Source organism: Vigna unguiculata, chromosome 7, assembly GCF_004118075.2.
Source record: "Vigna unguiculata cultivar IT97K-499-35 chromosome 7, ASM411807v1, whole genome shotgun sequence".
Taxonomy (NCBI): Eukaryota; Viridiplantae; Streptophyta; class Magnoliopsida; order Fabales; family Fabaceae; genus Vigna; species Vigna unguiculata.
The window spans coordinates 7530094-7602182 of record NC_040285.1 but is presented as its reverse complement, the minus strand read 5'-3'; the positions used below and the strand labels follow the sequence as shown (position 1 = coordinate 7602182).

Below are 72089 nucleotides of genomic sequence, written 5' to 3'. Positions count from 1 at the left end.
ATTCGAACAATTATGAAACAAAATGGTAAGCAGCGAATCTGATAGAGACCAGACTATAAAGATAAAGGGATTAAAACAGGGGATAGAGAGCAAGGCCAGGAGAGGATCAGGCTTACCTGAGAACGGAGGCGGATTGTTCTCATCGACGCCGAAAACGGTAGAGGCAGGCCCGAGCTCCGACGCTTTATAGCGACGCCGAGAGGAGAAGCGAACAGGCTAAGGCAAGGGCGGCGCGCGGTGGCTTTCGTCGGGAAGTAGCCACTCCGGCAAGGGTTAGGCGGTGCGGAGAAGACGAACCTTGATGGTGGAGTGTATGAAGAGTGAAAATGGAGTGGATCCTGGATCTGTGTTCTGGTACGTTATAAGGAGAGAAAACTGAAAAGGCGTTAGAGTGTAATGATGAGAAGTTATGTATGGTCTCTGATTATGAGTGATGGTGCCCATGTGTTGTGCCTGTGACAAATTTCACAATTGCGGGAAGAAGAAAGAAAAAATAAAAGAAAGATTGTTCCCCCAAAATTAGCTTATATCTCTTTCTTTCTGATTTTTTTTTCCCATGTAGCACACTTTTTCCAAAATATTCCCTGGATAGCATACTGTGCACAATATTTACATGCATAGCACAGTTTTATTTTCCGTTGAGAATTCGGTTTTCGGGCAACTGAATTCTAAATTCAATTTTGCAATTTTTTTTCTTATACCAGTCCGAATTCGGTCCCAGGGACCCGAATTCTGTACTGTTTTTTTTTAAATGATGAAAACATAAAGTTTTTTTAAAATAAATATAATTAATTTTTATTTTTGTTATTAATAAAATAGAAATAATTAAATAAATTATTTAATATATAATGTTTAATGTGGTGTTGTATTATTTATTTTTTAATGTTTATTAAATATTTTAAATTAAAAAATTTGTTTGAAGTACGAATTATTTTTTATTTATATATTTATATTTTGATTTGTTTATAAGAATTTTATTGATAAAATATTTATTTTTACACAAAAATAAATAATGTAAAATTTATTGTTAGAATTTATAGTAGGTATTAAGTTTAAGGAAAATGATATATTAACATCCATTTATTGAGAACTTCACTCACAACTTGACGTTTTATTGTCACTTTCTTCTTTTTTTTCAATTTTCACGTTGGTTTTCTTTGGAAGCAAGCAAAAAGAGAAAAAACAAAAGGTGGAAATGCAAATTGGAAGGGAAAAAGCAGAAAGTGTGAAAGGATGTGTGAAACCACTGTGCAGTATTTTTGGTTACCCATTGCTACATAAGTGCTAACCTGTGGTATACATTTTGAACATGTGTGAAAGGATGTACAAAACTTATTTCAATCTTCACTCTCGTCATTACCAGTGGGGAGTATATGTTGGTGAGTTAAGGAATAAAATTTTTGTAATTTAATTAACAACATATGAATTCATTCCCTATGTGTCAACCCGTGACTTAGTAAATGGTAACCCAAGTGCAATGTTTTGCACATGAACTTCAATAGTGGCACTTTCATGCCTTGAGAAGTGTGACAACTTTGTTCATATTTAGTTTTCTTTTATATGTTTTAACATTGTACTTTAAGATGGTTGAACTTGTTCACTTTATCTAAAGAAGTTGTTGTTCACTATTTAGTAATGAAGCATTTGGAATGATTAAGTTCTTGCATTACTGATATGCGAATTTGTGTTAAACATGGCAAACTCTTACAAACACATAAAGACGACTTAATACATATGTAATACAATATTAAAGTACATATGTGTCCTTTTAATCACCGTAGTGGTGTCTAGTTCCACACCGAGGTCGACGCCTGTTTCTTGTGGGGTTCCTCCTATGCACTTCAGGTCTAGGTTCTTCAACCAGTGAAGATTGTCGTTCATGTTCCTCATCAGGTTCATGATCATCATTTGCAGCAGATGATGATGCTTGTGTGTAAGGATTGTGGACGTAGTAAACTGAGTCTTGTTGTGGCTGATGCAGACCTTCAAAGAAATTTGGACTTTGGGAATATGTATGCAACCACGGTTGTGCAGAAGGTGGAGTTTCATCATAGCTTGCAAACATACTTGGTATGCCTAGTTCTGAGTTTGGTGAAACTGAATTCCTTGTTCCCTCCATACCTTGTGGTGGAGGAGTGTTTAAGTCATGCGTAGTTTGTGGTGGTGGAGGGACATTTGTCGATGTTGATTGACAATGCATTCTAGGATCATTTAACATTTGTGGAACTGACAAATATAAAAATGAGTTTGAAGTATACCATGACATGTACTCCATTGTGTGTTGAAGTGGCCCAAGGGAACAATGGTGTCTTGCATATGATCAAGGAAGAAGGTGGGGTCACGTAACAACAAATTTGGCTGAAGCAATAAATTCTATCTTGAAGAAGACAAGAAATTTGCCAATTTCATCCATAGTATTGGCCACGTACACCAGGTGCAACACATACTTTACCAAAAGAGGTAGACAAATAACTGCAATGCTTAGTGTTGGTCATGTGTATTCTGAATATGCGACGAACTTCCTACAAGATGCAGACTCCAAGTCCAACACGCACCACGTCCTTGAATTTGATAGAAATACCATAACATTTAGAGTGGAGGAGATGGTCAATCCCAGAGAGGTTCGTCCGGTAGGAAAATTTGTAGTCAGGTTAGATGAAAGGTGGTGCGATTGTGGAAAGTTTCAAAAACTACATCTACCATGTTCACATGTTATTGCAGCTTGCGCATCACGACTTCAGCATGTACATAAGTCCACATTACAGGCTGGATGTCATCGTCAAAGTATATGACAATTTATTTGGCGAGTTAATGTAAAACTAATTAAGGATCTTTAAGATTTATAATTCTCACACGATAAATCATAATAGAGCACTAACCTTGATCCATGAGAGATCCTGTGAATATGCGTTCTTCAACCACCGTTTCTCAATCTATCTCTTTGCCTTTCTTTCTCTTCTCACACATTCTTGATGGGTTACTGTGAAAAGAACCTTATGGCCAGAGACAGAACCCCTATTCCTTTTTATAAACCAATGTCCATCAAGTTGGTTTTTATTTTATCTTTATCTTTATTTTATTTTATTATCACTTCACATAATAATAATCAATAAGTCTTTATATTTTATTAAATCACAATTGGGCCCATCATAATATTTCAAATGAGTCACTAATAGAATTAATTCGTCAATTAATTCTAACATTCTCCCACTTGACTCATATGATGTCATAACATTATGTAATTTAATACATAAATATAATGCGTAATAAAAGACCTTGCATAAATTGGTTCCATCATTATTCATAATTAAAGATACAGAAATAATAAGAGTCATGGCGGTCACACATCATTTGATCGACATGATCCCTTCCATGTACTACTATATCATCCCTTTCTCCTTAATATGACTTTAAAAACGAGAAGTCCATAATGGGTTCAAACATAATGTCATTTTACAAAGCAATAACATAACATAATTTGTTTTCTTCATCATAATTTGCATGCATAAACATAAAGAAGAAAACACAGATTTCAGAAATTTATACATTAGGGAGCTCAAAGTGTCACATAAACATTAAAAACATTAACATTCAACATTTAACATTCACTAGTAGACATAATGTCCATATTCTTTACACGACCAGCATACAATTTGGGCGGTAACCCTTTTGTTAAAGGGTCAGCAATCATAAGATTTGTGCTAATATGTTCTATTGACATTCACTAGTAGACATAATGTCCATATTCTTCATCATAATTTTCATGCATAAACATAAAGAAGAAAACACAGATTTCAGAAATTTATACATTAGGGAGCTCAAAGTGTCACATAAACATTAAAAACATTAACATTCAACATTTAACATTCACTAGTAGACATAATGTCCATATTCTTTACACGACCAGCATACAATTTGGGCGGTAACCCTTTTGTTAAAGGGTCAGCAATCATAAGATTTGTGCTAATATGTTCTATTGACATTCACTAGTAGACATAATGTCCATATTCTTCATCATAATTTTCATGCATAAACATAAAGAAGAAAACACAGATTTCAGAAATTTATACATTAGGGAGCTCAAAGTGTCACATAAACATTAAAAACATTAACATTCAACATTTAACATTCACTAGTAGACATAATGTCCATATTCTTTACACGACCAGCATACAATTTGGGCGGTAACCCTTTTGTTAAAGGGTCAGCAATCATAAGATTTGTGCTAATATGTTCTATTGACACTTTACGTTTCTGAACTTCTTCTTTAACGGCAAAGTATTTCAACTCCATATGTTTAGCACCTTTAGAATACTTGTCGTTTTTAGAAAAGAAGACTACTGCGGAATTATCACAATAAATTTTCAGCGGCTTGGAAATACTGTCGACTACTCCAAGTCCTGAAATAAAGTTTCGCAACCAATTAGCCTGAACTGTGGCCTCAAAGCATGCCACAAATTCAACTTCCATGGTGGATGTAGCAATGACAGACTGCTTCGCACTTTTCCATGAAATCGCTCCTCCGGCTAAAAGATACACATAACCAAATGTAGACTTTCTTGTATCCACACAGCCGGCAAAGTCTGAATCTGTATAACCTATCACCTCAAGGTGATCAGATTTTTTATAAGTAAGCATGTGATTCTTTGTTTCTTGTAGGTATCTTAAAACTTTCTTTGCAGCTTTCCAATGCTCCAGACCTGGATTACTTTGGTATCTACCAAGCATACCAACTGCAAAGCTAATATCTGGCCTCGTACAGGTTTGAGCATACATCAAACTCCCAACAACAGATGCATAAGGGATATTTTCCATCTGTTTCCGTTCCAAATCATTCTTTGGACATTGCATGAGACTAAACTTGTCTCCTTTCTGTATTGGAATAGGAGATGCTGAACATTTATCCATTCTGAAAACTTTCTTTGCAGCTTTCCAATGCTCCAGACCTGGATTACTTTGGTATCTACCAAGCATACCAACTGCAAAGCTAATATCTGGCCTCGTACAGGTTTGAGCATACATCAAACTCCCAACAACAGATGCATAAGGGATATTTTCCATCTGTTTCCGTTACAAATCATTCTTTGGACATTGCATGAGACTAAACTTGTCTCCTTTCTGTATTGGAACAGGAGATGCTGAATATTTATCCATTCTGAATCTCTCTAAAACTTTATTAATATATGCATTCTGAGACAAACCTAACAATCCTTGTGATCTGTCACGGAATATTTCTATTCCTATCACATAGTATGCCTCACCCATATCTTTCATTTCAAAGTTATTAGAGAGAAACCTCTTAGTCTCACTTAATAGACCAAGATCACTAGTCACAAGCAAGATATCATCAACATACAGCATCAGAAATATAAACTTACTCCCACTGACCTTCAGATATATACACCGATCAACGGTGTTTTCCTTAAATCCAAAGGACACAATAGTATCATTGAACTTAAGATACCATTGCCGAGAAGCTTGTTTAAGTCCATATATCGATCTCTTAAGTTTACACACCATGTGCTCCTTTCCTTCTTTAGCGAACCCCACCGGTTGGTCCATATAGACATCCTCTTCTAAATCCCCATTCAGAAAAGCAGTTTTAACATCCATTTGATGCAACTCAAGATCATAATGAGCTACTAATGCCATGATAATTCTAAAAGAATCTTTCTTAGAAACAGGCGAAAATGTTTCCTTATAGTCAATGCCATCTTTCTGAGTAAAACTTTTGGCAACAAGACGGACCTTGTAACGTTCAATATTGCCTTGAGAGTCACGTTTAGTCTTAAAGACCCATTTACACCCAACTCTCTTGCATCCTTCTGGCAATTCCACAAGGTCCCATACGTCATTATGTGCCATTGATTTAAGCTCATCTTTCATGGCATCTAACCACTTATCAGAATTCTCACCATTAATGGCTTCTGAAAAAGAAATTGGATCATTATCAATACTTAAGTCATTTTCTGACTCTTGTAGATAAACCACATAGTCATTCAAAATAGCAGACTTTCTATCTCTGTGAGATCTTCTTAATACTATTTCTTGTGGTTATTCTACTATTGGTTCATTATTAACCTCGGGATCATTAATTTGTTGTTCTTCTTGATTGTTGTGAGTTTCTACAACATGTGGAACAATAACTCTTGATAAAGAAGTACTAGTTATAGGAACTTGTACTCTAACTTCCTTAATCTCCACATTTCGTGAAGCTTCACTCCCACTGGTTTCGCCATTTTCAATGAACCGAGCATTTCCAGTTTCAACGATTCTAGTACTATGGGTAGGACAGTAAAACATGTACCCCTTTGATTTTTCTGGATAACCAATGAAAAATCCACTGATTGTTCTTTCATCCAGTTTCTTTTCTTGCGGATTGTATATTCTTACTTCTCTGTCTGACAACCTCAAACATGCAGGTGTCTCAAACTGGGTTTCCTATTCGTCCATAACTCAAAAGGAGTTTTTTGAACAGCTTTACTAGGAACCCTGTTCAACAAATACATGGCAGTCTTTAAAGCATACATCCACAATGATACAGGTAAACATGAATTACTTAACATACTCCAAACCATATCCATTAAGGTTCGATTACGCCTTTCTGATACACCATTTTGTTGTGGTGTGCCTGGCATTGTGTATTGAGCACAAATACCACGTTTCTCAAGGAACTTAGCGAACAGACCAGGGTGTTGTCCACTTTCATCATATCTTCCATAATACTCACCACCTCTATCAGACCTTACGATTTTTACCTTTCTGTCTAATTGTCTTTCCACTTCATTTATATAAACTTCCAAGGCATTTACTGACTGAGATTTCTCATGCAGTAGATAGACATGTCCATAACGCGAAAAATCATCAATAAAGGTGATGAAGTACTTCTCTTTATTGAGTGCTTCTCGTGGCTCCTTTCTTTGTGTGTTTAGTTTGTTTGCCTTTAATACAATCCACACACACATTCAGATCAGTAAAATATAAATCCGGAAGGATTTCATTCTTTACTAATCTTTGCATTCTTTCTTTGGAAATATGTCCCAAACGTTTATGTCACAAGAAAGCAGATCGTTCATCCACTAAACTACGTTTAGTGCCAACATTGTGATGCACAGTCATAAGAGTTTCAGCATATAAATTATCCAAATTCAATTTATATAAACCATCATAAAGTGTACCAGATCCAGTCATAAAAGTACGCTTAAACAAACTGAAACAACCATTCCCAAACTTAAAAGAATATCCAGCAATATCAAGCTTAGACAAAGAAATTAAATTCCTAGTGATACTAGGTACATAAAAAGTATCCATAAGGTCTAAGTGATGTCCAGTGTCGAAGATTAGACGATAAGTCCCGACCGCTTCCACTGGAACTTTCTCTTTATTGCCCATGAAGACAAACTTCTCATTTGGGTTTATGGTTCGGGTTGTAAGAAATCCCTGCATCACATTAGAAACATGAGTCGTACATCCAGAATCAATCCACCACGTATTATGGGGAACTTCAGTTAAGTTTGATTCAAAACATACATAAGCATTATGCTCACCTTTCTTTTCGAACCAAGCCTTACGCTTTATGCAGTCCTTCTGGAAATGTCCAGACTTCCCGCAGAAATGACATTTATCATTTTTCTTCTGGATTTTGGTTGAGGACTCGTCAATCTTCAGTGGTCCTTTACCCTTTCCATGTTTCTTAGCAACTTTCTTTCTAACAACTCCTTGATTCTTCACATATTGAATAGAGTGGCTTCCTAAGTTCTTCAGTCGGGTCTCCTCCTGAACTAGCATACTGTGCAATTCATGCACATTCCACTTGTCTTTCATGGTGTTGTAGTTCATCTGGAACTGACCATACTCAGACGGTAATGAGTTCAAAATGAACTGCACGAGAAAACCTTCATCCACTGTCATTCCTAAAGACTTAAGTCTTGCTGCGATATTTGTCATCTCGATCACATGCTCATGCATAGTACGCGAACCGTCAAACTTCATAGTGGTCAACGTACTCATCAGTGTCCCAGCGAGAGACTTATCAGCAGTTTGGGAGCGCTCTTCCACAAATTTCATAAATTCTTTTGTGTCATCAGTTTTGGGAAGAGCTGACTTTATATTACTTGCTATGCTCATTCTTATAAACATTAAGCTAAGTCTGTTTGATCTTGCCTAAGCTTTGTAATGGGCTTTCTCTTTATTGCTACTAGCATCCGTGATAGCAGCCGGCTTTTCAACTAGAAGAGCTAGATCAAGATCCAACACACCTAAGTGAAATTGGACTTGCTCACTCCAGTCAGGGAAATTCAACCCATTAAAGACTGGAACAGACGAAGCATGCGCGTGTAAAGATACCGGAACAGAGACCGCAATTAACACATGTCTAACATTAATGCTTTGAGTCATAAAACTAAACGTAAAAACAGATTCAGATATAAACAATCATTCTATGCATACTAATGTTCTCCTTTGGGAGATCCACTAATACACAAACATAAACATAATGATGCTAATCACATTATAACATTATTGATAATTAAAATATGCATCAACTAGAATCACCTACTACCTTGGGTATATAAATAAAACTAGTAACGCATACAAAATTATCTACAATCATGTTCATTAATTATGAGAACAATTAATCAACCTTTGGGCGATCCTTAAATGTCTTATAATTAATGAATTTTAATTAACCTATAAATTTAATTATTCATAATTTAGCATCCATACTATGGGTAATTAAAATAAAAAAAAACATTAATAATTTGAAATCATATAAACTTTAAAATTTTGGCCACTTTGGTGACTAACAAAATTTATCATACTTAATTTCAAATAAATAAATACGCATACATTTAATTGTTATAAACTTTATATATCTTCCTCATTAATTTTAATTTAACAATAACAAACATAAATATTATTGCAAATTAAAATAAAATTATTAATTATTTATATAATAAAATAATTAATATTAATTTTATTAGTGACATCAACTAATAAAAGCATTTCACTTTAATTTTAATAAATAAATTAACAGTAGTGGAATGTAACTTCACATGGTGCACGTTCACACAATAATAGCATACGTTCGGTAGTGGTTTTATGCCATTCACACATTATACCATATTACTTTGCCATTCACACATTATGCCATTCCCACACTTCATTCCACAGTAAACAAGCAATTTGCAATCCACGTAAAAAACCGACTTCTTGATGTGAGGGAAAAAAATGCACGCAGTACGATGCAACACATTCTATTAATTCCAAATAAAAGGTTCATGCCTTTGACATAGCAAAGCTTTACGTGAATTTCTTTCAAGTATGTACAAAAACTTTTCTAATTCAATTAGGCACCCATTCTACTTGCAGTTTAATCACACACGCAATTCCAGCAACGAGAATCAATTCTCGTTTCCAACATGGCATTCATATTTTATTTTAAAGCAGCGGAACACTTAAATAACCCTTCAAACTTTAATTAGGGTTCATAAAAAATCGGAAACAAACATCATAAAAAGAGAATCATAAATCCTACAACATAGACTCTGATACCACATGTAAAACTAATTAAGGATCTTTAAGATTTATAATTCTCACACGATAAATCATAATAGAGTACTAACCTTGATCCATGAGAGATCCTGTGAATATGCGTTCTTCAACCACCGTTTCCCAATCTATTTCTTTGCCTTTCTTTCTCTTCTCACACGTTCTTGATGGGTTACTGCGAAAAGAACCTTATGGCCAGAGACAGAACCCTTATTCCTTTTTATAAACCAACGTCCATCAAGTTGGTTTTTATTTTATCTTTATCTTTATTTTATTTTATTATCACTTCCCATAATAATAACCAATAAGTCTTTATATTTTATTAAATCACAATTGGGCCTATCATAATATTTCAAATGAGTCACTAATAGAATTAATTCGTCAATTAATTCTAACAGTTAAGACATGAAGAATATTGGCCACCATACCAAGGGCCATAGGTTTGGCCTCATCCTGCCACAAAAAGGACTGAGAAGGGTCGTCCTAAATCAAGTAGAATTAGGACTGAGATGGACATTAGGGAAGGAAGACAATCAAGAAAGTGTTCCTATTGTAAAACTGAAGGACACACAACCCTGCACTTTCATGATCTGCATCAAACCACTTAGTTTATGTTGTACTTTGATTTGTTTTCAATAAATATAAACTTCATTCAATTCAATGGCACATCTTTTCTTATTATCTTTTATTCTTACTTATTTTACATAAACCAAAAACATATAAAAAATTAATTTCATATACAATAATAAAATCGTTTTAAATTATTTTAATTATTTCCTTCATTTCTAAATTAATTTAGACAAATTTACAATATTTAAAATATAAAATTTTTAACAATTATCCAAAACTAAAAGAAGCTTATAATTCCAATTTTTGTTAAGACATATTAAAAAAAAATTCATACTTCACAAATTATGAAACAAAATTTAAAATTAAATTGAATTTTATATTTTGAAATTACACATAAAATTACATACTATACAATACAAATTCATTTTTTTAATTTACAAATTCATAAACACAATAAATTATTCTTTATTTTACTATTTTTTTCAAATAACACCTCAAATAACTAATAAAACATTACTAATTCGATTTTTTTAATTTTTTTTACTCTTATCTATTTTAAAAAAATAATTATATCAATTTTAAAATTAACAAATTCAAAAACAAATAAAATTATTTTTTTTTCTAATAACTAATAACACATTTATAATTCTATTATTTAAAATAATTTATTTAATTATTTCTATTTTATTGATAACAAAAATAAAAATTAATTATATTTATTTTAAAAAAACTTTATGTTTCCATCATTTTAAAAATAAAAAAAAAATTATACAAAATTCGGGTCCCTGAGACCGAATTCAGACTGGTAAACCGAATTCTCAACGTAAAATAAAACTATGCTATGAATATAAATATTGTACACAGTATGCTATCCGGAGAATATTTTGGAAAAAGTGTGCTACATGGAAAAAAAAAATCCAGATGCATGACTAGGAACTGGTTATCAAGGTAAAGGAGTGATATTCCATTCTACGATTTGAAAAACACAAGGTATTTTTATAAAATTAAAATTAGCTCTGCAGGAAAATCCATTCAATACTAGGTACTATAAGCTCCAAGCACAGGTTTTGAATAATGAAGCAAATAAAATATCAGCACAAAAGGAACAAAACAACTCTATTGAGTACAGGGCCAAAATGGAACAAAACTTTAGACTCAGCGCTTGCCACCCCCACCACCAAGCTTGGGTCCTTTGGGTGCAGCACCCTTGCTAACAGCACCTTTGCCTTGGGATTTTTGTAACTTAGCCTGGACTTCAGCCTTCTTTGCCTTCTTCTCATCCTTTGTTTTCTTTACCCTTTCTTTGATTTCACTGCAGAACATATCAACTTCAGGTAATGAGATACTGTTCTATATTTGTATTAGATAGAGATGCTGTTATATAATCACTCAACGACAACATTGTATTTTAGCATGAGAAAACTAAAAAGAAAACAAAACACACCGCAGAGCAGCTTCTCTAGCAGCATCGCGAACTTCAGGTTTCTCTGTTCTCTTTTTCTGAATAACTTCCAGTGTAGCACCAACAATGGACCTAGAGTAAGGTTTCTTGGTGGCCCTACGCCTCTTTTTCACAGCTTCTTGGGCAATATCCTACACATCACAATTACACAGATAAAGAATCAATGTAAAATTTAATCAAAACATCATAGAGATCTCAGGTAACATCATTATCAAGATAGAGTGGTACAGTAACCTGTTTGAATGTGTGATAATTTAAAATAAGGAATAAAAAGATGGTTATTATACAAATAATTTCATTTAGATATTCACCTTCTTATGCTGTTTCCTGTACATGGCAGTCCAGGTGAGCTTTGATGGCTTCAATCGGTTGTGGAAATACCTCTTGCATTTGGAGTTCGCAAAGAGGAACACCTACTCATTTAAAAATCAATACTCTCGCATAAGTAACCAATTATCAAGACAGCATTGCATAGTACCATATCATCCGTAAAATTCAGAAAACGACACAATTATGTTACCTGAGAATCACCACGAACAAATCTTATGCCTTTTCCAGGGTAGATCTTTGCACCACTGAAACGGCAAAGTTCGGTCCTAACATCCAAACATCAGCTGCCAGTTAGCATACCATTTAGGTGCACAGATTATAATTTGAAATATCACCAACCATTTAATTCATACTACCAAAATGATCCATAAAAGACTACTTTTTATTAGTGAAAGAGTTTTAAAGTTTGAAATACCATCGAGCATTCAATGACTACTAATACAATGTCCCATAAAGCACAACTTTTGATTAATAAACAACAGTTCTGACCATCTCGTTTAATTTAAAACACACATTTTTTGAAAATATAAATTAATTGTTGCAAGCACTGATACATAGAAGGTGCAAAAAATTATGAACTCCCAACGTATATTGCGACTCAGATAAATACATCCAATAAACAGAACAATCTCAGAAACGATCTAAAGTAGTTTGGAAACGATCTAAAAGCCCAAAAATGACAGCATTGCAAATCCCTCATCTATTATAATTAGTCGATTTACAATACCAATTTCTAACAAATTCATAACAAAAGAACAATAAACTCTACTAGAAAAAGCAATCCCACTTCAGCGAGCTTAAATCGATTAGTCAACACTCTAACAATTTGCCTATCCGGAAACGACGGCGTAGCTATCAACTACAAGAATACAAGAATGACAAAAGGACAAGTCGCGTGTTCGCACCGATACCAAAATGAAAACAAAGAGCAGAGACCCTTCAATAAAGATCGTGCATGGAATTCAGGAATGAGATTATTGAACAAAAGTAGAGAGTTTGATTTTGGAGAAAACCTACTTGAGAACCATTGTCGCTGCTGTTCCTCCTCTTGAATCTCCTTTTCCGTAGAAACCCTAGAATGCAATGGTTGTTTATATCTATGTATACCCAAAATCTCAATAAATAGCCTTGGTTTATAATAAAACTACGATAATGCCACCCAAAATTAGGTCGGACTGCGAACATGTATAGGTAGAAAGCCCAAAACAACCTTTCTCAGTAAGAAAGTAAAAAAAAAAAAAAAAAAAAAACTAAGCAAGTTATTAGATAATTGGGCCTGGGCTGATAGTAAGAAATTTATTCGATACAAAATCTCTTCTACTATTTACTATATCTATAAGAAAAAAGTTAGTACAATTGAAAATTAATAAATAACCGGTGATCATAACTTGATACCTGTCATATTTTTAGATTTTTTTGACATTTCACTCTTTCTTATTCTGCAAATACCCTCCTGATTATAAGAAAAACATGTTTGTTGAAGTGGATTCTTTTATAAAATTCATCATCTTTTATCCGTTGCTTTACTGTACAAAAACATATCCTCAAATAACGAATTTGTTCTTTTTTTTATTCTTTTTCAATTTTGTTGTCTAATGGTTTTGTTGTAATTTCCTCATTCCAAAATAATAATTTATTACCTTAACCATTCATATTAACGACAAATATAATTATTATAATATTTTAAATATTTATTTAATTACGTTTACTTTTATATAATTTATTTTATAAAAATTAAAATATTTAGAAACTACATATGCAGAAAAGTCCTAAAAACAATTCGTAAAATAGTAGTTTAATTTAAGAAATCAATTTAAAAAATAATAATTACTGTTATATTTGAAATATTTATTAGATTATGTTTATTTTTTAATTTATAAAATAATTATTTTCAATAATTAACAAATATTTAAAAAGTACTATGCCAAAATTCCTAAAAACAGCAGTTTAATTTAACAAAATTCCTAAAAAATAATTACTACTATTATTCTATTATCGTTATTAACGATAAAATTATTTGCATTATTATTAGTAATAGTAATATTATAATTAATAGTAATAGTAATATTACTATTATGATTATTATTAGTAATATTAATATTAATTTTATTTATTTTTGTTGTTAGAATTATAGTAATAAAATTAAATTGTTATTATATTATTATTATTATATTATTATTATTGTTATTTATATATCTAAGTAATTTTTTAAATTCAAATAAGTAGTTATAAAGTTAATAAAATAATAAAATAAAAAAAATATTATTTTCATCATGAATAGTTATTTAAATTTAAAAAAATAATAATTATGATCTTGAAGTAATAAAAATAAAATGTGTGTTTATCTATTATAATAATAATAATAATAATATTACTATTATTATTATTATTACGGTATTATTATTATTAGTATAGTGAGACACACACATCTTACTTTTACTTAATACAGAACATATCTCAAATACTTGTATTTTTTATTTGTTTTATTGTTAATTTATCTTTAAATTTTTGAACTCAAAAAGCAGTTATTAAAATTAGTAAATTAATATAACTGAAAAAGCAATATCTTTCAAGCATGAGCACAGAACATACGAACCTACCTCGCTCGTATCTCCACACGAGAGTAACAGGATATGAACCTCCTCGCTCATATCGTCACGTGTTCACCACCATCCATGAACCTACCTGCTCATGGCACAACATCTCCTGATCCAAGTCTGCATCATTGCGTCCAAACAACACACATAAGTCAAACCCGCAGCACTATCGCCTGGTGCGGCCTAAGCGCCACTAGGCAAAACCTGTAGAGACTGCCTGACGGAACAGCCTCGTCGCCAAGCGCCAGGCTCCATCCATATGCACTATTTTAAGGTCTATCGCTTGGCAGAGCACACCTTGCCGCCAAGCGCCACGCGGTGCAGGGACACCCCTGCTGGTCCTATCGCCTGGCGGACACTCGTAAGTTGTCAGGCACCATACCAGTAGTGTTGTCCTGCTGGTTTTGGCATCCAAATTAGGTCGCTCCTTAATCCAGAATACTACCAAAGGCATTACTGCACCCTCACATATCAAGACATGATGCTAACTACCCAACCATACCACAATCGATTCAATTACCTATAACTCATATTCATAGGCCCATGTATTCTAGACATTTGATTCACCATAGCATGAGATACGTGCATCACAAAATAGTAATCATTCCAAATGGGTGAGTGCCAACACTTAAGTACCTACAATGTCATACAATCAAACACCACGCACAACCATAATTCTTACACCAAAACTCCTAAGAAAATTTATCATCATAAAACTAAAAATAATGCAGTAATGGAGGCCATATTTTCCAAACTACAAACCTCAAATCAACGATCTGACTGGTCAAAACCAAGAATGACATGTTATGACCAACTGTCCAAATTTGAGCTTAATCCAACGGTTAACGAGTCGAGAAAGTAAATTTTACTACAACTGCACAAATCAGAACAAAAATATAGTCGCCCAACAACCATCGACGCTTCCAGAATTTGAAAAACAATGTGAAACATCACTTTTTTATGAATCTTTAAACCCCTAATTTGGAAATGGTTAAATCATTCCATAGGTCCCCATTTTTGTAGTGAAATCTCAAGTAGGTCCCTCCATTTTTATTTGACTCAATTGAGTCCCTATTTTCGAAAATTCGTTGCAATTGGTTCCTTTCCGTTAGTTGACCACTAACGGTGCTAATTATGTGCCACGTCTCAATGTAGTCCCTGTATTTGTTATTTTGTCTCAATTTGGTCCCAATTTTTTAAAAACTTAATCAATTTTGTCTTGTATCAAATTTAAATTTTATATAATTTTTACAATGGTATTTTTATTATAGTTGACATTTTTAACAAAATTAAATTTATTTAAATGTATATTTTGCACTAATATTTATTTAAATTTTATTTTAAATATTTATATATCCATAATTTATAGATAAATGTTAGAGTTGCTTTAAAAATAAAAACTTTATAAATTCAAATATAAAATTAAAAAAAAAATTATAACAATTCTAACATTTGTCTATAAATTATTGATATATAAATATTTGAAACAATATTTAAATAAAGTTCAATGCAAAATATACATTTAAATAAACTTAATTTTCTTAAAAATATCAATTATAATAAAAATATCATTGTAAATTTATATAAAAATTAAATTTGATATAGGAATAAAATTGATTTAGTTTTAAAAAAATTGGGACCAAATTGAGACAAAATAACAAATACAGGGACTACATTGAGACTTTTCACATCCAATATTGACACATGGCACTGCCACGGCCACATCACACTATCTCTGTCACGTGGCACAATGTCAAATTGACACGTGGCAATTTGATTTTTTTTTAAATTATAAAAAAATAAAATAAAATTTATAAAAAAATTTAAAAAAAAGTCAAAAAAACCACGTGTTGACACGTGACACATAATTAGCACCGTTACTGGTCAACTAACGGAAAGGAACCAATTGCAACAAATTTTCGAAAATAGGGACTCAATTGAGTCAAATAAAAATGGGGGAACCTACTTGAGATTTCGCTACAAAAATGGGGACCTATGGAATGATTTAACCTTTGGAAATACACAAAAATAGCACTGTACCTAGTAACATCCCAATAGGATATTACTTGAAATAAATAATTAAACAAGGCATAATTAATTATCGCATTTATTAAATAATCCATTTTCCAAAAATACGAGAAATTTTTAAAACATTTAAATTTAATATTCATTATAAATAGACAAAATACTCATAATTCTTCCTTACAATTTGAAAATCTAAAACAATAATTTAATTACATGAAAACTAAAGGAAAGCATTTATAAAATCCCCTCATACTCTGAGCCCACTTTTCGTCACTAAGCGTCTCCTGGCTCACCTGAAACATCATCTACTCCCGAATAATAAATTACCCGATCATCGCCACACACAAACAGATAGGGTGAGCTATGCACATAAACATAAATAAATATGAAATCATTCCCCAGCCCATTCATAAATATTTATTGGTTTCCATAAACACCCACTTTCCCACACTCATATCCAATATGAGTTCATGCATGTACTTTAAATCTGGGATTTCATGTGCTTCCACGACCCTCCTCACTCGTGGTCCAACCTACAAGCCTATCCCGCTTGTAGTCCTGCTTCACGGACTCTCACGTCCGTTCATCCAAACTCCTCACTCGGACCTGGACACGCATACCCGCCTTTCCTACTATGAAGTCCCTCGCTCATAGCATTCTCAAGTTGAGCATGAGATGAACTCTCTCGCTCACTCATCCCAACGAGAGTACCTCCGGTGAACTAATTTGTTCACATTCCGCATGCGGTCCACCCATCACAAACTCCTCGTTCGCGACTCAAAACCAAGCATATCCCAAAATCCTATGGACTTAGTCCTTCAAGCCCAAACACCACAAACTCAAGCATATAATTCCTATACCTTAGGAAATAACAACAAACCAGCTCAGACAGCACCTATAGGCATAAAATTTGCAGCATTTTCGCTTAAGTTAGGGATCTTCGCCCAGGCTAGACCATCAGCCTCGCTCAAGCTAACTCGCCTCGCTTGAGCGAGCGTGAAACGGTGGTTGCGCCACATCATCTCGCTTAGGCGAGCCCGGCTCACCTGAGCGAGTCATACATTCGCTCAAAAACACACAAACCTCGCCTGAACGAGGATTCGACGCAAACTGCATCAGACCACATCGCGACCTCGCTTAGGCGAGCCATTCTCGCCTAAGCGAGACTATCGGTCGCTCAAAAACCAAAACCCCTCGCCTGGATGAGAAGTCGTGCTTATCACGTACATGTCTCATCGCGACCTCGCTTAGGCGAGCCAATCTCGCCTGAGCGAGAGACCAAGTCGCTCAATTCTGATACTGGATGCCTAGGCGACAAGCGTGAATCAAAACCAAGGACGAGATTCTGCAACTCTCACTTAGGTAAGAGTAGCTCGCTTGGACAAAAATTGCACACAAAAGGCATACACAGGACTTGAACCCAAGTTCTCTCACACAATCAAAGTACTATCAGCCATTTAAGCTAGTACTTTTCCACATCATACCAATTAACATTTAATGTCATAAAAGTCCCCTTCTCCCGCATTTATAATTAATCAATTATTTAATTAATTAATTTTCACGGGTTTTACATACCTCACCAATTCACAGTTAACCATTCACAAAATTTCAAACCATACCTTTCAATTTTCCATTCTAGGTGCATTTAACATCACTGCATCAAAATTCAATCAACTAACTAAACAACTATAAGGGTAAAGCTGCATATACAACTTACACTCAATTAAACCATACTGTTATGAGAATCCATTTCATTTACCCTTAAGCACCGAAACCTCTAATCCCAATTTGCTTTCTTTGCTTCACACCTCAAATGTTCATAGTAACAACTCTAACTTACAAAGCCTTTTAATACCAACAAATCCATAAAATAGTCATAGAATCTCAATCCACCAACCATAATTTCTAAGAACATAGTCGCACCACCAACTACCATTTCCAAAACTCTTTAAACCTCATATACTACATTGAACTTACGATTATGTATAAAAAACAAAGATGCACTGCTACTAAACCAAAACTTCAACTTTAATCCAAAAATAAAAACCACAATACCCCTCTAAGTCTACACCAAGAGTTTAATAATCTTAAAATCTTGAGATATATTAAATCAAAGAAACAAAAAAAATGTTAAAAGCCTCTTACAATTCAACAACAATACACCCATGAATCCAATTGAACACTTTGTTAAATTCATTGAACACCAACCCCTCAAAATCCCAATATTTTTCTCAATCAAATATATCTTGACATTACAAGATAAAAATACAATCACATATTCACATAAACGATACCAAGTTATCTCCCCTTACCTGGATAATTCTTGCTCACTTGGAAGAATTAAGACCTCTCTTGTGCCACCACTAGTCCATCCTTGGACTTCTCCCAATGCACTTGATGCTCTGCTTAATTCCCCTCAAATTTGACAAAAAAGAAAGTTTAATTCATTCTTAACCATTCAATCACAAAGCAAATGCACAACCAATACATGTTTCATGATAATTTCTATAATTTTAGGATTACATTATCACTACTCACATTCAATCATAACATTAAAATAATGCACATTTTAAAATATCATACAATTGGCATACATAAGACTTGAACCCAAGTCCTTTCAACCTAACCAAGTACTCTCAACCATTTAAACTAGTAATTTTCCACATCATAATAATTCGTATTAAATGCCATAAAGTCTCCTACTACGCGCATTTATTAAATAATTATTTATTTAATTATTTAAATTTATCGGGTCTTACATATATGCATGTTATTTTACATATTCTCACAATGTCACAATGGTTGATCACATGTGGTAGCACAATGGTTTCATGATGGTATATGAAATAAATCACAGTAGCAACATCGTCTAATCATACAGAAGTATGAGGAAAGTTGTGAATATGTTTGGTCAAGGTCTATAATTCAACATGTGCAATTGTGGCTATCCTCGACAAAGATGAAATCAACAACCATACATGAAGACAATAGTGTATTGGTCAATTGAAAGGATGATATAGATATCCAAAAATTCATTCATGTGAAAATCTGGCAGGTCTATTTATAAAGTCTTTGCTAAAAAGAACTTTTGAGCAAATGATTCACAAGTTCGGACTTCGTCATCTTGATGATGTAAGTTTACATGAGGAGGAGAAATAAAATATGCGATGAACAATATTGTATTAAAGAATACATAATGTTGTAATTTTTTTTCTTCACTATGTTTTTTATCCCAAATGGTTTTTCCTAGTAAGGTTTTAACGAGACACATTCTCTTATCAATGGACACTCAAGGGAGAGTGTTACGAATTAATGATTCTCCATTGATTTGATACATTTACTCATATGATTGATATGATTGATACTCTCTTTATGTAAATATTTGTGTTAACTAATTGATTTTTTTTTTATGGATTACATGTTATAGCTATAAATAGGACTCTTCTTATCGATAATAAGATATTTAGAAAAGTTGATCCCTATTTTCTCATTATTTGTTCTTCTGTCTATTCTTCTATTTACTATCAAATATATGATATATGTTTTACATTTACATTTTATGTCTTTAATTGGTATTTTTAATATTACATCTAATATAAACGTCTTATTCTATTTAAAAAAAAAATTGAAAAATATGTATATTCTATTGGAACTCGATAGAGTCATAAATACTTACAAAAATTATTAAATACGAGGTAAGTTTAAGATAATAAAATCTCCTTAATTATAAATTTTGTTATAATTAATGAAACATTTTTTAACTAGTATGTTTCTAAAATTCTTCATAGGCATTCATTCACAATATTTATCTAAATAATATTATTTAATTTGTATAGTCATAATTCAATTTTGAATAGTTAGGTTTTAGTCTGTTATCAAGAAAAACAAATTTTAAATTGATCTCGAGAAATCGAATTTTAGCATAACTCTTAATGTTGAAAAATGTTATTCTATATTTCATATAATTAAGTTAATAAATATATGTAACGATAAATGTTGTAAAATCATTAATTTAAATTTTCATTTTTTATCATCAAATTTGAATATTATTTACATGGAATTTTTTATTTAAATTTTTACAAAAACAGATTTCAATTATATCTTAATTTAAATTTCAAAATCTAAACTTAAAATTATTCTCAAATTTAATGAAAAAAAAAGAGTTGAGAATTTGTGTTAAAATTTAGTTCTTGGATAGCTGAATTATGATCTACTTTTGGTCATGGTGAACCAGAATGTAATTCAGAATTCAGTTCTTCATACTTGAATTGTGATCATAAACATTGACGATTCGGGAAAATACTTTTTTTTTTATAGTTGGGAAAAAAATTCCACAGTGAATAAATCCATTTTAGAAAGTAATAAAGCGGTGGCAGGTGAACTGCTTCACCAACCAAGATCAATGATTAGTAGATTTGGCCATGACTGTTAGCTACATCATTCAAGATCTTTTTACTGTAGAACAATAAATCATAAATCATATATATATATATATATATATATATATATATATTCATGCACTGAAAAAATAGAGGAATATATAGGGAAAAGAGAGAAGGATCTATAGAGAAAAATAAAGATGTTGATATTCTGAAATGAAAAAGAAAAAATTATATTACATTACGAAAATGTATTTATAAAAGTTTGTTGTCTCAATTGTTTAACGGATTGTAAAAAGCCTAGCAGGTTTTGCCAGAAAAGGAAGGGTTGAGCTTGAATGCAGCACAAATCTCACTTTCAGTTTAAAAAGGAAAAAAAAAAATCACTTATTTAATGGTTAATATTTGTTGGCGTTAAATACAAACCAAACCTAATTTATTTATTTGTTCAAGCAATAATAAAGTGTGTTTTCACGCATTTTAGGAAAAAAATATATATATAAAGTTGATAGATACCAATATTTGACATATTTTAAATTTTGTATAAAAAATTAAGACACAAACCACTATATAGACATTGTTTTTCTTTAATAACTAGCATATCCGTATCGTGCTTATGTATATGCATTTTTTAAATATGAATAACAATATTTTAGTGGATGATAATAATATAATGTTATTAAGTTAATATATAAAATAAATTTATATTTATTAAAATGAAGTGAAATGTTAAAAATAAAGTAAAATGAACAGAAAAATTAATTTTTAATGAATAAAAAAAAGAAAAAAAGATAAACAGTTTTATAGAAAATAGGTAAAAATTACCATTAATTTTAAAAAATTTAATAAATAATTATATTGTAAATGATAAAATTGGTATTATAAAATATAGACACAAAAAAAGAATCATTTTTATATGTTATAGATCCACAAATATTAAAAAAAATTAAAAATTAAACCAATACCCAAACAACATTTTCTTAAAAATTACGTGATAGTTGACTTTTTTGTGAAAAGAAATCTTAGCTTCTATGGGATTCACGGCAAAAATCTCAATTAATTTTTTTAAACTACATCATCTTTAATTTTCTACCATTAATAAAAATAGGGAAAAATAGATTAATTCGGGTCTAAAATTAAAAAACAAATTGCTTAATTTTTACATTATTTTTTTTTTATTTTTGAAAAAAGTTCAACATTTAAAAAAATTATATCTTTTTTACATATTAAATTAAAGTATTTAATTAAGGAAAATGGTATCCTAACTCCCAATTTTTGACTCTTTTTCTTACTTCCTGACCTGGCAGCTTATGTGCAGACCACACTCACACAAACAATTAGGGTTTTTTCTCTTTCGTAGAACATGAACAAAGGTGGAGAAGACAAAATTTGATTCTGCCCATTTCCAACTATCACTTAATTGAAGCGCTTCCATTTTCGATATTAAGGTATGCTAGGTAGGAGTTGCGTTTGTTAGCGATTTCGAAGTACGAGATTGCTTTATGAATTCAGCAAGTGTTTGAATGGCAATGACTGCGAACGATGGTGGTGTTGGCGGTAGCGGCGACAACCAAACCTACAAATTGTATCGTCACTTGAAAACCTTAACCGACCACGAAAATGTCGTGTTGTGTGTGAAGTTTTCGAAAATGGGATGCTATTAGCCTCGACAAAACCCCAATCATTAGGTCATCTACCACGCTCTGCCTCCTCCACCGCCTCGTCATCCACTCCGAGGGCATCTCCAACCTGACTTGGTCCTCAGACTCTCATTATATATGTTCTGCCTCTGAAGATTGCACTATCCGCATCTGGGACGCCACTAGGGGCGATTGTGTGAAGATCCTCCGCGACCACTCTGATACGGTCTTCTATTTGAATTTCAATCCCTAATCAAGCTACATCGTGTCCGGGTCATTGGACGAGAGCATTAGGATTTGGGATGTGAAGACCGGCAAATGTGTCCAAGTCATCAACGACCATTCCATGCCCGTCACCTCCGTGCACTACATATCTTAGTTTTATGAAATTGTCATTGATTTATGGACAATTGTAGTAATTGTTATTGACTTTTTTTTTGGATATAGTTTTTTGTTTATGAAAGTAGATTGGGGAGGATATAACAAATTGTTTTTTATAATGTTTTTCCATTTATTGGGTTCATTGTAGAATATTGTTGTGGTCAGCAATCCAATGAAACTGGTTTAGGGGATCAGTCCCTTACCATAGATCATATTGTTGTGCAAAATGTAATAAGTAGGTCACCATTTAATATGTCAGTGGCGAGCAGTTAATGAATCCAGTTCACATGATATTTGTGAAGTGTGAATTGTGGACCAATTAAGCTAAAGCAATTTTTATTATGTTCAATATTCCTTTCATACATGTTAAGGTCTTCTAATACAGTAAAAATGGTTTACATGTAAACTTCCTTAAAATAGAGCAGTAGTTATACTGTTATTCAAAAAGTATGGGCATGTCACCAATTAATATGTCAATGGTCACCAATAATTCAATCCAGAGTTTACATATATGTGAGCTGAATTTTATGGACCAATTATCTCCCACCAATTTTTATTATGTTCAATGTACCTTCCACACATGTTAGGAAGGTCATGTAATTCACTGCAACTGGTTTACATGTTCAGTCCCTAATGACAGACTACGATTCATACTTTTGTGCAAAACGTAATGGGCAGGTCACCATGTAATATGTCAGGGGTCACTAGTTAATGAATCCACAGTTATCATGTTTGTTAGGTGAGTGTTGTGGACCAATTATCCGAGAACAATTTTTATTAGGATTAAATATATCTTTCATACATGTTGTTAAGGTCTTCTAATACACTATAAATGATTTACATGTGAACTTTCTTAAAATAAAGCAGTGGTTATACTACTATTCAAAAAGTATTGGGAAGGTCACCAATTAATATATCAATGGTCACGAGTATTTCAATACAGAGTTTACATATATATGAACTGAATTTTGTGGACCAATTTTATCCCACTAATTTTTATTATGTTATTATGTTCAATATACCCCCCACACATGTTAGGAAGGTTATGTAATTCACTGTAACTTGTTTACATGTTCAATCCCTAATGACAAGCCACAATTCATATTGTTGATCAAAACATAATGGGCAGGTCACCATGTAATACGTCGGGGTCACTAGTTAATGAATCCACAATTATCATGTTTTTGAGGTGGGGGTTGTGGACCAATTATCGTAGGGAAATTTTTATTAGGATTAAATATACCTTTCATACATGTTGTTAAGGTCTTCTAATACACTACAAATGGTTTACATGTGGACTTTCTTAAAACAGAACAATGGTTATACTACTATTCAAAAAGTATAGGGCAGGTCACCAGTTAATATGTCAATGGTCACCAGTATTTCAATCCAGAGTTTACTTATATGTGAACTGAATTTTGTGAACCAATTCTCTCCCACTAATTTTTATCATGTTCAATATACCTTCCACACATGTTAGGAAAGTCATGACTGTAACTGGTTTACATGTTCAGTCCTAACGATAGACCACAATTCATATCGTTGAGCAAAACGTAATGAGCAGATCACCATGTAATACATCAGGGGCCATTAGTTAATGAATCCACAATTATCATGTTTGTGAGGTGGGGTTATGGACTAATTATCCTAGATCAATTTTATTAGGATTAAATATACCTTTCATACATGTTGTTAAGGTCTTCTAATACACTAAAAATGGTTTACATGTGGACTTCCTTAAAAGAGAGTTGTGGTTATACTACTATTCAAAAACTATTGGGCAGGTCACCAGTTAATATGTAAGTGGTCACCAGTAATTCAATCCAGAGTTTACATATATGTCAATGATCACCACTAATTCAATCTACCACCACACACAACCATCGAGCTGAATCAAACTAACGAAAAGCAGCAATAACCCTAACACCTCCAAGGACAACAAAAATCTTAGAACAAAATGGGATTTCGTTTAGGGTTCAAGAATAACACCAAAACTTAGAAATCTCGTCTTTCGTTTAGGGCCCAAAGCCCATGTTAGCAGCTCCTCGCTGTAGAAATCACCAAGGCCGATTTGACACGAGTTGAAGAAACTAGTGCAACCTCCATTGGTGGTGTAAGAATCGAGGTGGCCTCTGATTATGAGGAGAGTTTCATTCACGGGATCACCCTCGCGAACTAGGTACGTGTTCTCCGTGCACAACGCCGACTTCAACCTCTCAAATCACATTTTGTCTTCTCCACACTTTGTTCATGTTCTGCGGAAGAGAGAAACCCTAATTGTTTTGGTGTGGTCTGCAAGATAGACAAGCATTTTCTCCCTTTGCTTTTCACCCGTTGCCACAATGTCTTTGCAAAACAAAACACAAATTAAAAAATTAAATACACATCAGCTGCCAGGTCAGGAAGTATGAGAAGGAGTCAAAAATTGGGAGTTAGAATATCATTTTCCTTTAATTAAAGGTAGTGTCTTATTAGGATGAACTTTGTAGGGTATTATTTCAAATTAAAAATTCGGTTTTCATAATTTTTCAAAATAAATTATGATGATAACTTCAAATATTTTTTTTATTCACCGTCTTGTCGTGAATTCAGATCAAAAATTTGGTTTTCATAAGTTTTCAAAATAAATTATGATGATAATGTCAAATATTTTTTTTATTCATCGTCTTGTCGTGAATCAAATTGTAAAAGACGATGATTCTAATGGAGTTGCTAGAGAGTTAGATGTATTAATTGAATGTGTAAAATTTATGTGTTTATTTTTAGGGAGTGTCTTTCTCATTGCTAAAGGTAGACGTTACTCCATTAAAACATGTGAGTCCTGACTTTTTAATCCTCCAAGCTTATGTTGTTTAACATCAATGCATCTAGTAATGTTACTAAAGTAACCATTTGGAACAATTATATTCTTTAAAGTTTTGAGAAAGATATCCTTATTTACATTTGTCAATGTATGTATGGCAGAGAGATATCTACCATTTTCGTTAGGCCAAAGATCAAGTCTAATACATCAAAGTTGCAAATCCTTTCATGCCTTTATATTGTCCTTACATTTATTTGAAATATCATTTAACAATGTAAACACCACGTTATCACATACATTTTTCCAATATGCACATAACATCTAAATTGTGGTGCAATAAGTTGTCTATCCAATAAGGAAGTTAAAAAAGTATACTTTTATTCGCCATTGTTGAGTGTCTAACTTGGTATGATTAACTCCTTATTGTCTTTTTGGTCATTCTTCAAGTATTTCTTCTTTCCCAAATTCAACATTAAGATTCTGAACTTGTTGTAAGCAATCATATCCTAAGATTGACAAAGGTGGAATTCTATTTTCTATAGTTCCATCAAATATGGCCTCCATCTAACCAATGATGATGACTTATGAAACAAATTTTACCACCTTTAACAAGCTTCATAAAATTTGTGTCAAAATTACATTTAGGACATGCCAACCCACTATGTGTGTTCCATCTAGATAGGGTTTCAAGACCATGAAAATCACTAATAGTCCACAATATGGTTGCATGTATATCAAACACTTCATTTTTATATGAAACAAAAGTTTTGGTGTTAGTGCTCTATAAATCTTTGAACTCTTCTATTAGTAGCTATAAATATACATCAATATCATTTCTTGGAGCTCACTTTTTAGGAATGCTCATGGAGAGAATGAATGAACTTTGTTTCGTACACATCCAAGAAGGAAGGTTGTACGGTATGAGTACAACTGATAAAATACTATGACTAGTGCTTAGATTGCCATATGGATTAAATCCATCAGTACCTAAACCAAGTTGCACATTCGAGGGTTTGAGGCAAAGTGAGGATATTTAAAGTTAAATGTGTTTCATGATTTAGAATCTTTGGGATGTCTTAAAATGCCTTCATCTATACTTTTTTATGCATGTTGTGACGCCCCAACTACTATATTAAATAATTATTATTTGATAAAAAGATATGGAAATATTTTTTTTTTACAATAAGATTTTTCTTGAGATAACATTAATAATAACATAACTTCATATATATATATATATATATATATATATATAGTTTACATCTCTGTAATTGTTCATGAAATATTACAAAAATATATATATATATATATATATATATATATATTTGTATAATATTAAGAGTCCTACATCAGAATAAAAGATTATCTATAATTTTAATATCTCCTAAAAATATTAATAGAAATTATCCATGAGTCAATCTTCAGAAGATCCACCAATAATATCTCGAACAACTCTCACTAAGCAGGTTCCTTTTTTGCTCATGCAACAGGTACATATGAAAGAAAAATATGAAAATGAGTGAGGTCTTTATAAGGCTTAAATATCAATCTTAATAAACTCAACAAATAATACATACATTGGGGGCCTAGAATTGGACCTACAACCACAAAACTTGATCTTGTTTTACCAGACATATGGATCTATATTTCACTTCTGATGATCCAGTATGAACATCAAAAGTTATTTTGGAAAGTGATTAGGTAGTTGAGTATTTCTCATAAAATATTGGTACAATCATAATTATTTATTTCTTGATAATATTAGCCATTTATTGGTCCACAAAAGAGATATATACTCACTACCTAACCTTGGCGATGTCGAGCAGGTATCGGACAGTCCCAAGTTTCACTAATGAATATCCTAGTCCAATGCGCTATTTTGAACTATCCAGATATTCACCTACTTGGTAAAACTTCCTTAGACCCTACCATGATCCCTGCCTTTCATCCCGCAGTATACCAAACTGTGAGTTCCCAAATACAAACACTCTGACATTGGTTTAATCTTAACTTATTAAAACCATACTTAACTTTTACTAAACTGACATACTCTTGGATATTTTCAAAGGTCATAAAATGTGATGACTATCAATCATGTCATTGTATAAACTATACACAAAGAATATAAAATAATAATAAAATGTGCATGTAATTTTCTTCTATCCAAGCTCACTGAATAAAATAATATTTACTTTTACTTTATTTTTATTATTGTTTTTTATTATAAAATAATGATAAAATAAGAATCAAAGCAAGAACTTTAAATAGATAACTAGATAAGGATTAGAATGTTATAAATAGATATAATAACAAAAATATAAATTAAACATGACCAATGTGTAACTAGAGATATATTAAATGAAATAAATAAACATGACTAGTGCGTAACTTAAGATAAACTAAATGAAATAATTAAAGACGACCAGTATATAACTGGAGATTAAATAAAATAAATAAACATGATAAGTGTATAACTAGAGATTAAATAAAATAAAATAAAAAAATAGGACCAGTGCATAACTGAAGATAAATAAAATGAAATAAATAAATAAGACCAATGCATAAGTGGAGGTAAATAAAATAAATAAACAGGATTCGTGCATAATTGAAGATAAATTAAATAAAATAAGTAAATAGGACCAATGCATAACTGGAGATAAATTAAATAAAATAAATAAATAGAACCCGTACATAACTGAAGATTAAATAAAATAAATAAATAAAATCAAATAAATAAACATGATTCGTGCATAACTAAAGATAAATAAAATAAATAAATAGGATCAATGCATAACTGTAGATAAATAAAATAAAATGAATAAATAGGACCAGTATATAATTGGAAATAAACTAAATAATTGTAGATAAACTAAATAAACTAACTAAACAGGATCATCAGTGCATAACTGAAACTAAATTAAATAAAATATAGGAACAAATCAGTGCATAAATAGAAATAAATTAAATATATATAAGAGGATAATAAATGAGAATAAGTTAAAAGGAAGTAAATAGTATAATATATGATTCAAAAACAAAGAAAGGATTAATATAAAACTCATGAGTTTATCAAGATTAATATAAAAGAGCTTAATGTCACCCCCCTTACCTTATTGACTGAAGGACACACTAATAATATTTGTACAAGACTATGATCTCTTTGAATCTTTACTCTAAACTTTCTCTCTCTCTCTTCTTTCTCTTTCTTTTTCTCTCTCTTCTCCCTCTCTCCTTTTCCTTCTCCCTCTTTCTCCTTTCTTTCTCTCTCTCCTTTCTTTCTTTCTCATGTGCTCCTTTTTTTTTTCACCATTACTTTCATTAATGAAGAGATAATGTTTATATCTTCTTATCTTTTTTTTCTTTTTTTCTTCTTACCTTCTGTCTTTATCTTCTTATCTCTTTAGAATATATATATATATATATATATATATATAATATTAATAAATACACCTATTCAATAATATTTTAATTAGTATTTTTTTATCTAATATTTTTTTAATATATATACATATTTTATTAGTTTTGTTTTCTTCTTCTTATTATTTTCAATAAGTAAAAACGACATCATGATAAAATATATTTTTAATGTTTAAATTACATCATAATAAAATTCCAAACGTTAGTAAAAATAGAAAATTTTCTAAGTGTTTTATTTAAAGTAAATAATACAGATTATTAAAAGTAGGGATGTTACACGTGTCATTGCTTATGTTTAGTTATTTTAGAGACATAAACATCCTTTGCAAACATGACTTCAAAGGAAAGCACCTTAAAACCTTTGCATGTAACACCACCAGTTGTACTTTTTTTTTTGCTTTCCATCTACATGTTTTACATTTCTTACAAAATTCCTATTTTTGTCTTCTCCTATGTACAACCTTTGCAGGAATCTTTTTTTCATTTTTGCTTATAACACCACCAATTGTACCGTTTCTTTTTTGCTTTCCATCTAGATGTTTTACATTTCTTACAAAATTTCCTATTTTTGTCTTATCCTATGTACAACATGAAATCATGGGGGCAAGCATCAATTTTGATACAATGAAAACCAACCTTGTTAATGATTTTCTTTGCTTCATAGAATGATCGCGAAATTTTAACATGTTCAAAGACATATGCTACCAACTCTATTTTTACGAAGAACTATGAGCACTAAAGAGTGAAACTATTTTTTTTATTCAAAGATGAGGGTTTGGAAATGTTTAGGTTTTACAAGCATTGAAGAGGGAAAATGAAAAAGAGTATGAATATATGAAAAAATGCAGACACCACAAAACCCTAAACACACTGCAAATGTGGAAGCAAAAGGCATATGAAAACAAAACTACCGCTAAGATTTAGGGCGTGAGAAATTGGAAAATCAAAAAGGGCAAAGAAAACCCTTTACCAATTGAATGCTGTGATTCAAAGATGCACAATCGAAAAATGGCAAAATTGATGACGAAGAACCGCAAACTGAAGAGTGAAATTGTTTTTTCCAATTCAAAGGTGAAGGTTTGAAAATTTCTAGGTTTTGCAAGCATTGAAAAGGGAAAATGAAAATGAGTAATAGTATATTAAAAGAATGCAAAGGAGGGAAGTTGAGAACAATGAAAAAGAGGGAAATTGAAAATGGGGAACGTGAAACTTTACTATTGTTCATTAAAAAACCATTAGCCCTTATTGGGGTTTAGAATGGAAAATCCCCATTATGCGTTGGTCTTACTAGGGGTTTTTATAACCTCTTCTAAAATTCCTCGATTACACTTTTTGTAGTGAATTATTTACATTTGATTTTATTATGGGTGAATGATATTTTGAATAAATATTGGTGACGATAATTAAATGTATGTCATTTTATAAATTACTAGCTTACCATGCTTTTCTTTTGTGGCTGTGATATTTGTTTGCTATCGTGTGTTACATGGAAGCATGAGATGATATAGGTAATCGTGTGCAATAATGAGGTATGTTGAAGTATGGGTAGAGGAGATATATGTATATAATATGTTTTAAAATCCTCAAATGATGTAGATTCTATCTTTTTTTTTTTTTACTTTATAAGGAGGACTATAAATACATATACACATTAGATACAAATGAGAAAGATGACTTCTATATAGGTAGAATGATTCGTAAACCTATTGCTTTAATGTTTTGAGTTGGAAGTGGTATCTTAGTGTCTTTTATAGGCTTGCTCACAACTCATTGGTATCGAATCTCCCGGTGTCTCCCTCCTAAAAAACCTCACAATGGTATCAGAGCCAATGATTCATCCTACTGACGACTTAGACGAGTCTGGTATAAAGTAGGTGAAAGACCCTAAAGTTGAAGGGTTGGTTACCTTTAAGATACTCGTGTTAGAGAGGAAGATGTTCCAATGTGGAGATACTCACAGTTAAGGGAGAGATTATTAAGAGTTCAAGGTGAGCTAGAAGTCCTATATTGGAAAAATATGAGAAAGACGACTTCTATACAAGTAGAAAGAATAATAAATCTATTGTCTTAAGGTTTTAGGTTGGAAGTTGTGTCCTTATCTCTTTTATAGGTTGTTCACAACTTATTAATACCAAATCTCTCGGTTTCCAATTATGAAAAATTTGACAGATAGATATATATATTTTTTTGTCTCTAATTAAAATATAAAGAAAATATTATCAATAATTTATCTACTAATTAAAGTCACTACACTTATAACTACTTTCGATTAGACTCCTTCACTCTTATATATATATATTTTTGTCTATATATTGTTAATTGAATTTTGTTTCACTAATTTTTATTTAAATTCGATGCTATTTGATAATAGTTATATGATAAATAGGTAATACAACAAATACTATTTTATGCTTAAAAATTATGTAAGATTTCATATATGAATGATCATATGTTTATCAGGTATATATATATATATATATATATATATATATATATATATATATATATATATATATATATATATATATATATATATATATCAGGTTTCTATGTATATAAAGCTGTGCATGATCACATATAACAGAAACAAATGTATTAATTCTTTTAAAATATTAGCCATATAAATATATCTTGTTTATAAAATCATTATTTGCAAAATTTAGTAATAATAATATTGTTTGCAAAATTTATACAAATTATTTTTGATTATATTTTGTGGGTGTGGGAAAACCCACATAACTTGCGAGCTTTGTAGAATAGGTATGATATGTTAAAATTGAAATCTCTTTAAAATGTGAGTTTGTTCACTTTGGACTTCGAATTTTGTTAGGATATAAAGAATTTAAATACATTTAAAATGAGGATTATAAAGTGAAAATATGAATATAAAATATAATTATAAATATTGTAATTTTTAAATATAATTAAAGCAAAATAAACTGTGAAATATGTATAGGAAAATTATTCATTATATACTATCATAATTAACAATTTTAATATTGTCAAACAATTAAAATTTACCTTCAATTTATTTTTTAAAGAACCTATAATAAAAACTTAAATAGAAATTTAGAATGAAAGCTTAATTTAATTCAAAGTAATTTTTATCAAACATTTATTTAACATTGTTTTTAATGAGTTGATACAATAATGCATAATAATTTAACTCATTATATTATACAAATACACTTGTGATTATTGTAATACCCTAGAAAATGACATTTTAAAAGTGATAGTGGTTTAAAAGTAGTGAGACTCAATTATTTTATTATTAAAAGGTTTTAGTATAAATAGAATTGTTATAAATGAGTTTCATTATTTTAAAACACACTATCTCTCTAGAAACCACTTTTCTATAGTTCTCTGACTTCTCTCTAGAGGTTCTGTCTCTCTGGTCGTCTGATTGAAGAACCGTGACCGTATGATTGATCCTCTCGGCGAGCTCTTCAAATTGGACCGATCAGTTTCTTCGTTCGCGTAAGTTGAGTTTCCGCTCTCTTTTTTAGTCTTTTCTGTGTTGCATGCAAGCCCTCTTCCGCTTGCATGCGACGTTTTAATCATCAGCATGAGTCTTTGATGATTAGTGATCATAACGGTATGTCCTGATCGTTCTTGTGATGTTTCTATCTGTAGATAGAGCATCATGTGGAGTTAGAGGTGTTGACGTTTGTAAGGCGTTGATGTTTATAAAGTTGTCTAAACAGGATAACAGGTAAGGGAAGCTAACTGTTTTACTTGAATTTTGTATAGAAATCATTCTGATGACTTTGAATTGCATGATTGAGTGTTGTATTAGTGCTTAAATTGTGTAATTGAGTGTATGATTGGATTGTGCTAGATTCATGGACTGTTGCATGTGAGAACAGATTGGGAATCTGGTATTTTCGCCTAAGCGAGCAGCTCTCGCCTGAGCGAAAACACCAACAACTCATCCCCTGTCTCTGTGCGAGATCTCGCCTAGGCGAGCCAGTCTCGCTTGAGCAAGAGTCACTCTCGTCTAAGCAAGACAACTTAGCCTGAGCGAGAATTCACCCAAAGTTTGGGTTGTTCTCTGTTTCGAGCCTCGCTCAGGCGAGAATGACTTGCCTAAGCGAGAGAGCCCTTTCGCCTGGGCAAGATCTTCTAGTTTGGGCGAGAACCTCTGCAACTGAGTGTTATTTTCCTTGTTTCTAATGGATGAAGCTATGTTTAAATGTTAAAATGTGAACTTAGTTATGATATGCATGAATTGTTATGACTGATAATATGTGTGGTGAAATTGCATGAAGTTGGAATATGAGAAGATGTGGTTGAATTAGGATTTCAAGGGAAATTCTAAGAGGAATGTTTTAGTGTATGTAAGGACATAAGGACTCCGTATGGGTTGGTATCCTGAAACTCCAATAATCATTCACGCTTAGATAGAGCATAATGGATTATGTCGTGAGGAGTAGCAGGAGGTCCTAGTCTTTGGACTTGATCAAGTCTTAGACACGAAGGGGACTTACCCTGTGAGCGGTCGGGTGATAACTCCTTGTGTCCAACTCTGCAGAGTTTGGGAACCGTCACAGGTGCAAGCCACCCAGAGATCCAATGTCGCTTACATAATTCAGATATCGAGTCTAGAGTAATATATCTGCATTGTGGTTGTGGTGGTCTATTTGATTCTGGTGAAAATGAGAAAGATTGCATGATTTCTGTTTATAATTGAATTGTATGATTCTTTTAATCAGATTAGCTTACCCTTACTTGTTGTGTGTCTGTCTCGTATTGTATGTTTTCCTTTTGCGATGATCACCTATTCGGTGGGAGCAGATGTGGTTGCAGTGTCAAAGGTGCTTCTGGAGGATGAATAACTATCGTTTTAGTGTTGAGAAGGAGGTTTCTAGTGGGAGCTTTAGCAGTGGTCAGTTTAAGTATAGAGCTTATTAGTTTAGTTGAAGTGTATAAGTGATATATTTTTATAGTCATCTTTTTTGTAAGACTGTATTAATATATTATGTACACCGGACTATCTGTTTTGGAACTATGATGAAACTCTCTATTTTTATTAGTTTTAAGCTGCTAAAATTGGGATGTTATAATTATTGCTCCAAGTCATTTGTGGAAAAATATATTTACAAAAGAACTTCTCAAACATTCTTGATTCTCAAACACGACATTTCTAAAATATAATTTCTAAAAATGGAATATATGATAGCATCTTAAAGCAAAAACAGAATTAAACATTTCATATTAAATAATTATGAAAAGCAAAGAAAGACAAATAAGAAAAGCCAAAATGAAAGAAATGATTTAGTTTTGTGTATCTTATACTAGTGTTTGTGAGTGGTAGGACATGACCATGAGAATGTAGTAGTGGGATGCAATGAAAATGAAAAAAAAAAAACAAAAGAAAGGAAAGAAGAGCATACACATAATCCAAGTCATTATGAATGGATGAAGATGACACCTCACTCAAGAATTAAATTAACCGGGAAGGAAGGAAGGAACTGAAAGAAACCCTTTTCTTTTTTCTCTTCAACCAAACCCCTTCTTCTCAACTTCTTCTTCTCAACTTCTATCTCTTTATTTGTTATTTTTGTTTTCTTTCGAACAAATTCACAAACACATACAGTGCTTCTTTCTTCTTGCAATCCTTGTGTGGTTGATGAAATGGGGGACAAACACCATCTCGATGACAGCAGCGATTTCACCTCCGAGGACGAAGGCACCGAGGATTACCGCCGCGGTGGCTACCACGCTATCCGAATCGGCGATACCTTCAACGCCGGTCGCTACGTCGTTCAGTCTAAGCTCGGTTGGGGCCATTTCTCCACTGTCTGGCTCGCTTGGGACGTCAAACATTCTGTCTGTTCCTCTCTCTCTGTTTACTCTTTTTTTCTTTTTTTTGATTTTTTTTATCTTTCCCCATATATGTTTGTTTTAGGTTTATTCTTGAAATGGTTTTGTTTTTGCCTTTTTGAGTTCAGTTGCGTGTTAGTCTGGTTAATTTGTAATCTAGAATCAGTGAAAGAGATTATTGGCGTTTTAGCAGCGGTTGGCAGTAAATTGGGAGAGTTTATGGTGTTTTGGATTTTGTTGACTTGTTTTGCTTTTTTTTTTTTGTGTGTGGAGATCTGCAGAGGTATGTGGCTTTGAAGGTTCAGAAGAGTGCTCAGCACTACACCGAGGCGGCCATGGATGAGATAACGATTTTGCAACAGGTTGCGGAGGGAGACCCTGACGATAAGAAATGCGTGGTGAAGCTTTTGGACCATTTCAAGCATTCTGGTCCCAATGGGCAGCATGTCTGCATGGTGTTTGAGTACCTTGGGGACAATCTTTTGACACTTATTAAGTACTCGGATTACCGTGGGTTGCCTATCGCCATGGTTAAGGAAATTTGCTTTCATATTCTTGTTGGATTGGATTACTTGCACAAACAGCTTTCCATCATACATACTGACTTGAAGCCTGAAAACATCCTGCTTTTGTCGATGATTGATCCATCTAAGGATCCTAGGAAGTCTGGGGCGCAGCTTATTCTTCCTAATAGTAAGGATAAGATGGTGCTAGAGTCGTCAGGTGTGAAAGATACGAAGATGTTGAATGGGGATTTGGTTAAGAATCACAAGAAGAAGATTAAGAGAAAAGCTAAACAAGCAGCCCATGGTTGTTTTGAGAAGGAAGTTTCTGAAGGAGTTGAGGGCAATCCTGAAACTTCTGGGGCTGTGGAGTCATCTCCTAATGCGAGTTCTACAAGGGAACATGCTTCCAGTTCTGCAGGAACTAGTAGGTTATCGGATGCTGATGGAACCAAGTTGAAAGAGCAGGGTAACAAAAGAGGAAGCCGATCAATGAGACAGAAGCTGCTGGCATCAGTTGATCTCAAGTGCAAGTTAGTGGACTTTGGTAATGCCTGCTGGACATATAAACAATTTACTAATGATATCCAGACAAGACAGTATCGGTGCCCAGAGGTTATTCTTGGGTCAAAATATTCTACTTCTGCAGATCTTTGGTCCTTTGCTTGCATTTGTTTTGAGCTTGCAACTGGAGATGTGTTATTTGATCCTCACAGTGGTGACAACTTTGATAGGGATGAGGTATGTGTATTTTGTTTACTTTTTTTACGTTCTACCTGATCATTCTAATGAGATTGTGATCCTTACCAGTTGTGGGAATCAATCTATGTATTTTTGGTTTGCGTACCCTCTCCCCAAAAATAGAGAGAAAAAAAGTTTTTTTCACTATGTTTAATCACAAACTTTGGGTGTTTGAAAACTGCAGACTAGATAAAACATATGCTAGTATGGTAAGGTACATTTTATTGGAGCTGGATAAGATCTATTTAAGTCCGGCATTGTTCATGAAATGGGCTGTAAAAGTTTTATGGTATTTTTCATGTTGATGAACTTCACGACTCCTATATTTTTGGGTTAGAGATGTTTTTTGGTCTTTGTAAATATGGATAAATTTGGTTTTGACCTTCCATTTTCTTGTTGCATTTAATCCTCATAAAGTATTAAAATGGTCCTTGTCACCAATTAGTACTAACATGATATGCATTTAGTCTTGGCATGTTAGCTACCATTCTAAGGTGGCATGCAATGTGTGTTGAATGCTGCCTTAACTGTGGTCACCCTTAGCTTGCCTTAATATTGGCTTATCAGAGTTTGTTGTTAGTTTTAGAAAAGGGCTAACTAAGCGCTGTACTGTACAATCACCAAGAGGCTGACTCTCAATGGATTGAAATCCTACTTTGACTAGATATATGACCTGTGTAGTCCTTATAAATCATGAGTAGTGTTCACCTTAGAAGTAACTTTTGTGAGGTTTATTGAGGCCCTTAACCCAAATTTTAAGATAATATCAAAACCTATTCTAGATCCCCTTTTAGCCACTACATGCCACGCTTTATGCCCATAGCCTTGGGCATGAAGGGGCGTGTTGGAAGAAGGCCTGTTCACCTCAGTTGTGGCCTATTACAATTAGTTGTCAATGTTTCATAAAGGGCTACCCACTGAGAAACTGGCTAGGAAGGCTGAGTGATCATAGTGTGAAACCACTAGGATATCAACTCTTAGTGGGTTGAGATCCCACATCCACCAGAGTACTAATGTAGTTCTTATAAAATTGGGTAGTCTTCATTTTACAAATCAATTTTGTAAAGTTGAGTTAGGTCATTAGTCCAAATTATAAGAACATGACACATTTAGATGCATGTCATGTTAATAAGTGGTGATGGATACCATTTTCAACAATTTCAAGATTTATGAGGACCAACAACAACAAAAGTTTTATCCCTCTAGGAAAACTCGTTGTAATCCAAATTTACAAAAGTGATTTGGGGGATGATAACTAAATTTAGCCATATTTACATGGAGTATATTTTACCCTTTCATGATTCCAACTTCTTCATTCCTTGGTTGAAGGGATTAAATATGTGGACCTTTTCAAGTACAAATTGTTGAAGGTGTTCTGAATCCTAACACGAAATTACTTGATGAGGATCATCATCATTCACAGCTGGAGTTAATAAATCTCAAATATAAGCTCAAACATCATCAAAACCATAAATAGGACCACTGACTGAAGTAATAAAACCCCTTCGCTAATAAACCATTTTTTAAAACTACCATTAACCAAAATAAGACATTTTGACTCACGGAATGATACAATTATTGCCCAAGTCAGCATCAAAACCATTTATGGAGCTCAATGAGTGCAAGTGCAACACTTTATCTTAATTTTTGTGTAACATTCAGTATATTTTTGATTTAGAAAAGCAAATTCTTTATGCATCAATGCATGGAGCGTCCCATATCCTATGCACGATGTTAGCTTTGTACCTTTCCTTGTCTATATGGTAGTGGCTGTTGGGCCTGATGTGTATCTTCCAGCTCTCATAACGGCTATTCGGATCACTGATCTTGGTGAGCCTTAAGTGGAACATAAACTGACTAGCTCAATGAGCAGTCTTGGTAGATGATTCTTCTGTTTATATTTTAACTATATTCTAAGGTTTTTGTTTTGTCATAAACAAATAATTTTATAAGAGAGGATAAGTTGTGCCTTGCCTTCTAAAATATAGAGAAACGTGAAAGGAAACAAATTTACAACAAAGTTGCCCTGTTTTACTAGGCAATATAGGATTAGGAATGTAAGCATTAGGAAGAAGGTTGGGGTAGTGCATTGCTGAAAAGATAGTAGAATCTTGTCTTAGTTGGTTTGGGCATTTATGGAGAGATTTATAAAAGGAGATTAGATAGATGGAGGGTAGGGCAGGCCTTAGAAGTAGAGGAAGACTGAAAAACTGTAGGAAACAATATAAAATAGGTATTTAGAAGTCAATAATTTGCTTTTATTTGTTTCGGTAAACAAATATTTCAGTGCTTACTGAATAAGTTCTTATCATAAGTTGGTTTTATTAAAGAGTAAATGGGGTTAGCCTTTTTCTTATGTAAGTTACATAAGCTATCTTGAAGAGCTTTCTAAAATAAGCTGAAAATAACTTTTGGACGTATGAAGTGTTTGTATCATAAGATAAGCCCAGATAGGTTGTAAATAAGCTATTCAAAACACATCTAAGTTATGATTGAATATGATGACATCATTTCATACTTTTAGTCAACCCTAAGAAAAGGCTTTGCTATTGTTTTTGTCATAATTATCTAGTCTTGTTGAATACTAGTAATAGAGTAAATACATTTGCAACACCATGGGTTAAACATCAAATAAAACTCAAATCCAAATTCTAGGATAGAGGTACTTCAGCTCTTACATATTCTTTTCATGAGTTTGGTTTGCCATTGAACACAAATGCACTAGAAAGGATCTTGGATGTAGACAAATATTCCCAAGATCCTTTTGTAAGATGGAAGAAACATACATTCTTCAATCAATTTCACCATCAAGGTCAATCTTCTTCGACACCCAATGTTTCAACAACTTGTATTTCTTAATCTAAATGTCTGTGGATACTTGACTGAGGTGCTTCTAGTCATATTTTTGGCAATATCTCTTCATTCTTATTTATCTCTTCTCCAAAAGTTTCCCATCTTGTTAATGTCACTAGTGGATCTAAAGTTACATTTGAAGGAACCAGTTAATTTATCTCCTTCCTAAATCTAAATTTTGCCTCATACATTCCACATTGTCATTATAATTTGATCTCTTTTAGCCAATTAACTCACTATAAATTGTTCTATAACCTTTGAGTCCTTTGTCATAAGGGAACATGGCACAAGTGTTTGATTGACAAAGGACATGAATCAAAGGGACTTTATTATTTGAAAACAAGCCCACTTGGGTCTTGTTTTTCTATGCCAACCCCAAAGCTTTTGCATGATCGTCAAGGTCACTCGAGCGAGTCTAGCTAAGTTGAAGATAATAAAGAAACATACCGTTAATCATGTCAACTAGGAAAGTATGTTAGGTAACACCTAACATATTGAAAATAGAATTAACTCATCTTTCTCTACTATTCACTCAGACATTTAGGGACCTAGCCGTGTAACATCTTTTGGCTTTAGATATTTTGTAACCTTTATTGATGAATTCTCCATTGTACTTGGGGTTTATTTAATGAAAGACAAATAAGAACTTTTTGCAATATTTATGTCTTTCTTTAGTGAGATTAAGAGCCAATTTCGAAAAATAATTAAGGTCTTGAAAAGTGACAATGTTTTGTTCATATTGTCTCTCCTTGTTTAGACACTCCCTGCAAAGGCTATTAATTGTGTTTTTTTGGGATATTCTCAACTTTGAAAAGGATAAAATTGCTACTCTCCAACTACTAGAGGATAATCTTATGTCACTTTGCGTTACCTTTGTTGAGGACACACCTTTTTTCTTGTCCTCCATGGAAGCTCTTCCATTCAATATCTTCTACTTGTTCCAAACTTTGGTCCTTTAGTGATTTTGTCTTCTTTTTCCTCCAACCCAAATGAAAACTAGTCAAACATTGCTCCACCACCTTTCCTTACATACCAACCCAAGTCACAACCCCTCCCACTCTTCCTTAAGTCTCTTATGATTTAGATCCTCCTCCAACATCTTCCCTTGCCTTGGATCCTTCTGCATCAACTATTTCGCATGACTTCACCTCAAATTGGTCTATTGCTCATAGGGAAGGTATTTGGTCCACTTGTAATCTATATCCTATTTGTGAATTGAGTTATCATCATTTGTCTTAATTGTATTATTTTGTTTTTCTTTGTCTGCCATTATTGTTCCTAAAACTATTGAATGGGGCACTTGATAATCATGGAAGATAACGGGCCATGATTGATAAAATGTGGGCTCTTTGGTAAGCAATGACACATGGGAGGTTGTGCCTCATCCATCTGGAAAGAAGATTGTTGATTGTAGATGGGTTTATGTTGTTAAAGTTGGGTCTAGTGGTGAAGTTGGTTGCTTCAAAACTTGATTGGTGGCTAAAGAATATACAAATTGATGGGCTTGACTATTGTATACTTTACTCCCGTGGTCAAAATCACCACAAGTTGGCTTTTTCTTGCAACGGTTGCTATTCACTATTTTCCTCTTCACCAACATGATGTTAAAAATGCTTTCCTCCATGATGATCTTGAGGAGAAAATTTACATGGAGCAACCTTTTGGATTTGTTACTCTGGGGGAGTTTGGTTTAGTGTGTAAATCATGCTACTCTCTCTATGGTATGAAACATTCGCCTGAAGCTTGGTTTGGTAACTCCATTCATCTTTGTAGGCTTTTGGATTGGAATAACGTGAAGTAGATAATTCTGTTTTCTGTTGTCACGCTTCTCCTAGTATGATGATGAGATAGTTACAAAAAATTATACAACTAGGATCTCTCAAATAAAGGAGCATTTATTTAGCCATTTTCAGACTAAATATTTTGGGTTTCTAAAATATTTTTTGGTACATGAGTGGCTTAATTAGAGGAAGGTGTTATTTCACAAAGAAAATATGCTCTTGACATTCTAGAGGAGATAGGGTTGACAAATTCCAAGCCTATTGATAATCCCTCTGATGTAAATCAAATGTTGATGGTGGACCAAGGTGAAACATTTTCAAATTCAGAAAAAGATAGGAGGCTGGTGGGAAAACTCATTTATTTGAATATTATAAGACTTGATATTTCCTATGTTGTGTTGGTTAGTCAATTCACACAAAATCCTCATTTCGATCATCAAAATGTTGTAATTTGCATTCTTAGATTTATCAAAAAGCTCCAAGACAAGAATTGTTGTATGAGGACAAAGTAAATGCTCAAATTATAGGGTATTTTGGTGTAGATTAGGCTTTTTCCATTTACAAAAGATCCACCATGGGATACTATGTATTCATTGGAGAGAATATTGTCTCCTGGAAGAGAAAGATACAAAACCTTACTGCTAGAACTAGTGCAAAATTTGAATATAGATTTATGGTTTTGGCCCCTTGTAAACTCGTGTGAATCAAACAACCCCTTTAAGGGTTGAAATTGTGACGTTTATCAAATGAAGTTGTATTGTGGTTGTTGAAGATCCACATTGACTAGATATATGACCAAAGTTATAGTATATAATAAGGGTGCAAACCAAGCTAGTTTTATTAGGCTTAAATTCTACTTTCTTAAGGTGGTATTAGAGCCATTCGGAGCTTGTCCTAGTCAAGTTTGTTGGGGCCAATCGTATCAGCATTATCGAGTACGTGAGTTGTGTTGGAGATACCTCATCGACTAAATCTATGACCAAATTATAGTATATAAGTGGGTGCAAACCTCACCTTACTAAGCTGGTTTTATAAGGTTGAGTTAGATATAAAGTTCACATTTTAAAAATGGTATCAGAGACATTTAAAGTGTATCCTAGTCAAGTTTGTTGGGTGTAACGTGTCACCCACTATCAAGTTCCTCCCTAGTCCCACACTCGAGATGTCTAGTCCTTGACATGAGGGGATGTGCTGAAGATCTCACATCAACTAGAAATATAGTCAAATTTACATTATATAAGTAGGTGTAATCTTCATCTTACCAAGCTAGCTTTGTGAGGTTAAGTTTAAATTTCATTTCCTTAAGAATAGTACTAGTACTTGTGTTGCTAGTGTTGTGGATCATTGTACGCCATTGTCACGAATGTTAGAGTAAGTTGTCTTAAATAGAATTTATTGAAAAGCTGTTGTATGCATTGTGATGTGTATACATGCTTTCCTACTCTCTTACCTTCCCTCTCATACATTGTATCTAGATTGTATCTGAAATCTCCAAAGCTATTATAAATGAGATCCCAAGAGAGGTAAGATCATCCTCGTAAATTCATTCTCCATTTTTTTGTATTTTTCTCATGTGTTGGATTGTGGAGCAATGCATGATATTGTGTATTCATTGGAGAGAATATTTTCTCATGGAAGATCATGAAACAATGTGTTGTTGCTAGATCTAGAACAAAAGTTGAATATTGCTTTGGCCACTTTTAAACGTGTGTGGATTAAACAACTTTTTCTAGAGTTGAAATTCTGTGAAGTTGATTAGATGAAGTTGTATTGTGATAATAAGACAACCCTTCATATTGCTTCGAATCTTCTGTTTTATGAAAAAATGGACCAAATACATAGAGATCCATTGTCATTTCATCATGGAGAAGCTGCTGTCCAATGAACTATGTACTGGATTTATCAGCTCTAATAACCAACTTGTAGACATTCTCACTAAGTTCTGAGAGGGTCTAAAATCAATTTATAGGTTCCAAGCTTGATGCCTACAATTTTTATAATTTAGCTTGAGGGGGAGTGTTAAGACTATGTTCGTTATAATAGTGTACAACTTACATAAAGCTGTTTTTGGGTGTACCTATCATTAGGTTATGGAACATAGACCGTAACCTTTCTCTTTGAGACATTCTTGTCTCACCTTTTTATATATACACATATATACATCAGCTGAGCATAGACTGACTGATTTTTCATCACATCAAAATTCAAGTGTAACCATAATTTTACATTTCAATTTGATTAGCATGTCATCCTTCTAGAGAGTCAAAGTGGTGCATTTTGAAAATTAATCCATGATGGATTACATTTAGTCATGATGCGTATTTTGGATAAGCATAAAATAAAGTAGATATGCATTTTGAGTTTATGAGATGCCGGTAGCATAATCTTTCCTAACGAGGAATTTGTGTGCTTTCAGTTTGTTGACGTCAACTAGACATTAGGTAAAGTTAAATCTGGGAGGTCATATTCCTATGTAAAAGCATCAAGGCCTCTCTTAATCGGACTAACCTCATCACCTATTAATTTTTCTTATGAAATTTCAAAGCATTGGAATAACCCCTGCACGAGAACAAAAGCAATATACAAAACCCATGCTTCCAGAGAAGAGAGCTTGGCCCAAGCACATGTATGATAATTGCTTTTACGTAGTAAAACACCTATGTCCCCTTCCTACAATATCAAGACGTACAACAATTGGGAAATGGAGAGAGTCAACCTTTATAGATACTCTAGTGATTTTCGTTAGATCAAGATAAAGTAAGTTCTTTGGCAAAACACATGAATGCTTTTACTTTATTTTTAAGTTAAATCTTTAACATGCCCCAAATGTATAAGATATTTGCGCTTTAAGCTTGGAAAATACACAAACCAGCAAAGAATAGAGCTTAGCCTCTTGGGTTGTGGCACCATATCCCTTTTGTATAATCTCTAGATAAATTTAACTTTTTTAGCCTGCCTAATTGTTTTTAGGCAAAAATTCTATAAAAAGAATATATTATTAGGCGAATTGATTGATTCAGGTAGGTTATGTTTCTGTTGGCGAAACAGTTTAGTTTGCGTGCTGTTTACTTATGCAACTTCTTGGATGTTCTTATTATTTCCATGGACGATATAGTAATTTACTTTCTTTGGGAATGATTGGTTAAATCTTTATATTAAGTTACTTTCAGTGCTGCTGACGTTTTAAAATAATTTTTACTTGCATTTGCGCTCCAGTTTTGATGTGTAATATTTTTATTTTATCTCAGGACCACTTAGCATTAATGATGGAACTTCTTGGAACGATGCCACGTAAGGTAACAATATTGTTCTATCCATTTCTTGGGTCTTAACCGTTGTGGTTCATTGGTTCATGATTAACTTGAGTGTGCGAATTATAATTCCCAGATAGCTCTAGGGGGGCGTTATTCCCGTGATTTCTTTAATAGATATGGTGATTTAAGGCACATCCGGCGATTGCGATTCTGGCCCTTGAATAAAGTCCTCATGGAGAAGTATGATTTCAGTGAGAAAGATGCAAATGATTTGACGGACTTTTTGGTTCCTATTCTTAATTTTGTTCCTGAAAAGCGGCCTACAGCTGGTGAGTGTCTTCTGCATCCTTGGATGAATGGAGGTCCACGTCTTTTGGAGCCATCCGTGCCTTCTAATCACAACCCAGCTGCCGAAACTGCTGTTTTGGATCAGAAGAAAAGGGAAAAAGATGAGAGGGAGGCCATGGAGGCAGGAATGGGAAATATTGTTATCAATTCAGATTCTAAATCACTGATGCAATCACCATCAAAGAAAGCTTTCCAATCCACCCAGTAGTAGTTCATCTGGCAAGAGCTCTTTCCTGTGTGGCTGTTCCTATGTTCTAAGCATGCCCCTGCATCATTTCTCTCAATTATTGGTGCTCATGGGAATTGTTTTTGGGGGCATGTTTATTTCCTGGGTTTTCCTGAACTTCTGATTTGGATGGGGTCGGAGATGTTTGAAGCCAGGTGCCAGCTAAATCCTTTCAAGTCTTTCACATTGCATACTAGAGCTCTCACTACTAAGAATACCGCTATCATATACACCCTGCCTTGTTTCTCATGCCTATAATAGTTCATAGATGAGCCTCTGTCAACTGGTTCCATTGACTTGTTTGTGAACGTTGTTCATTATCATGTGCTCTTGTGCTTTATGATATTCTTGATATTAAAACAATATAGACATTACATTTTCAGGAATTTCATTGACTAATTTTTAGTTTTATAGTGTAACTGGAATGTTGAAAAGAAGGAGTAAACAGTTTCGTTAAAATCAAGAATAGATTTGGTGGTTTTATTTTATTTTGTTTGGACCAATGGGAAGGGAAATTACTCTCATACAGAGGTTACGGTCTGTCATAGAATCTAGTAATGAAAGAGTGCAGAATCTTTCAATGAATGGGCACTAATTAAGTAAATTTTGTTTTTATCTGATTCTGCCTGTTAAATCAACCATTTTTATTATTTGGTTTTCGATACTGTAACTTTAAAATTGCAGTTGAGAGACCAAATCCTCTTGTTAGTTGGGTCAGCAAAAGATAACATGCTCGTACTTCAAAATAATAGCCAATTACGAAAAAAAGCCAAATTCTGGTGGATGCATTTTAGTTTGTTTATGGGAAGTGTTTTAACAATTGTATGTCATTTATCTCTGATTTTAATTTAATTTCAATCTTTATTGTACATATTTCAAAACGAATACACCTGCGATTAAAAGAGACATTCTTTTTGTTGTCCATGTGCATGCACATTCTTCTTCTAATTCATCTGATTCTCGTGCTGACATAGTGAAAAACGTCCCTGAAGACGAAGAGGGAGACAGAAACTAAAATATTAATAAATGAAAATGATTAGAGGGAAAAAATTGAACAAAAGATGAAACAATATTGTAATGTATGGGAATACCATTATTGGTGCTAAAAAATAATTATTAATCTAGTCAAACACGACATGAATGACAAGCTGAGAGACGTCTTTTAATTGTTTTACTCTAAGATGTGTTTCTTTTATTAATTAACGGTCATTTATTCTTAAATCTTCGGCTAAACATAAACTCAACCATCATCATTCGACGTTCAATTATTGTCTAAGAATTTTGTTTATGCATCGCGGTTTCTTTCTAAAGTTAAACACATTATTCAAAGGATCCAATGATGAGGTGAGGTTAGGAAGTACCTCTTATTACTTACGTAGAGGAACTGAGTGATGTCGTAATTCAAAAGGGACATCTTACTTACAAAAACATTTTCCAATATATAATAGTAGTCAAATTTCCTTCACACCCAAACAAAATTTTGAACTGATGTAAATAAAGTAATTTTTTTAATAGAATTTACCTTTGTAAATTTTTATCGTAAAGGGACAAATTTAAATATCATTATTATATTATTGTAGATACTACTACTGATCCCAGAACGTGGTCACGTGATGTTCTTTGACGATGACACCTCTGTATGCAGTAGCCGACAACATTCCAACGATGCACATTCCGTATTCAATTTCCACACTCTTCACACCAAAATTTTCAGTTCATTCAATTTATTCAAAGAATCCAACTCCAAAATATAAAAAATCATTATTAAAGCATCCATACATTTATGACCAAAATCCGTGACTACGACAGCGATATTCATTTATATACCCAACAATATTTAGTATATTGGTTATCCACTCATTTTTATACCTGAATATCTGAAGAGGTATCTTCATCTTTCGAACATCCAAACATATAAAACAAACTGATATCATTTCCATTGTTTCTTTTTTCTTTACACAAAATTTAACAAATCTGAAACCACTGTGATGTATGTGTTAGCGAGGAGCTAACACTCATTCCACGTATTTATTCTCACAAGCCTTATTATTGACACCGATGTTCATGGTGGTCAACTAGGCATTGACCAACATTTGTCAGTGCCATTGTTCTTCACACTTCAACTTTATTCACACCAAATTGAATTTTTCTGTTCTTCATGCAGTCTAAGATAATATAAGACATATCACTGGCTGGAACAGAAGCCCAAGAATCCCATGAACTCGTGGTTGTTTATCATTTCAATGCTGTTCTCAATCCCAACAACACCTGAAAGAAAAAAAAAATGTCAAAATCACACACTTCCATGCAAGAATGTATTAACTGTATTAACAACAAAAAAATGTTATCAGCAACTTGGGTTGGTTTTCTTTACCCATTGTGAGAGCACTGGCAAAAATAACACCAGAGAGGATGAATACAATGATCGATGCTCTCCCAAGAAATGCAACAATTCTTCTAACAAAAAACTGCCCCCAGAAGCCAGCCAAAATAGAAACTGAGGTGAGGTATAATGCTGCAAAAAAACACAAGCAAACAGGCTATAGTTATTATATTCATGTAACTAGTAACAAGATAACATCATCACAAACTGAGAAGAGTTAATGTAAATTACCATAAGGAATGGGAAACCTCTTGAGCAGGTAGAATTCAACCACAGACAAAGATGAGGAAAACATCATCACAAATGTTGCTGTTGCACTAGCAACCTACAAGAAGAAATTATCAAACACCTTGCAAGGTGAGTATCTTGAATTGTGAGCAAAATTTAACTGTGTTAGGTCAATTGAATCTACCTGAGGAATGACACCAATCTCTAGAAGAAGAGGGCCCAAAATAAATCCACCTCCAGAACCAAGTAGGCCTCCAACAACTCCACCTACAATGCCACACAATGCACAGAATGCAAGGTTCACAGCAGTCCATTCTATAGAAGCTCCACAGATGCATTCAGAGTTCCCTGTGCTCATTCTTCTTTTGTGCTCCTTGTACAACTTCACTGCTTCATAGCCAAACACCAGAAGTGCAATTGGAAACTGCAAGAGAAAGATAGAATCACAAGTGCTAGAGAATTAGTCCAGTTGCATCAGAAGTTGAGTTTATGTGTTTATGAGTTCTATAATCTAACCTGCAAGCCAAAAAGCACCCAATACCATATACTGCAGCTTTCCACATCATTCTGCAGAACAATAATAGATATTACATTGAACACATTTTAATGGAAATGTGAGTGATAAAGAGAAGGAAAAAGGGGTGGGGCACTTGCCTTGATCACTTGAACTAGTAGGAAACATGCCCACACCACAACCAGTACCAGAATCCTCTTCCACCTAAGGTTGAGACATAAAATTTCCTGAACATTTTCATTGGAGAAAAAAAGTCAAGTATCCGAAATTTGCAGACTCATTTCTGATAAAGCAGAATGAATAATCTGTGAAATGTGTGCTACACGTTTGCATACCACAGTTGACTTCTCTTCTTTAGGAATCAAAGGCTCACATTTTGTGTCGATTCTAACTGCATAAACAAAGACAACACTCAATTCAGTCATAGAAACAGTAGCATGAATCCTTAGTGAATAGAAAATTTTCTGTACTATTTACTATTATGAAAGTGTACATGCCTGTCTTATCTCCATCATGGGAATTAATCAGAGTCGCGCGTTGCTTGGTCTTTTCTTTCTGCATAATAGCAAACAAAAATTAAACAGGGAAAGTTAGTAAGTGACTTTTCCCGGAAAGTAAAGTAAAAGACTCAGGTTGGTGGATTAAGAGAATTTAAGTTCATAGTATCAAATCATGAAAAATTGACCTTGTAAATAGTCTCTTCCTTCCACATCCCGATTCCTTTGAAGAAAGACCTTGAAGAAGTTCCTGCAGAAAGAATAAAACCAATATATTAAATGAGACAAAAACAACACTCTTCTATGACTGTGATCTAAAACTGATTCATTCAATGAAAAATGTTGGTTTCTACCGCACACACCTATGAATAGAATGATGATAAGAACAGTGATAAGCCAGTAAGGGAAGACAACACTGAGAGCAACACCAACTGTGATTCCAAGCATGAGCATAGGCTGAAACAGAAGCGCCAAATCATAGTCTAATATAGGCACCTCTTTCGTTGGATGAGGCACCCTCAAATTGAACCAAACCGATGATGCTGATGCCCCCATAATCATACCTTAACATTTACAAAAGACAAGTCAGCAACACAAAAAACCAGATTTTTACACAACTCAAAACACCAACCACAACCCACAATTATCACAGAAATGACCCAGATGTGACAACAAATTTTAACCATGTTTGATAAACCAAATCTAGAAAGTAACACAAAATATAAAATGTTGGTTCATAAGAGAAAGTGTTAACTGTGTACATTTAGAAACAGCCGCAGCAGATTTAGTATCAAAGCCAAGAAGAAGATTTAACATAGGAACGAAAATGCCTCCTCCTCCAACCCCACCAACGGTTCCACATGCAGATCCAAGAAACCCAATAACCGTCGCCAATACAAGTCTCCAACTTGGCTGCAAATCCTACATACAGAAAAGCACAGCACAAGTCAGAATGATTATTACATAAAAAAACCATCTTTCTAAGTATCAAAAATAATTAACAGTAGAAAAAAACTCAAATAACTTTTCATGATGACAGTTAAACAGCAAATTACCAGTTCTGATTTTCACTTCATAATTTTGTAAAGTGTGTAATAAATTGTAAAACATATTGTTCCGCACACAGACTTCATGAGTTGAACATCTCAGTACATACTAAATAAGACAGCACAAGTCATATGATTAAACTTTGTTACACCATGTTGGTACGCATTAACCCTTTTGTTCATAAATCACATACTGAGAAAAAGAAAGTGCTTACAGGCCAAACTCGAAGAGTTCCAGACAAACTGGAGGCTAGCAAAGGTGAATTTTGACCATGATGGAAATGGTTGGTGAGAAAAAGCACAGACAGAACAGCACAAGAGAAACCAGATACGAGATAAGCTATGAAACCTCGTGAAGACATCAGCATGGTGATAAACACAAGATGAAACGACAATGATTAATGAAAAATGGTATACTGTGTGTGTATGTTCTGTGATGTTTTAGTTGTGTTCCACATCAAACATAATAAGTGGAGGAAACAGTAGCAAATTTATAACTGCTTCTATTTGTCACACGCGGCACCTTATTACTGGAGGATGGTTCACAATATCACTTTTGTCTCCATCTCTGATTGATTGATTACTTTTTTTCCTTTTATTTTCTTTCCATTTTTATCAAGATTTGGTGTAACCCAGAATATCCTCTTAAGTATGAGGGAGGAATCATAATTTATGAGACATTGCACTGGTTGGTAAAAAGGGAAAATTTTTGTTTTTAAAACAACCTCAATATTTTTTTCTTCCTTTTTGGTTTATCATTTGAGAAAATAAAACTTATAAATTATATTTGTTAAAGAACGATTATTTGGGTAATATTTCAACAAAATCAACATTTGAAAAGTATTTTTGAGTTTGATATGTGTTCTAAAATCATAACATTCTTGAATTATATTTATCATGACTGATCTTCGGCCAAGTTATTGGCATAAGTATATTATCGAGAAATGTAAATATAACTTTTTTTATTATTACTTTTTTTAGATAATTTAATTTAGAAATAATTAATGAAAATATAATATTATGTCGTTATTTAAAGAAAACTTATATAAATTAGTGTGTGCACTTTTTAAAATATATTAAAAAGTATAATTGAAACATTTATTATTTTAATAATTATTAAATAACAAATATTATCAAATTTACATTAAATTATGTAAATATATACATAAAATATTATATTTTATTAATTTTTAATTTTATAATTTTCATTATAATAACTAATATTTACGGTTAATAATTGTTTTACATATTATTAAATCAGTAAAATTAATTATGTTTGTAAGGATATAAATAGTAAAAAAAGTTAATTATATATATCATATAAGCAATTAAAATACAATCTGTATTAATTATGATAATAAGGAAAGGATATACAGAAAATAACAGTTACATTCTTTTATATTATATTGTTTTTAAAATTTTATTATTTAAATTAAAAAAAATAAAAATACACAGGTTCAAGTATACATGTCTACTTTTTTAATTATAATCTAATTAAAAATTAAATATTATAGTAATTATTAAATAAATGTATCATTAAATTTACATACAAATTATATAGAAAATAGGCATAAAATAGTTATCTTTTATTAAGTTTTATAATATTTTTATTTTTTTATTCTAGTATAACTAATATATAATGTGAGTAATCATCAAATCAATAAAATTATCTATGTTTATAATAATAAAAAAAGTAAAATAACATACAAAGATCAGTTAGATAATCTAATCTTTATTATTAATTATATTTATAAGGATAGAAAAGGTAAAAATAAACATAGTTTACACTCTAAGAATTACAAAATCCTATTACTTTTATATATACAGTAATTATAAATATAAATTTGTTACTATTATATATTAATATGTACAGTTAAGTTAATTAAAAATATTTTCCAATAACATCTACCAACCTAGTAGTGTAGTTATTTTTAAAAGTCATTATTCCTCAAATTTGTGACCATTGTTTATTGGTTTAAACTTTTTTTCTCCATTTTGCAACTCATTAGGTTAAATATTTGATTCTTTCATATATTAATTTTACTTATTATACTCATGCCACCTCTTTCAAAAGTTTTATTTATTTCTTATTGCACAAATTGAATACAATATTTTTTAATATATAGTCTCTATGGCACAAAAATGTCACTTCACCTTTTGATTATATCAGAGTGAGGAAGCATTATATGTACAAAAAGCTTTGTATGAAATGATTGACGGCCAGAAATAATTGGACAAAAACTTCAAGTGGAGTTTATTTGTTTTTTTAAGCATTTATTTTAAATGACCAAATCTAATAAAAGCAGAACAAATCTTTAAATAAAGAAATGTCAATAAACATATTTTTTAAATTTATTTAGATGATCTCACTATTTAAATTGGAAGTGTGTCAACTTGATTTCTATTTTTCAAAAAAATTCAATTACATTTTAATTTTTGAAAAACAATATTTTCTTAAGAAAAAATACTAATAATATTAATGACATATCACATATTAATATGTGATTTTTATTTTATAGATGTTTTCGAGAAAATAAAACTTATAAATTACATTTGTTAAGAATGATTATTTGGGCAATATTTCAAAAATTCAAGATTGAAAAATAGTTGACATTGATTTGTGTTCTAAAATCATAACATGTATATCATAACTGATTTGCATCCATGTTATTGGCTTAAGTATATTATCAAGAAATGCAAATATAATCTTTTTTTTTTCTATTACCTTTTTAGATAATTTAATTTAGAAATAAATTAAAAAATTAACTAAAAATAAAATATTATGCCATTATATAAATAAAATTTTTAAAAAATATTGTGTACACTTTTTAAAGTATATTAAAAATATATATAATTAAAGCATTTATTATTTTAATAATTATTATATGACAAATAGTATAAAATTTACATTAAATTTATAGTTAATAACTGTTTTACAGAATATTAAATCAGTAAACTTAATTATATTTGTAAGGATAAAAATGGTAAAAAAGTTAATTGTATTTATCAAATAAGCAATTAAAATAAATTTTTAATAATTATGATCATATTATATTTTTTCATAAGGGTGGGATGTACAGAAAACAACAGTTACATTCTTTCATATTATATTTTTTAAAATTTTATTATTTAAATTAAAAAAAAATACAAATACACGTGTACATGTAACATCCCATTTAATTAATAAACCAAATGTAACGTCCCATTTAATTAATAAACCAAATTAAAAGGAAACGTCACATAGAATAATATGTTAAGCAATCATGGAGTACAATCACAGCTCCGTACAGCAACCAAGGCACACCACGATGCCAAAATAAAACATAGAGGAATAACGACAAAGTTTTCAAAAAAAGAAGCCGAAAGGCTAGATAATACATGGGCCATTGCCCTAAAAGAAAGCCCAATCGGCACAAGAAGTCCAGCCCAGGAAGACTATGCAGTGGATTCATCTCTCCCCTGTTGACCACGATTTCCTCTCGCATATGCTCCCATCAATAAATTGATGATCATCACAAAAGTAGGAGAACAACATACAAGCAATCAAACAAGCAAAGGGTAAGCTAGAGCCAAAAAGATTTTCATCATGCAATCAGGTATACTTTCAGAGTCCAATATACATACAACACCCAAACGTGTTATGACTTTCAAATCAATACACTAAGACTCGACTTGACTCATCCAGATACGTATAACCTGGTTGGATTCAGCGGATGCTTGCACTTGTGGTGGATACCTCTGCTCGCCCCCGAGCTATGTGTTACAAGTGTTACAATGAATCAATTCCCTCACACACAAGGTTAGCCCTTAATGAGTTTCAGGCCTCCTGTACTCTCACCACAAGAGTTAGTCCGCTCTAAGTGAGACTAACTGACTCCTTAGAGTGTCAGGATGCAACCTTAGCTTGAATCCTTACCAGACTATATAGATGGGGCACCACCATGGACACCCACTAACAAGGGCTATGGAATTACGTCCCGACCACTGAAGCATGACCCTGAAATCTCACCTAGAGATTCCAAGGAATTACACACTGACACAGACCAATCATACTCAATCAATAAAGAAAGATTTATCATGCACATAACTCTCATGCCAACCTTTATAACTAAATCCTCATTCATATTCGATGTTGAATCCATTCCAACTCATCATTCCCAATCCATGAATATAGAATTTCACCTCATACCAATACCATGCCATTTTGATACCAACCATTTCATTGAAATCACATGCCAAGATTTATCCAAGCTCATCATTCACAACTCATACACCCTCTTACTCATACATATTCACTCATCTCATGCTTTAACATAGCAATCCAACTTAACATCACATTATGCAAACGATTTAGGGATTTTAGAAATAAAACTGCAACTTGTGTAAAGCTCGGAAAATTTTTGTATTTATATTCAAATTAAATATGATTGAATCAAGAACCAAATGAAACAAGAACCAACTTAATTGAATAACCATAAAGAAAGTTGTAAACCAAACAAGCAACAAGGTCAATGTTGTTAACAACTAAACTACAGTGATCTTGCGATAAAAACTGCTCTCACTACAGAGCTCCGATTCAAGATCGGACCGGTCAAAGTCAAAAACTATGTGTTAAGGATAAGCTTTTAAAATATCAGCACGATCCAACGGTTAACAAAGTAGTAACGTTTATTTTACGCAGTGTTGTCAACAACCAAACTACAGTAACCTTGCGATAAAAACTGCTCTCACTACAGTGCTCCGATTAAAGATCCGACCGATCAAAGTCAAGAATTTTGTGTTAAGAATAAGCTGTTAAAATTTCAGCTCGATCCAACGGTTAATACAGTAGGAATCATCATTTTACGAAAAGTGTGCAATGCAGAAAAAGAGTAGCGCCACATCAATCAAACATACTCGCACACCATACATTTTTATTATGACAAACAACCTCATTCAAGCATCACAGCCATACAAACAGACCAGAAATCGGCAAAATAACTTTAAATACATAAATCCTAGCTTCCCTTACCTGGAAAATGCTAACTCAAGCGAATGGGATCCTTAGCGGACTAGCACCTAAAGCGGAAACAATCAACGAAATTGGAGTGAATCGTTCAACGGAGAGGAAAATAGGGAAGCTCACTCAAACCCTAGCAGAGTTTCTGTTAGAAGGGAAAGAGGGTAAGAGCATTGTCTTTGCAAAGTGTGGTAGAATGAGAGGGGTTAGGCTGCCTTAGGGGCTTTGGACACCCTATGGGCCAGCCCAAGGTCCAACTAATTTAGGACAGTCCCTCTTACAATAAGAAGCAGATAAAGTTGAGTCTTACAGTACCAATATATATGTCTAATTTTTTAATAATAATCTAATTAAAAATTAAATATTATAGTAATTATTAAATAAGTGTATCATTAAATTTACACACAAGAAATATATACATAAAAGAAAGGCGATGTTGTTAGTCAAAGGAGATGACACAAATGACACCGAATGTTGCTACTCTGGTGATGAGTTTTTTTTTCTTAAATATTATATAAAAATAAAAATTCATAAATATTTTATTTTAAAATTTTAAATTAAAAATAATGTCAATATTATATCTCTCTAATTATATTCCTCCCTCTTAAACCTATCAGATACGCTAGGAGCATTGTCACTTAAGATTATCATTTTTAATCTTTACAAAACTCTACAGATCTAATTTATTATATACCTTTTTAGTTTCGGAAGAGATTTGTTCACTTTTAAGAAAATGAATTCTGAAAAGTAAGAGACAAAATAAACAGTGCAGTTACTATTAGAAGTATATATTAAGAAAGTAAAAATAAACCCTCACAGGTAAACTTTGAAAAGTTATGATGTATGTTGTTGGAGTATGATATCTTGTATTAGATGATATAAGGATGGCAACGGGTCAGGTTGGGCACGGACAGTGTTTACTCGCAATCTGACCCGTAAAAGAAAAATTTGTCCGTTACACGCCCGTTTACTCGTCGGGTATTCGCTTAAAAAATATTCGTGAATATTTTTAAAACTCACGGGTACCCGTGGATACCCGATACTCACAAATATTTAAAAAAAATATATTTTATAAATTTTTTAATATAAAATTATAAAAATAAAATATAAATTAAATTAAATTATAATTAAATTTGACATAATAAAATACACTGTTAATTTTAATTATAATTAAATTTGACATAATAAAATATACTGTTAATTTTAATTATAATTAAATTTAACTTAATAAAATATAAATTAAATTTAATTTTAATTTTTTGTGAGTAACGGGTACCTGCGGGTACGGATAGTATGATACCCGTACCCGACTTGTTTATAAGCGGATATTAAAATACCCGCTATCTGCTACCCGCGGGTAATAAATACATGCGGGTAGTAACTATTCGCCGCTGATTTTATCTGCGGATATCCGCAGACGCGGATATTTTTGCCATCTGTAATATAGATCCATATCTGTTCCATAGATGAGGGACCATCTTAACCTCATAAAGAGAGGGACCAGAGAGATTATATATATATATATATATATATATATATATATATATATATATATATATAAAATATAATATGAGTCAGATTGTAATAATTAGTTTGATTTGTTCTCTGATTATTCTACTTAGTTTTACAATATTAATGTCTAAACTATAAGATTAATGAGTTTCTTCTAGTTGAATATATATATTGAGTTTGCAATTAATTTTCTCTAAACTCTTGAAAAAGGTTGTGTCGACAAACAAATCACTGTAGTCATAGACTATTTTTAATTACCAATATTTTTCGTCTGACTTTTAATTCAATCTTTGGCTATAAAGAAAGGACAATTCAGAAGAAAGAAGGTTCAACCCTATCCTCCTAAAAACATTACAAACACTCCTTGATTTGTCTATTTAGTTTTTTTGTTTATCTGTTAGGTAATGATATTTTAACAAACAAAATTTTAAGAAAATTTGACAAATTACTTTTTTAGGTAAAAAATACTATTTTATTACTTTATTTTGATTAAAAATAAAAAATTATCTATTTAATTCTATTTATCGAAAGTTGTCAAATTTGTAAAAAAAAAAGTTTGTTAACAAGTAATTTCCCTTATCTGTTTGGTCTCTCTTTTCTCATTTCCCTTTCTGCATTCACTCATTTCTTCAACAATTTGGGCCATGGTGGTCCAGAACTTCCCTGAATTGGGCCTCCCAACTCCGAACTACGTAAAAGTCTGTCTTCTAACTACATCAAATCTCATATGAAAGAGATCACACATCAACCAATAATTTCTATAAAAACTAACATTTCTCTAAATCAAACACCACACATAATGATCAAAAGCTAAAACAATGTCGTTTTCTTACCATAATCTTTAATCAAAAAATTATTGATTAGTTTCTTAACTAATATGTTTACTGTCTTATATTGATTAACACAAATAATAAAGTAAGATTAGGAAGCATAGAATGATAGTCACATCATCTGATTAATCAAAAAATTAAATAATAAGAACTTAACTAAAAAAAAAATTCAATATACAATAAATTAAAAAACGTTAATAAGAAGTCAATTAAAATCCACAAATAAACTTATTTTTTTTATCGGCATATACTTAAAATTTATTAATTATATTTATTATAATATATCTTCTAACATCTAAGAATTTTTAAGTGACATTTTACTATTTATGATGATACTATTATTTATTCAATAATGGTTTTCTGATGTTTGACGTTCAATTTTTATTAATTAATTTGGTGTAAGATAGGTTTGAGGCTGTTAAATATCAACATTTTGAACATGAGTTTATTCATTTCTGATAAATTAATTTTTTTTAATTGAGAAAATATATTTAAGTTGAAAGTATATTTACACGTATTTAATTATTTTCATCACATTGTTAAAACTTGTGGTTATGCATCCGTAAGTCGATATTTAATTATTTTATCTCTACACGTAATTGATCATTTTATCGTTTGATTTAGATGTGACGTAAAAAATAAATAATCATTTTAATGTGTAAAATGATTTATCAATTTTTTATTTGAACAAATTTTATTTTTAACGAACAAATCTTGAATAGATATGTAAAAATACATATCAATATATGGAAGGATTGAACATATTTTTGGACTTTTTATTTACTAATAACAGTGTGAGGAAGAGATAGTATGTTTATGTTCGAAAGTAGTGACAATATTGTGAAATAGTGTATAACAACACTTGATTATTAAACCTTTTTCCAAAAAAATATATGGCTTCTACATGAAAAGAGAAGATGAACAAATGTGATAAATGAAAAACATGTAATGCCGAAAGAAAATGATGAAATAATTCCTACTAATAATCCAATGTGTGAGTTTTTTACGTATCTAAGGGTTTTTAAAATCTTTATTAGGTTTCCTTTTTTACTAAATATTATTATAACTAGTGATGTCAACAAGATGGGTAAGGTACGAGTAGTAGTTCTTCTGTACACTATTTGTTGAATAAATATTCGTCCTGTATCTGCACTCATATTCGTGCGAGTATCCATTATGCGGGTATTTGCATAATTTTTTAATATCCATGGATATCTGCAGGTACCCATGAATATTTAGAAAAAAAATATATTTAACAACATATTTTAACCATAAATTCAAATAAAATATAATACATAATATTCATATATTTCAATATTTCAAACAAAGCTTGACTAACTCATTTAAATAGTGTTCAATGATAGTTTACAAAGAAAATGAGATTGTATTTCAAAACCAATTGATAAAAAAAATCAATGTGTTAATATTTTAATCATGTTTATTTTTTATATTTTTTAAATTTAAATTAGAGTATAGTGGGTACATGTATCTATGGATACGAATACTATGATATCCGTATCCATCCCGTTAATAAGCGGGTATAAAAATTACCCGCAAATATCTATTTACAATATTCATTTTCTACCATTTGCAAGTTTTATTTGCTAATATCCGCATACGAATTTTTTTTTCATCTCTAATTATAACCTCTAACATCTAATAATAAATCTGATTAAAATTAAATATTTTCGGTGTATAAAAAATAAAAATGAGATATTTGTTAACAGTTCTATTATCAAAGATATTTTTCTCATATGCTCTCGTTTCAGTCTATATTTCCTTTATTCCACAGTAATAAATATATAATAATCTAATAGTATTAGATTCTTTTGTATTTAACAAGGTAAACTTATTTTTAATTTTAAAGTTTAAAAATTTAATTATATGTTAAATATGTTTTTAGTCCTTTAATTTAAAATTAATTTTTTTAAATTTTGGACCAATTTAGTCTTTCATCTTAAAAAAATATGTTGATTGATTTTTTCAATTAAATTTGTTAAATTTATTTGATGTTTTAAACGTAATTCGAATGTGGATTTTAACTACGTAGGGAAATGTGTCAAACAATGTAAATAATGAAATGTTATCATGAACAAAGTGTTTCAAATGTTAAATAAACTTAATGAAATTTAGCTAAAAAAATTAAATTCATACATTTTTAAAGTTAAAAGATTAAATTGGACTAAAATTTTGAAAGAAAGACAATTTTTAATTTTTGACTAACCAACAAATAAATATATTTCTTTTAAAGAATTTAGAAATGAAAGTGAATGAATTTAAAAATACAATTTGTGAGTAATATATAAATAAAAAATGTTCTAGATTAAAATATAAAATTACTATTTTATACTTCTAATTAAAACTAATATATTCTTTTATTTTGTTATTATTATTGAAACTATTAAAACACAAACACTGAATAGATTTCATATTCAAGGAGGGGAATCGTTTCCTACAATCCAGAACCGATTCCTTCAAAGCTGCGCCTTTCCATGTTTGCAAATGACTTAAAAGAAACAAACAATCTGCTCAGAGTAAATGAATAAAAAAGACTTCAATTGTCTTAGTGGTATGTTCGTTTGCGCTAATTTATTGCGCAGATGGATTTGCGCAAATTTATTGAGAAGATAAATTCACATGAGTCCATTTATGATGTTGGTAACTGTACCTTCTTACTAATCTATAACAAATCTCATAATTTAAAAAAATTAACGTTAGTTTTACGAACCTTTTTATAAAATTCTCTATTTTTTTATTCTCTTCTTTTTCTATTTATTATTATCATCTATTAATATAATATCATATATATTTAAACAAATCATACATACAAAATAAATAATATCTTATCAAAATAAAAAAAGTTTCAAAATGAAAAAGTTTATGAGACTAAATTAAACTTTTATTGTATCCTATAATCCTAAATTCACGTACTATATCCTAACAAATTCATGTAATATATATTTATTAGTTAAATAAACCAGTTTTCACATAATATATATATATATATATATATATATATATATATATATATATATATATATATATAAATATAATGATTGTATTAAATAATAAGAATAGTATAATATATATAATAGTAATAATAATTAATAATAATTTCAAATAATAATAATAATTTATATAATACTTATTATAAAAATTATAATAATTTAATATAATTTATTTTCATTATCTTTTATTAAAATTTATTAAATAATAATTTTAAATTTAATAATTTCAACTAATTTAAAAATCATTTTATATACTTTTATCTTATCACCAAAAATATTTTAATAATTTTTAAATTTTATCTATTATAAATTTTTATTTATCTATTAATCACTCAAATCATTTATTAATTTTTACAAAATTCATTATTTTATCTTTTAAATCCATTGAAAAAACACATTCATTTAAATTTTCACAAATTCTACTTCACACCCTAAAACTTACTCATGCTGTTCGCCGTTTTGAAATTTGTGACATCCGTTGTGTTAATTTTAGTGTTTCAAAAATCATATCTTAAGACTAAAAAAATAGTGCTTCAAAAATAGCAATTTAGTATTAGTCATTGATTAAGAAATTTGAGATTGATATGAAATATAGTAGAACTTGTTTAAATAGTTGAATATTATATTTACAAATTTTAGAAGAAATTAATAGACGTAAGTGTTAGAAGATAAATTTGAGAATGGATAAACAAAGTAATAATTACTTTGATTGAAAAAAAATTATTCAACTTTCATAAACTTCATTATTACCTAATATACTCGAATAAAGTATTACTCAATTTGATGGAAAAAAAACTTCATTCAACTTATATAATTATAAACTTCATTATTCTTTATACACTTGCTAGTTAGCAGAATTATTAACTCTAGTAATTTGTAAAATTTTCATTGAATTATAATTTCGCACTAAACATGCCAAATCAGATTTGACTTTCAAAGAGTGCTAGTTGAGACCTTTTTCCTCAATTAGACCATGCCAAACCTAATTAACAGAAGGGCTTGCATTGAACTGATATTCTGACTTCTACAAAGAACGCGAACAATGTTTATTTATGTAATAATGGTTCCATGGTCACTACATGAACCTATACAGAACCAATATTCAAAACCATACACATATTTTGGAAGAGAATCAAAAGAAGAAAACCAGAATTTAAACAACAGTACATAACATATACTCCAAAGTGATACTATACACTAAGTATCACATTAATATTTCTTTCTTACGACCCCCTCTTCATCCATGCGCCCCACATCGTTGAAGGTCTGCGCCGCCATCTGATCCGCCGCTTTCAGTGTATCCGCCATTGCCCCCGGTCGACTCTCTTCCACTTTCATCACCACCTTATCTTTATGTCCACGCCCCTCCGATAAATCTTTGAACCCTTTATCATGTAGCCTTAGCTCCTCCATTTTCCTCCTTGCATCTTCATCTCCACCTCTCACATTCTCCTGTGTCACATCATAAGGACAATTACTCACGTATACACAAACTTTACAACATTCTAAGACATGTTAGGCTCAACAAATTTAAAAGTGATGAGAATGAGAATGAGACCTTGGTTCTGTCCCTTGCCTGTGCAGTTCTCTGTTTTGCAGCCTCTGTGGTATCCGCAGCCTTGTCCTTCATCTCCCAAGCCTTGTACCTTGCCGCATCAGTTGCTTCCGAGGTCTTGTTCTTTCCTGCCTCTGCACTTTCTGCAGCCTTGTCCTTCATCTCCACCGCCTTATTCTTCGCTGCCTCAGTCGTTTCTGCAGTCTTGTTCTTCGCTGCTTCCGCAGTTTCTGCAGCCTTGTCCTTCATCTCCCAACCCTTGTTCTTTGCTGCCTCGGCCGTTTCAGCAGTCTTGTTCTTCGCTGCTTCAGCAGTTTGTGCGGTCTTGTTCTTCGCTGCTTCAGCAGTTTCTGCAGTCTTGTTCTTCGCTGCCTCCGCGGTTTCTGCAGCCTTGTCCTTCATCTCCCTACCCTTGTTCTTTGCTGCTTCAGCCGTCTCAGCAGTCTTGTTCTTTGTTGCATCCGCAGTTTCAGCAGCCTTGTCCTTCGCCGCATCCTTCATCTCTGCCGCCTTATTCTTGGCCGTCTCTGCCGTCGCCGCCGCCTTGTTCTTGGCGACCTCGGCGGATTCCGAGACCTTCTCTTTGGTTTCCTCTGTCTTGCCGCTCAGGTATTCCACAGCCCTCTTAGCAGCATCCGCAGCAGAATCCTTCAGCTCCCCAAGCTTCTCCATAGCACTGTCTTTCCCTTCTTTCGTCTTCTCCGCAGTGTAGTCCTTGTACTCTCCCAACTTATTCACCGTAGCATCTTTTCCTTCCTTCGCCTTCTCAGCAGCGTAGTCCTTATACTCCCCACCCTTCTCCATAGTCTTTTCCTTCGCTTCCTTCGCCTTCTGAGAAGCATAATCTGTGTACTCACCAGCTTTCTCCATTGCTGCATCCTTTGTTTCCTTCGCCTTCTGGGCAGCATAATCCGCGTATTCACCGACCTTGGAACCGGTTTCCTCCGTCGCAGAAGAATCATAGATCCCAGGAGACTTCGTTACTGATATGTCTCTCACCTCACCACCAGTCACGTCATCCGGTTGGAAATTAATATCATGAATCACCTCTGTGGTGTGTGCTTTCGCAGGAACCGATTCTTTCTTCCCAACCACCGCTTCTTGCACCGCCCTTATCATGGACCCTATCACACCACGCTTTTCTTGATCTTGATCGTGTTGCTGATCCACAACACCCACATCATCCGCAACAGCCACATCATCACGAACTCTCTCTCTGTTGGCTTGAACTCTCTCTCTGTTGGCTTGTTCATCACGCACTCTCTCTCTGTTGGCTTGTTCATCACGAACTCTCTCTCTGTTGGCTTGTTCATCACGAGCTCTCTCTCTGTTGGCTTGTTCATCACGAGCTCTCTCTCTGTTGGCTTGTTCAAGCTCTTTGGCAGCAAGTTTCGAAGCTGCCTCAGCTCGAGTCTCGTGTTGCCCAGATGCCATTGAAAATCTGTTCTTTTTTTCTCACACTGTTTTCGTGGTGGAAGTTTGATCTGTGTATAGGATATGATATAGAAATGTTGAGGAATGGAAGGAGGATTTGATGGTTTATATACACGAGTGAATGGATTGAGAAATGGAAAAGGAAAAGGAGAAGGTAAAGTGACACGTGGTTGCAGGCATGGTTGCAAAGTGACACGTTAGCGTGAGATTGTTTTTGGTGGTGACATCTAATGTTACGTAAAGGATGTATATTATATATGATATGCATGCATTGGATTAACCTAGATATATGAGAGGATTATAGGAGGTTGTTCGGTCGCATAGAAACCTGACATCATCATCACATGTCTGATGAAGGTGTATATTATAGTTATAACTCAAAATCGTGGCATCATGTCAGGGGAAGGAGTAACCAAATCGAAGAGTCAAACGATTCCTCTTATGACTCGTATACAGATTCTTGTTTAATTGTGCAATGCACTGGAGTGGTGAAAAATCAGAAAATTTTATCACTGTTCTTTATCTGAGATTCTTAGTGATTTCTAGTCTTTTTCTTATGACACACTAATTATTTTTTGAACCTTCTGTGCGATTTAATTAATTTAAATCATAAATAATATTTTTTATTAATTTATTTATTGAGTATAATAATTTATTGTATGAAATTTGCCTTTGTTTATAAAAATTGGTTGTAAAAGGACATTTTTCTTAATTTTTTTTACATTGACCAAATAATGTAAGGTGTAGAAAGACATTTTTCTATTTTCGGAGAGTAATAAATTTTGAACAACAAACTGTTTTCTATTAATATTTTCTTCTCTTGTTATATTTTAGTATGACCTTCAAATGCATTTTCTTGGACTCGTTATGTCCTATAAAAAATAATCACCCAAAATACTAAGCATTTAGAGGGAGAAGAAAAATGATGAATATTAGTTGAGCATTTAAAAGTAGGAAAAAGATATTTGACACCGTTTAACACTCATTTCGTAATTTATATAAGGATTAAATAGTCTTAACAAAAATTAATTTATATATTTTTAAAATAAAAAAAAGTAAATAATAATAAAGAATAATATGAAATAATAGTAAAAGAAAGAATAGCGTCGAAATACCATAATCCTTAAAAAAAAGTAATATACTTATTTAATATCAGTATTTTATTTTATGTCTCTTTTTCCTTTGTTACACCGTAACACATGTGTTATTTTTATCTGTAGGAGTTATTTTTATAGTATTTTAGAATATTTTATGTCTCTTTCCATTTATTTGTTTATGGTCAAATATCAGTATTTTTTTTTCAACAGTAATAAATATATTAGTGAAACAAAAGATATTCTATTTGAAAGGTTTATATAAAAAAGCACAACAATAATTTCTATTCTGATCATTAATACTTTCCAAAACAAGAGCAAGTAAAAAAAAAGACTATAAAAATATTGTATTATATGTTTTTGTTGCAAATATATTAATGCTAGAATAAAAATGTAAAAATGATGAGATAAGTTTCGTTTTCGAAAGTTCAAATTACTTTTGACATGCCCTATTTATATCTAGAAAAAATTTAACAAATATCAAGAACTTAATTTTTATAATTACAACTCAGGGACTCGTTTAAACTGATGGAAAAAAGATTAGAGAAAAATATGTTTTTCTATTCCAGAAAAAAAAATGTTCTTGATACCTATGTTACATCATCAAACCAAATAAAAATGCTGTAACCAAAATTTTAAGGTTAGTAAGAAATCTGGATAACTTGAAAATTTATATCTACACGAAAATTCATAAATAAAAATCAATTTAATAACAAATACTATAATAGCGGAAACAAAGAAAGAATACTATGCAACACTTTGTAAGTAGCAAAAAAGATAATGATACAATAACCTTTTTACCCTTTTGTTACCATATACGTGGCATCCTTTTTTTTAATATTTTTTTAAAGTGTGAATGTCATTTGAGGCAGACCGTAAACATAGGTAGTGCGGAGTTCATGCGCGTGAAAGACAAAGAAGAGATTGAAAATATTAACTGATGTGTTCGCGTAAAATAAGAATACTTTGCAGAGACGTTTTCCCTCCTTCTTCTTCCACAAAGTTTCTTATTTCTTCATCGTTGATATTTGGTCTTGGTAGCAATCGGAGCGGAGAGCGGAGAAGTCGAGAGTGAATTAGGTTGTTGGACGCTGTTGGTTCGCTAGAAATTGGTCGCTTCCGTTGGACGCTTTCGTTGAGCGCAAGGCTTGGCCGCGAGCTTTGTCACTATGTTTTTGCTTCATTGAAGCCTTTTCACAGAACCAATCGTTGGTCACTAGGTTATCCTCAAAAACCCTCTTTGAAGTCTGTTATTCCCGAAATGGTTAGTGGATGAAGGTAAGTGAAGTTAAGCTTGTTATTCCATAGTCGAACAAGTACTCTACATTTGGCATGATTTTTTTAACAGGAATGTGCGGATGAATCACCCTCAATTTGGCGTTGAAGTTGTGTTCATTGTCGTGTAATAGGGCTTTCGTAGTAGAATCAAGAATTTTTTTGACTTCGTTGCTAGTACATTCTTCATTTATGGTTGAACATGTTGTGTTTCGTTGTGGTTTAGGCATAAGTATTTGTGCCTTTTGTTTTACATTTGGGATTGTATGTACTTAGTTGGGTTTTATAATGTAGTATTTTGTGATTCCTTAATTTCTGAAGTGATTGTTTTGTTGATTGTTTGACATTGTATGATTATGATATTTAATAGGTTGTTATTGAAACATGGGTGGAAAGTGTAGAAAAGAGAAAGCCGTAGAAGAGGTTGAATTGATGGTTTGCATGAAAATTTTCAAATTATGATATAAATAGTTAATAATTCAGTGTTTGTTGTTGCTTTCATTGAAATGTACGATTAATTAATTTTGTGGACAAAATATATTGTTCAAATGAATAATTTGTTGACGGATGCACACCGTTCACGGATTGGAGTTACATCTTTCAAATGGTGTTTGGAGATGGAGAGATCTTTAGATATATGTACTCCTTTAATACAACAGATGGTTCGTCGATGAGATTCATGTGAACAATATTTTCATATTTGGTAGCGTCTTGATCCTTTTGGTGTAGTTGATGTATGTATGAGCTTGGGTTTGAGTATAGTTGGGGAATATGTTGAGTTTGTGACCCCACCAAGCCCAATTGCACCTTCAAGCCCAAGCCCAAGCCCAAGCCCAAGCCCATTAAAAGGCCCAATTACAAGATCAATGATGAAAAAGATTCAAAAGGGCCTCCCATTAGATGATCACAAAATCAATGGGCTTCTCACATTCTTTACATGGGCCAAAGAGATCACAAAGACTTGAAGAAGTGCATGTAAATCTAGTAGTGTAGATTTAAATTGGGCCATTGTTTGGGCTTTGCTTTCCAATAATACATAAGACATGAAAGGAACATAGGATGGGTTAAAATTGGGCTCAGCCCAATTCTCTTCATACATGGCCAAGATTTTCAAGACAAGGAGGCTCCTTTGCTTCATAGTTTGACTAAAGTTGGTCATCACATCTAAAGGCTAAGAATCCTTCTTGTTCTTCAAGCCAAGATCCAAGGGGCATGATCTTATCTCCTTCTCCTAGCTTGATCTAAGGGCCAAGATCAAGGCCCACTCCATCCAATGGCTCTCCTTTCTCATGTGTAAATGGCTTCATATAAAAGCCAAAATTTCACTCATTTGTAGACACTCTTGAAATTTTTAAGCAATAGATGCAACTTGAGTTGAGAGCACTCCTCCCTCTATTGTCTTTGAGAGTCACCACTTTCTAGAGATTTCCTCTCTCTACCTCTAGCCACCTTCCTTAGGCTAGCATAGATTAGGAAATCCTATCACCTCTCTCACCTTCCATTGCTTGCAAGTGCCTTCCAACTTGCCTCCATTCCTTCACCCATTTCCGCTGCCATGGAGCTCTTCATGCACCTTTGGAGCTCCACCAGATGCTTATGGTTGTGGTTGTGTTGGTTCACTTTTTAGTGGTGAAAGTATAATAATCAAAGGTATTATTAAATTGATTAGTTGTACAATAGGTATTGAGCAAGATGATGTTGACAATGTTTGTCGGTTGTATATATTGTTGTGTTTTGTTGTCCTGTACTTTTCAAGAAATTCAAAATATGTGTGTAACATGCCATTTAGGATATTAGACAATATTAATACTTTGATGAACTACAATTAGGGTGGGGCAGTTCACACATTTTTGGTTAATGAACTAAGTCGTGCACATTTGGTCGATTGCAAGCAAAAAAATCAACATAACATAATCTTACCTGGTTGCGTCGTGGTCTTACAGGTAATATGTTTTTATGTATTCTTTAATTATGAGGTTTAATAATTGATGTTTTGTTTAGATTTAATTATTTTATATCTTATGTTGTAGATTTGGACGTTTGAGCGACTTGGATTAGGCGGGCCCAATAGGAAAATTGTTTTCCCAAGAATTTTGCGATGACCAAGTTTGAAGTTAAGAACAACAAGCATTGAGAGACTTTTAATTAAACCGAAGGTAATGAATTTTGTGATTTAAAAGTATTTATTTGGTTATATTCATTATTTTGACATCATTGATTATGTTGTTTTTTTTTAAATATTTTGTAGATTATTATTTGGGATTGGACATTAACGGTTGAATGTAGATCAAATCCAATTGTTCGGGTTGCACTAAATATTGACGGTGAAACAATCAATGAAGATGATGATGATAGTGGTGAATCTAATTTTGAGGATATTTGCATGAAGAAAGTGAAAATGAATGAGATGGAAATAATTGCCATGAAGAAGTAGTTGAAGATACTGCAGGATGAAGTATTGTTACGTGGTAAATAGTCATCCCAAGAAGAGCCTAATGTTGGAGATGATAAGGCTGATATTTTTAAAGGAAGCGGAGAAAAGTCTTCTTATTTTGATGATGCGACAAAAGGTAGTAGAGATAAAGTTCATGATGATGTTCATATGAGTAAGGTTTCTGAAGCCTGTGGAGAGAAAGATGTTAAGAAGGCACAAGTTAAACAAGAATATACTCCATTTAAAGTAGTAACTGTTAACTTTGCTGGATATTATTACAAGACTACTGAGTTTGTTCTAATAGCAGCAACAAGTGAACCCATTCAAGCGCATTATAATTCATTGGGTGTGGATGCAATGAAGTTGTACATGATGTTGTATGCCATTTCTTTTACTGTTATAAGCTTCATTTACTTTATCTAAATTATTAATAGTCATAAATTTTATTTTGTAGTGTTGTTTGTAATATAAAGGGTCAAATATTGACGACCCCCAATTGTATGGATTTTCGACCAACGGGTCACGTATGCAACATGGTAATAACCTAAATTATGTCTTCATGTTAGTAATTCATTTATAATGTACAATAATTTAATGTAGACTAATGTGTTGTTGTAGGTTGTACTGTTTGCAACAAATATTATGATGTATAATGAAAGGAAGTTGCATCAACAGCTGCAAAGAATCTCAATGAATCCCATGTACACAATATTATTATCATATTTAGTTGAAATTGATATATTCATAAAAATTCTTTGAAATTGACAAAGTGTTTTGTCCAATGCAAAATTCTATTGTACATGACAACAATAAAAGAGTTGCAAACAGACGTGTTTGGAAATTAAGCGACTACAATATATTTTTTTGTAGTAAGTTGGTTGCCATGCAAGAGATTCTTAGCGTTGATTTTGTATAATTTTTATTACTCTTATATATTGCGTTGTTGTTGCCATGGAAGTTGGTCCATTTTGTTATTTATGTGTGACAAACAAATAAATTTTGTATGTGTTTTGTAGTTGTTTGCTCCAATTGTCCATAATGATCATTGGTGGTGTTATTGTGTGAACTGTAAGACAATGATATTTTTTGTGTTTTATTCCCTTGGACATAGTAGAAAGAACTACACAAGGATAAACAACTGTATTGTAAGTAGAAATTGTATATCTTGATTACATTTTGAATTTCCTATACTATTGCCCATAATATGACTAAGTTATATTGCAGGCCCATAACATAAAATTGTTTTTCTCTATATTATTAAACTGTGATTCGGACATCAAGCCATCTTTTAAAGTGCAGACTGTGGACACTCTAATTCAACCTAAAGGATAACTTTTTATATTTTATTCTTTCCTGACATCATTTCTCTGCTAAATAAGTTCATTATAGAGCACCACAAATACTTCTGAAAAGTCAATATTCATGAACTGCAACATCACAGTACAAAAATATCTTCTTACACAACAACACAAATTTTTCACAACTACATGTTTCATACATTTGCACTACAATTAATCGTTTTTAAATTACACAAATCAAAATGATATTTCATTTCCATCAAACAAAAAAACCAGACACATATTGCTGCAACTACAACAACTATTTTGGTATCCTTTTCTTCTTTGGACCATATCCTGCGAACGGAGTTTGGATTACACGACTTTTGAACCGTTAGCGTGGATGATTCCTCATACGCACGTACATATTGTTGTTGTTTACATATTTGTCTTCTACATTATTTGAATCTTGTACTACTTCAGCTTCAACTGGCTATTGTATTCCACCTTACAACGTTGAGAGTAACATAATACCTCAGAACTGTAAATTGTTGAAAGTAAGTCGTTCTTTTCAGTTCTAAAGGCATTTCGTTTCACATTAGTCTTCCATCGTGCTTGTTGTTCAAGGATATGCTGCTCTTTACTTGGAACATGCGCTTCATCCAAATTAGTAGGAGAAACAAATTCATCTTCAGTTCTTTTTGTTTTCCTCTCATCCAAAGTTGATTTTAACTTACAAATGGCTCCAGCAAGTTCATGAATATCACATTATTGCCGTTCAATTATACCCATAAGCTGCTTCTTCTTTTTTATTCCACCAAAGACACAGCCTTTTCTCTTTCTTTTGTCACACTCACCATCACCTTTTTATAAAACTTCTTTCACAACTAACACACCTAGTTCTTCCTTAGAAAGACAAACATCATGCACAATTTGAAATTTAATTTCAAAGAAACAAAATCATTAAATTGCTAAACTACTAACACAAAAAACATTAACAAAAAAATAATATAAAGTACAACATTATTTTTGAAACTACTTCTTATTGACACATCTCCAACTTTGTAATCAATCTAACGTAGCAACCTTGAAAATTTGAATTTCTTAGCTGCACTCTTTCTCTTCACAAACAAAAAGTGATCAAAAGTCCATAGCTACAAGATACAATAATACAATTAGTTTAAAACTAAGTAACAAATTCATAACACAAAACAAAATGCTATAACATAAAATGTTGGAAAAAGTAAGTTACTATGAATTACCTACAATAAATATACACATCCCACAACATGAAAGTGTTTTCGATGTAATTGCTTATTCAAAACAACTGACGCACTACACAAACTACTTACCAAGTACTCATATACGACACCACCCCAGTTATTTTTAACTAGACTATTCAAATCATCTACAATTTTAAAAAGTGAAACAAAGACGGTTCCATTTCTATTAGGCAAAAGAAACTCAGATATGCCTAACAAAATGTACAGTCGGCAAAAATCTTCTACATCAAGACACTCACACTGATTCAAGAGATAATCATATATTATAGTAACTATTAGCTTTTTTTTTTCAGAAAATTTCTTCCTACAAACACTATCAAGGTCAACCTCCTCTAAATTAATTTTATCTCCATAAACCCTCAACCCTAGTCCTACACATACGTCTAATAATTTAAACACTACAAATTCGAAGTTAATCATGAAACCTCCTCTGCTTTCCACCCACACATTACTTAACTCACATAGAAGCTTTCGACTGATCTTAACTCTTTCATGCAACTAAACAAACTACCAAAATGGTGTTCCTTCAATAAATTGTTTTTGCTCCACACTTAACTTCTTATTCAATAAACCAATATACTGTGTTCTACAAGAATGCCTGAAATTAATCTGCAAATATTCATATTACAAACCATAAGTTAAATTTACATTACTCAAATATAAATAAACTGACAAAGGAACAAAAACTAAAATACCTGACTTATATCACTACAATCTCCAACTTCACAACCTTCACTACCTTCGCAACCTTCACTAACGTCACTCATGTTAATTGAACTGAAATTATCAAACACATTAACCAAATTAAATTAACATAAATTCGGTACAGATCAATCAAATTACACACAACAAAGTCAAAAACCCTGAAATCAATAGCAAATAATCAAACTCATTGCAAAACAGCTTTAATCAAACAGGATACAACAAAAAATCATCAAAACAACAACTTACGCACACGAACAAGTAGTCGTCCCTTCACTTAATGTTAAACAAAAAATCAAACTTGGCTTTAATGAAAGATAGAGGACAATCAAACTTCGGTCCAAATCTTTTTACCAAAAAATAAAATTAACAACTTTCCTTTCAATGCATCATATGTCACACACCAAGAACTTAAAACTTCTTGCCAAAAAATCCTAATAACAGTAAACTAATCGTGTGCTACGACAGATCTACTAACCGTGTTCTACGATAGATCTTTTTACGCTCCAATATATTCACTTTCTAACATCCAACATTACAAAACCACTTTGCTTTTTGTAGCCACTCAATCCTTCGACAAAACGCTTCTTCTTCACAACCCTTCGCACATTCAAACCATTTTTGGTTAGAGAAACCCTCTCACTTTTTTTAAACAGTTTCAAACTAATATTTTGGGGAACAAGATACATTTTTTTGGGGGGCAGGTTTCACAACTAAAATTACTTACCTTTTGGAACAAATTTTAGATTAACAAACCACAAAAGCATTTCCGATTGAGAGAGCAACGACACACCCTTTCATTTGGGGAAGAAGAAGATATGAAAATAGCTTTTCATTTGGGGAAGAAGAAGATACGAAAATGGGCTTTCAATCGGGGAAGAAGAAGATACAAAAATAAAAAATTTCAAAATGTGTTATCATATGTTTTTCCACAACCGCGCTCTTTCTTTCTCTGTTTTCTCACACACGCGCGTAATGTCAACACGCATTTTCACCTCACACATCCAACAACTTTAAAAATTAACAAAATATGAAAAAAAAGGATGCCACATAGCGGGTAAGAAAATGGTCAAAAAATGAGGTCATTGTATCATTATCCAGCAAAAAAATAAGAAGTTCTGAAGTAAGTTTATTATTCTAGCTGGTGGCCCATAGAGAGACTTGTGAAGATGAGGAAGTGGAAAGCCAAGTTAGGGCTTCTTATAAATTTCTACATTAATTATTGTGAAAAAGATATCAACATCTAATTGATGTATGAACTAGTTGTAAGTAGTAGCGAGAGCAAGATTACTCTTCTAGTGGTAAGCTTGACCACAGGTGAAAAAGTCTCAAAGTA

The 72089-nt window shown here is 32.2% G+C and overlaps 4 protein-coding genes and 1 long non-coding RNA gene across 6 annotated transcripts; 2 read left to right on the top strand and 3 right to left on the bottom strand.

Annotated features, from left to right (window-relative positions):
* Positions 1-11064: 11064 nt before the first annotated feature.
* LOC114190139 (60S ribosomal protein L24-like) lies at positions 11065-13031 on the bottom strand. The gene is made up of 5 exons (XM_028078921.1): positions 12929-13031; positions 12102-12177; positions 11893-11994; positions 11564-11712; positions 11065-11431 (listed from the first exon to the last, which is right to left on the bottom strand). The coding sequence occupies exons 1-5, from the start codon at positions 12937-12939 to the stop codon at positions 11275-11277; spliced, it is 495 nt and encodes a 164-aa protein (XP_027934722.1). The 5' UTR covers positions 12940-13031; the 3' UTR covers positions 11065-11274.
* A 21469-nt stretch (positions 13032-34500) lies between these two features.
* Positions 34501-45101, top strand: LOC114190988 (SRSF protein kinase 1-like). 2 transcript variants are annotated; one of them, XM_028080095.1, is made up of 4 exons: positions 34501-34982; positions 35258-36220; positions 44103-44150; positions 44242-45101. In XM_028080095.1, the coding sequence occupies exons 1-4, from the start codon at positions 34788-34790 to the stop codon at positions 44662-44664; spliced, it is 1629 nt and encodes a 542-aa protein (XP_027935896.1). In that variant the 5' UTR covers positions 34501-34787; the 3' UTR covers positions 44665-45101. The 2 variants fall into 2 exon arrangements, with proteins under 2 accessions (XP_027935896.1, XP_027935897.1); XM_028080096.1 differs by having other exon boundaries at positions 34872-34982; positions 35250-36220; positions 44242-44803.
* Positions 45102-46527: 1426 nt separating this feature from the next.
* Positions 46528-49828, bottom strand: LOC114192552 (sulfite exporter TauE/SafE family protein 4-like). Its single transcript, XM_028082305.1, has 12 exons — positions 49566-49828; positions 49066-49225; positions 48667-48867; positions 48493-48554; positions 48305-48362; positions 48143-48198; positions 47948-48034; positions 47810-47860; positions 47478-47717; positions 47297-47390; positions 47057-47197; positions 46528-46950 (listed from the first exon to the last, which is right to left on the bottom strand). Exons 1-12 carry the CDS (start codon positions 49716-49718, stop codon positions 46868-46870), a joined length of 1386 nt encoding a protein of 461 aa, XP_027938106.1. The 5' UTR covers positions 49719-49828; the 3' UTR covers positions 46528-46867.
* Positions 49829-60685: 10857 nt separating this feature from the next.
* On the bottom strand, positions 60686-62779 carry LOC114189667 (late embryogenesis abundant protein At3g53040-like). The gene is made up of 2 exons (XM_028078297.1): positions 61258-62779; positions 60686-61151 (listed from the first exon to the last, which is right to left on the bottom strand). The coding sequence occupies exons 1-2, from the start codon at positions 62686-62688 to the stop codon at positions 60909-60911; spliced, it is 1674 nt and encodes a 557-aa protein (XP_027934098.1). The 5' UTR covers positions 62689-62779; the 3' UTR covers positions 60686-60908.
* Positions 62780-66910: 4131 nt separating this feature from the next.
* Positions 66911-67892, top strand: LOC114189862. Its single transcript, XR_003605741.1, has 3 exons — positions 66911-67000; positions 67088-67213; positions 67306-67892. It is a non-coding gene; the product is annotated as an uncharacterized LOC114189862 (long non-coding RNA).
* The last annotated feature ends 4197 nt before the right edge of the window (positions 67893-72089 follow it).

Bases quoted from the DNA above. Each gene is read 5' to 3' on its own strand.
- LOC114189667 (XM_028078297.1), bottom strand. From the start codon at position 62,688: ATGGCATCTGGGCAACACGAGACTCGAGCTGAGGCAGCTTCGAAACTT. The intron at 61,152-61,257 runs GTCTCATTCTCA...GATGTGACACAG, and splicing joins AGGCAAGGGACAGAACCAAG to GAGAATGTGAGAGGTGGAGA.
- LOC114190139 (XM_028078921.1), bottom strand. The intron at 11,713-11,892 runs GTGAATATCTAA...TGTGATGTGTAG, and splicing joins ACAGGAAACAGCATAAGAAG to GATATTGCCCAAGAAGCTGT. The intron at 11,432-11,563 runs GTGTGTTTTGTT...TATGTTCTGCAG, and splicing joins GCTAGAGAAGCTGCTCTGCG to TGAAATCAAAGAAAGGGTAA.
- LOC114190988 (XM_028080095.1), top strand. From the start codon at position 34,788: ATGGGGGACAAACACCATCTCGATGACAGCAGCGATTTCACCTCCGAG. The intron at 36,221-44,102 runs GTATGTGTATTT...ATTTTATCTCAG, and splicing joins ACAACTTTGATAGGGATGAG to GACCACTTAGCATTAATGAT. The intron at 44,151-44,241 runs GTAACAATATTG...TATAATTCCCAG, and splicing joins TTGGAACGATGCCACGTAAG to ATAGCTCTAGGGGGGCGTTA.
- LOC114192552 (XM_028082305.1), bottom strand. From the start codon at position 49,718: ATGCTGATGTCTTCACGAGGTTTCATAGCTTATCTCGTATCTGGTTTC. The intron at 49,226-49,565 runs GTAAGCACTTTC...TTCTGTATGTAG, and splicing joins GAACTCTTCGAGTTTGGCCT to GATTTGCAGCCAAGTTGGAG. The intron at 47,861-47,947 runs GCAAGTGCCCCA...ATTGTTCTGCAG, and splicing joins TACTAGTTCAAGTGATCAAG to AATGATGTGGAAAGCTGCAG.